Here is a 72,089-nt window from a genome sequence, read left to right as displayed (position 1 = left end):
GTGAACGCCCAGTGTTTTTCGTGGCCAAGTGCCAACTCATGCGAAACGGCGATAAAATTGCATTCAATTGTGGGCGTCTATCTGTTTGCATATGTGTGCAAAGATTGCACATAATTACAGTCGTATAATAATGAAATAATATAGCTGTGCTATAAAATTAAAATAATAAAATCCAGTTCAGACATCGCGGCCTTCTCGGGTGAATATGTGTGACCACTCGGGCTCGGCATTATCGAAAAGTAAATAAGCCCGCTCGCACACTCCCACTCCCACACACGCACACACACTCCCACACACGCACACACGCGCACAGGCACGCATGCGGATATGCCAACTGTGAAATTGCGTAAGTGGGCGTGAAAGTAGGCGGCAGCCGTGTGCGCGCACTTCCGTTTCCGGTCATACATCACTCAGAGCCCCTCTTCTTGGACACGGCCTACGTGTCTGGGAAGCTATCTTTCGGTACACAGAGGAACATCGCCTGGCAGTAGGCAGCCCCGTTTTATTCCACAGTAACCATAAGAACGTTATTGAGAGTTCGTAAGAGATTGTAATTATAATTGATCAACTGAAGACAATCTCAGCCGATTGAAAAAACCAAATCTTTTGAGGAAAGTTGGTTGTATTAGTTTTGTAGTACATCTTAACCAAAAAGTAAGTTTCTCACTCAAACCCATTTTGAACACTTTGATTTGCTATTATTATATTATATTATAAAGCAATACATGATAAATAGTACGGAACGGAACAAAAACTGTTTTTCCCAGTGCTCTGAAACACACGATCTCGCAGCGCCCAATTTGTGGCCAAAACATACGAGAACGAAAAGGGCAAACATTGTGGGAGGGGAAGCGGCCCAAAGGGAGGAGCAGCGAATAAAAAGGTCCACCTAACCCAAAGCCGTAAACGCAGCATAACATAAAATATAAAACAGGAGCAAAACAAAAAGAAACTTTTTTGATGTTTAAATTATGTTGACATCCTTCTTATGCGAGCTCTCATAAAGTATAACAAAAAATAAAAAGAATACCAGCAGCCTCCGTGGCGACGACGCAGAAGTCGTATCATCAGTCCAGAACGGGTTGAGACCCAAATCGGCATTGGCCTTTAAGTGGGGACAGTGGAGAGAAGTTGTCATAGAAGTGCGATATGAAGACGTAATTTAATTAAATTGAGATGGCACCGCACGATGTGTTATTTCAAGCATTAATGTACAGGCTTGAACCTCCCAATTTATTCAGCTTTGAAATGACTTAAATGGCACCCCACCATGCAGTAGCTTAGTCCGCTTATTAATTTCACTTCTGGGCAGCCTGCCAAGTGTTATTTTTGCATAATCATCAAGGGTGCATCGGCGATTCGATCCCACTGTGCCCCCAAACAGAAAACACGGAGTGGGCCCAGACAGCGTGCCAAAGACAATCCAGTCGAGTCCAATGAAGGATGTGGGCACTGCCAAACGGACCAGTCCTGATCCGCATCCGGCTGCCTATCCGGACTTAAGTTCGGGCTCGGTCCGGGTTCGGGTCGCTGATTAGCGCATATGACGTATACGACGTGTGTCTGTGTCCCCTTTTGCGCCCACCTCGAAAGTGAGTGAGTCGAGTCTGTGTGCTGTTGCTTTGTCTTGTCCGTTTGAAAACCCTTTTTTGCCAAAGCATCTGTTCTTGTTTTCCCATGTCCCTTTTCCGTTTTCCGGCATTTTTTGGTACACAAAGTTGGTTGGTGTTTGCCGTATTGTAGCTATTATATTATTTTAAGCCCCACAAAGAGCTCATTAATTTCCACACATAAAAAGGCCAAAGGAGGGACATGTGTACATTCTCATGAAGTCGGAAATGTAACCAGAAAAACAAGGGGTAAATAAAAAATGTATATACGGGCGTGTGTTTTGTTAAAGAAGGCCAAGATTGATCTGAAGATGGGATTTAGGTTATATTAGGCAACTTAATTTTTTGATCTCTGTATTTCATTGCTTGGGTTCCAATAATTCATATTTATTCATGCCATTTTCGGTATCTTTTGATCTGTTGCTGCTTTGTTATCCATTAATGGCATATGCCTCAGTACGTTTGAGCACAGTGGTGTTCGACATAATAATGTTAAGCATTCAAAATAATATTTAATGTTGGAACAAATACATCCAAATATTTCTTGATATTCATAACATAGCTCATTTTTGGATGGCTTATCATTTCAGTCACAACTTTCTCTTGTAGGAGAATCAAACAATCTTTGTTTGCCACAAACTCTTGAAAATCTATGCTGAGCAACTGCTACTTTTTCGGACGCAGCTGTGTGCATTAAATACGTTTTCCTCTGACAAACTTTACCAATGGAGCCATAAATTATGAAACAGATTTGTGCTGTTTAAGCATATCATAATATGTCGAGCCTCAAAGAGCCATCTTAGTCGTGTGTGTATAGGCATGTGTATGTATGTTTTAGGTATGTATGTGTACCTAGCTATACATACATACCTCCTCGCCACTGGACAGCCACAAATCTACCCCTGCCCCAGCCGTTTTTTCTCTGTGTGAGTCCACAAGGACTTTCATGTCTCTTATTTATTATTATGCAAGCCAGGAAAATCCTAAACCCCTGAAACGATGCCGCAAAATAATTTAAAAGTAATCAGGCAACAAATGTTTGCCTTGTTCGAGGCACAAACATTCCACTACTCCTTTGTCCCCAGTTCTTGGGATTATAAACATACATATGTACGTATGTACATGAGGTACACCCTCTTGCGGGGGGAAGGCGACCAGTTTTCCGGGCATTCCTGCATGCCTAGCAATCCCCACTAATTGCCGGGCCCACTATAAATTTATTAAAGACGACTGGCAAATATGTTACTCCGAGGCATTTATAATTAATTAGCAGCACTAATTTGAAGCCCTCGAGTGGCCACAACAGTTGCCGCAATTTGTTTCCAGACGGAGACGTTAGCCCATTCTAACCAACATTTAAATGCGCAGGCCAAGGTCAGATGGGCGAACTGTGTAATTTCGCCGAAAGTATTTCCATGGGTGTGCAGGATATGGACTGCCGCCCAAAAAGGGGTACAAATGCTCATAATTTTGGGGTCTCGGGAGGGAAAAGCCGATCATCTGGGTGACGCAATGAAATTTAGCTAGGAAGCTTTTTTGCTCATTGCTTTTACTTGTTTCTCCATTTACTTGTTTGCTCATTTCTTTTACTTGTTTAATTTTGCTAAACTGCATGACTTTTATTTATGCTGATAATTAGCATACTACCAACTTCTGTGGCGTCGCTGACGGTCAGTTAGAAATAATGATGGAGATTTATTAATCCACCCAACTTTTGCTCAGTTTATTTCTGAAGATTGCCACGCCCACTCTAATGCCGGAAACTCATTTTAAAAATTCGTTCTTTTGTATCTTTCTCACCAATTTCAATCCAAATACCCAAATACCCTCTCAGTTTTAAGGCTTTATATGGCAGGTAGTAGGTAAGAATGGTATGGTATGGTATGGGAACAATCTATCATTTCTGTTAATTGATCAAAACAGTCGGAAAACTAATGAAATTAATAGAATATAAATTTGGTCTTTATAAGGCATTGTTCTTTTCCTTGTAAATATATAGTTACAGCAAGGGTATATAGCGTCGGCTTCCAGAAGGCAGCAACCTCCGCTTATTATTAGTAGCAGTAGTTATTTATTCTGGAAACTAAGCTCGAAAGTTGTCTAAACACCAATTAAGTAAATGTTGCTCAAATAACCTGCCTCCAAAAATGTCATGTTTTGGTTCTTTAATGGAGTTGCGTATGGACCTCGTCTGACCTTCTGTTGATACATCCCATTATGCGCCCTTTTGCCAACCTCCGTCGGCTCGGCAGCTCCGGCACCATAGATGGCATTGAAAGTGGATCGGGGAAGAGTTCGGGGTCAGCTTGATCGGCGAAATGCATGCGGGAACACGTAGTGGGGCTCCCAGCCCTCGGAGAACCTCCGCCATGTCCATTATGCAGTGCATTAATGAGCCAGAGGCGGCCAGAGACGCATTAATATGCCAGCCGGCCGAAGTTTATGTGTTTTTTCTGCAAGCGCTTTGACAAATTGAATTAAGCCAGAGCGGACACAAAAAACAAATATGGATAAAGCAAAACACATGGCACTTGAGACAATGGCAGACAATGGAGATGTGCGAGTGAAGCATTCAAGTGCTCAAGTGATTTAAGCGGAAGGAAGATGCGTCGGTCAATACAATTAGTTTTACTTAGGAAGCACTCAAATAATTTAAATTTAATTGGGGTCAAGAGTGGCATGCGAGTGTGTGCGAGCGGGGCAGCTGCCGACACATCCTCCGACGTCTGCTGCATCTGACATTATCTAATTAGGCAGAAGGCAGAAGGCAGCGCCCCTCCGCCCCCTTTCGCAATGATTTATTTCCTCTGCCGCCAAGAGTCCCGCTCCGATGACAGCGAGTGCCAATGTCCCAATGTCAGGGCTGCAAGGAGACGGATGCTGGATCCAATGGTGATGGATAAAGGGGGGCTTAAGTGGTGGAGGGGCAGCGGCTATTCAAGGGGCGCCAAATGGGGTCCGAACAAAAGAGGATGCCAGGTTCGGCCAGTCGAATTTTATATACTCTTGCAGACCATATAGTGCTCCACTCTTTTTCCGCAAATTTCAAAATTTCGAGTTCCCTGACTATCAGATACCCGTTACTCTGCTGGTGGAAGTGCGAAAGATACATTTCATACTTTTCTGGAATATCGGTAAAAACTGCGAATAAAATTAGGGAATGAAAAAATAAATTGTTCAGAAGTGTGGGCGTGGCAGTTTTGGAAAATGCGCTGCGTATATTCAGAGAAATATCATAATTTTCTGGAATATCGGTAGAAATTGGGAAAAAATATCAAAATGAAAAAAAAAAATTAACATTTTTTTAAAGTGTCCGCGTGGCAGTTTTCTGCGGCTTGCGCATTTAATTTAGAAGCTGCATGCCTAATCTCAAAATTCTAGCTTTTGTAGTTCCTGAGATCGAGGCGTTCATACGGACATACGGACGGACAGACGGACGGACAGACGGACGGACAGACGGACATGGCCAGATCGACTCGGATATTGATCCTGCTCAAGAATATATACACTTTATATGGTCGGAAAGGATTCCTTCTGCCTGTTACATAATTAAAAAATAGCGATGTTAATTATACCCGTTACTCGTAGAGTAAAGGGTATACTAGATTCGTTGAAAAGTATGCAACAGGCAGAAGGCAGACACATGCAATTGAAGAGTGTTTCGCTGACCCCTATGAATGTGAGAGACCAGCTAAAATCCAGTTGAAATCACGTTAAAAAGAGGGCTTATGTAGGAGTCTGAGTCAACTGATACCCTGCTAATGCCAAGAACATAAAGCTAAAACGCAAATATGACGTTTTGAATAGTCGCAAATGTGTATTAAGTGTGTATCTGAGTGTTGAGAAAATAAAGGGAAGGGAACAATAGTATTTTCCAATACATGGCCTTAGTAAATAATGATTTCACCTTGCGCAGCATGATGCAGGTGACAGCGTGCTGGAGGATGGGATGCATCGGTTATGCCCAGATGCAATAATCAAAATTCACCGCAGGACCCAATTTTGTGTGGCAGTGTAGGAGGGGACTTGTGCAGCTCTTTTGGCGCTTGGCGGCCCACTTGGGCGCTCGCATGCGGGCCACCTTAAATATTAAGCAAGTTTCGGAGTGGGAGACACTCACACGTGCACTGAGAAAAACCGGCGTTTCACCGACGTCATTTTAGCCAGAACAATGGCCTTCCCAAGCTCAGCTCAATGCGGACAGGCGATTTCAATGGTGAAAGCTTCGGTGAAAGTGCAGTATTTTCCTTATTGGGAACGCAAACAAGCCGCGCTTTAGTCCCAGTGTACGTTTTTGCCAAGTGTGTCAGTTTGGGGGCGTGGCTGTGGGCGGGCGTGACGGTAACCGCAACATTTTAGTTGCATTTGCGACATTCACCGCAAGAGGCAACGCCGCAAGGACCAAGGACATTTACCTAAATTAAAGCTAATGAATTGCCTCTTCGCAAAGAGTCCGCCCAACCCGCCCCCTCCCCTCCCATTTCGCCCGCCCCTGGTTGCGCCCACAAAACCACACCCCCTCCCCCACCGCCCCGCAGCGCAACCACTTTGCCGTCTGCTTTAATTTGCATTGCACTTGTGTATGTTTACATTTTTTATTTCATTCATTTTCATTCTTGTTGCGCCTTCTCGCCATCTATTTTGCGCACTCGCCTCGCCCCGCCACTCATCTTATTCCTTTATTTTTATATTTTTGTGCTTTAGTTTAATGAATAAGTGCATTAAATGGCCGGCTGAGGCGGGCAGCGGGCGGGGGGAGAAACGGACATGGCAAATGAGTGAATGGCAGCTAAGCCCTAGACACTCATACCGCCCACCTACCCGCACCCGCGCACCCACAGAGCAGTATGAATAAATGCACTTGAATGCGTGCGAGCGAGAGGGGCGAGCTAAAGTGAGGCCTCGCAATAAATGCCAAAACCCAAAGACATGATGAATGGCCCGAGGAGCGGTGCGCCGTGCACCTTGGCACATATAGGTCGAACTACAATTAAACTTGGTCCATATAATGGCCTTGGATGTCTAGCAAATGAGCACTAATCTCGGTAAAGTAAAATCGGAAAGTGTAAAGTTGTAAAAGAGTTTTCAAAGTGCACTTGATTTGCAGGAATTTGGGTGAGCTAGAACGCTAGAACAGCGATTCCCATTGGCAATAGAGGTGAATAATGTTAGTATTTCCTGTCCGAAGGCTGGCAACAGTTGCGGCTAAGATAAATAATATGCACCACGCGTAGCCCAAAGTCAATTACTGTAAGCCAGCTTCATGCCGCAAGCAACACTTCCTAATTGCGGCACCTACGCAAATGCAACTGGTTGCCTATGCGTAATGCACTCGAGACGCAGTGCGTATCCATGGCAATGCAATTACCAATCCCAGGACACCAAGTCGGTGTCCTGGCACTCACGTGAGCACAGGCTCGGCATCCGCCTCCGCCGACGGCTTTGCCCCACTGTGCAATGGGGCGGGTGGCACAAATAATTGCCTTAAATTAGCGCTGCATTCGGGAAACCGGGAGTGCTGCTGCTGGGTGGGCGGACAGATGGAGGACGTTGGCTGGCATTACCATCAACATCAGCTTCAGCATCAGCTTCAGATTCAGATTCAGCTTCAGATTCAGATTCAGCCCGGGATTGAGAGTCGCCTCCAGTGGCAGCGGCAGTTGGCTCGTTACAAGTACTTTATGCAGTAATTGCAGTACTTGTCCCGGCTGCTGCTGCTGCTGCTGCTGCATTCAAGTGCAATTCTTTTTCGCTAATGAAAAGCGCAGCGCACAGATACAAAAATACACCCATCTCGACAAATGGAAGAAGGCTATCTGCTCGCCAGCAGCGACTGCAGCTCCCACATAGAAAGGGCTTAAAGGGAACGAATGAATGTGCTTTTCGGCCGAAAGTCGCATCCAAACTTGCGGAATACAAGGCACTGGGTGGGTGATTGCAAATAATAATAAAAGCGAAATTTCCCAGCATAAGCCCATGGGTACTTATAAATAAGCAGAGTGCATATGGCAGAGGTTCATAGCCGGCTTAATATATTTACAAATTGAAAGATACGGAGAAGGAAGTGCTTACTTATGACGCAGAGATTTGAAAAAATTTCCCTTTTGGCTAACAAGCTAAAGTCAACAAATTTTTGAGCTGGTCATCTCTTGGAAATATTGCATGCCAAATGTAACTGCATTTCCATCAGCATTTCAGTGGAAATGCAAGCTGGGTGGGGTTCAATCAATATTTTGGAAATACGCAGGAACCCAGCCACTCAAGCTGCAGGAAATCATATTCATCAGTTAGCCAGACACATCGATCATTACTTTCTCTAGTCCTGCAAAAAAAGTGCTCTCCACACTTTGGTAAGTAATATTTTACCGTGCTAAACATGGTCCACCTTTTCGCTGAGATTTCATTTCAGCGGCTTGGAGGCGGGTTGTTCAGGGGTCTGCACAATTTCCGCTGAAATTCATGTGCCCTGCCCCCCAGGAAAAGGAGCAACAAATGTGCTAGGGTGAGTGGAAGGTGCCACAAGGACGCGCACAGTGGGGGCAAAAAAATTGTAAACACTTATTTACTGTCCATTTCCGCTGGCTTTTGATGTGCCACTGGTATTTCTGTATTTCTGTACTTCTGGGCTCTGCTCACAGCTGAAAAAAATGGAAAATGCATTAGGCAACATTTCCATTTGTATTACCATTTGTATTTGTATTTGCAGTCATTTTTCCTTGTGCCGCGTGCCGGGTGCCGAGTGAATAGTGTTTATTTATTCAGCTTCAGCTTTGTTTGCTGGTTATTCACTTGCATTCCGCCGGGAGGTGCCACAGGCATAGACCGGCTCCTCCGCCTTCGCCCGCAGCCTTCATCCTGCGTCCTCCGTCCTTCAGAGCCCACCTGGCCAAATCAATTCGGTTACCCAACCCAACCCAGCCCACGCCCACCCATATCCAAATATCGGCTGAAAGTCGAAAGAGCAACTTCTGGGGCACACACTGATATGATGCACTGCACAAAAACTTCTGTTGCGAAATTCCGTTCCGAATTCGAGCAGGATATTCATTTCCAGAACCACAGACATCTTGCTCGAATCAGAATGCGCTTTTCGCAGGCACTTAGGTCTATTTAAGCATTTTCTGACAGTAGTCCTGGGGCTCAACAAAGGGCTTTGATAACATATTTTATATCTGCCAGGATTAAGTCCAAAAAATTCAATTCAACTGCATGTTTGTGCACTGAAACTCCTGTAGGAGACACCCAATATTTGAGTTAATATTTCGCTTTTTTTCTGAAACTCTGAGGAATTAAAAATTAAAACTGCCTACAACCTAAGATACACCAAAAATGGCGTGAAAAGCAATACATTAATTCACTTGCAATCATGTAGAGCACATATTTCGCTTTGGAGCACCACTATGAAGTTGTTTTATAGATTAGTGATACTTGGCTGAATACAATTTTAATATCCCCGAGAGATTACACAAATAAATAAAAAGCACCAATTTGTTTGAGAGGCAACGAATAACTCGCTGTTATTAATTCATAATTAAACACATTTTATTTACAAGAAAATGAAAAAAGGGAATCCAATGTTTTTCATGGACAAACAGTTTTTTCCTTGGAATATCAGTTAGGCTCAGCAAACTGTGGCCACTAAGCCCAAAAAATGTTTTTGATGCGGTTTTTTGGTTAAAGTCTTTAATGTCCTACATCAGTTTAATGGCTAAAGTTTGTTGCTGAAAACTATAAAATTGTATTGTAATTATAAATTGATTGTACACATTTTATATAATTAAAAATCCTGTTTATTTTAAATAATTTAGTAGCCTTTTTGGTGGTTCACAGAGGGAGTCAACTTTGTGTATAGGCGCATAGCCCGGAGGATTACGAAATTTTTGCTTAAATTGACTTTTGACTTCAAAAAGTCCACAGCTTAAAGTGACAATGGCTTTGGTGTAATGCAAACTCCGCAAAGCTGGCAATTACTTAATAGGATTCATTCGTTTAAAATTATGTATTTATGATCTCCCCACCTAGCTGCAGGAAGTGAAAGTTTCATAGTTCATTGCATTGCTTTCTCGTGATTCTCTAGCTTGCGGACTATGGAAAATATCTGATTTAATAAAACCCGCCTTTTCGGGCATTTGTTTCACCATTTCCCGCCCGGTCATCGTCAATCAATCAATTTGCCGCTGTCATAACAACTGTGCATCAGCTAAAAGTTGGCCCGCTTTCCACAAATTTCCACAAATTTCCCCGAAAGCCCCAGAGCCCCGAGCTGCGGTTACTGCGGTTCAGTTTTTTGGGGCTTCGGGGTATATCTTGTATCTTGGCACTCACCCGAGAAAACTGGCACGTGTTTTTTATTTGGAGGGCTGCACTTTCTGTTTCCGAATTTTCACTCACACATTGAACTCCAACAAAATAAAGGCAAAAAGTGCGCTTCACCCGCACAAAGCACTCAAAAAATAAACCAACACTCGCGGGAGGTCACAAGAACTGTATGTGTGTTACGTGTATTCAAAGATATATTTTCGAACAGATTTCACTTTTGATTTTCGAGTGGAGTTTGGAAAACGGTGGCTGGGAAGCTGGCAAATCCTGGCACTCGCCAAATCTCGACAATGTCTGACTTGCGAAATTCTGGCGTCGCCTGTCCGCTGGACCGCAGCAGTTGGAAAACGCGCAAAGACTGAATTTCGGCGCTGGCCGTCAGCTGCCGGCAACTGCATCCCTCGCTCGGCTTTTCCCCGACTTTCCCCGACTTTCCCTGGCGAGGCGGCACGAGCGCCCCCGAACTGCCGCCGAGCATCTCAGCAGCATCCACGAAGTGGCTTGTTGCCGCAACATATCGGCGGCACTCGGCGGCGTGGCGTTGTCGAGGAAAATTCCCGCCGCGGGGGCAGCCGCTTTTCCATTTCCACGGCATGCTATTTTTGTTAACGCCGCCAATGCCGCTGGCTCACGTGTGCGTTAGGTCAGTGACGCTTCGCTTGGCATCGTCTCGATGTTCAATTTATTTTCACGCTGCGGCTGCACTGCGAATAATCAGCAGCTCACAATTCATAGGCTAAATCACTGGCGAGCGTTCCTACAAATAATTCTGAAATCAGTGCCAGCAGGCTATCAGATCAATGAGTAGTACTATGTTTTAAGCGGGACAAGCACTGAGGAAGTATTTCGAGCGGATTAACTTATTTCGGTACCCATTTCCGTTTTTCCAACTAGTTCCCTTTGCCCCTCCCATTTTTGTTTTTAGCCTGCGGCTTGCATTTATTGCTGGCAGATGACACAGCGGGTCCCTTGAGGGGGATTTTCAATATTTCATGGACTTTATTCCCTGGCAGGCGTCGGGGAAATTATTAAATGCAAGAAGCGGCAAGCGGTGCTAATATTAATAAATGAACGCAGAGGGGCAACTCGCGTTAATATAAATCCTCTGAATAAGCCAAGGAACAAGGCGCATCTATGCTTATACATAATAATCTGGCATTAACATTTTTATTTATTTATTTATTTGTACGTGTAGACTAAAGCTACAAACTTGGGCTGCAGAAAGATATTCACATTACATTATTATACACCTTTGTAGTAATAATTATTAATTCAATTAGTAATTGGTATGTTAATTGCAATTAATTAATTTTAATAATATTCTAATTAATAAGTTATCTTATTAGAGATCCTTAAGTCGCGAAGGTCTGTCCATTGGAGCAGAACATTTGCGCCGATATTCTCTTAGCGATGTCTTTTTTATAATTGAGCGTATTCATAATACCCGTTACTCGTAGAGTAAAAGAGTATACTAGGTTCGTTGAAAAGTATGTAACAGGCAGAAGGAAGCGATTCCGACCACAAGAAGTATGTATATTACTGATCAGGATATAATAGCCAAGCCCAACTGGTCATGTCCGTCCGTCTGTCCGTATGAACGCCTCGATCTCAGAAACTACAAAAGCTAGAATATTGAGATTAGGCATGCAGCTTCCAGAGACATAGACGCAACGCAAGTTAAAATGTTGCCACGCCCACTCCAACGCCCACAAGCCACAGAAAACTGCCACGCGGACACTTTAAAAAAATTTTAATTCTTTTTTTTTCATGTTGATATTTTTTCCCAATTTTTATTGATATTCCAGAAAATTATGATATTTCTCGTTCGCACTTCCACTAGATGATTAATGGGTATCTAATAGTCGGGGAACTCGACTATAGCATTTTCTCTTGTTCTTAGTTTCGATTCAACTAATCATAAAATATGTATGGAACGATTTTTAGACAATCTCTTTTGATGTCTATTTTTATTAATTTTGTTGAATCAAAACAATTGCATTAAACTCCCAATTAAACAAGCATACCTATACCAAATTGTGAATACGCAGCATAATTTAAACTCTCTGTTAGCTCACTAAAAGAAATCAATCGATAAAAATAAAAATAATGCATTAAAATATAGGAAGCATATATTCACTAATCGATGTAAATAAAACTATTAGAAATAGGTTGTTTCTTTTGTTGAGTTTTAATTTGCTCTAACACGCTAAACAAATTTGTTGGTTGTCAATTTAAGCAGAAAAAATGAATCTATATGAAAGTAAATAACTTTGGGAGTTTTATAATTTGTTCACGACAAGACAAAAGCCTAAAAAATAATATTTCCCGTTTTTATTTTTATTTATTTATTTTATTATTTATTTATTTTATTATTTATTTATTTTATTATTTATTTATTTTTATTTCCCGTTCTACAGACCCGAAATTACTTCAAAGCACCAGTTCGATTTAAACGGTATAGAATTGATTATCAACAGCGTCAGCATTTTCTTCAATAAACTTTCAATATTAACTAAAATCATTTTTCATTGTTTTATTAAATGTTACACAGCTTTCGGGCTTGCATTGTGTATTGAAATTATCATCTAATTAGTTCATTTATCGATGCCAAAACTTTCCCACTGACATTGTACGCTTTGTTTGGCTTTGTTCCAAAACTCAAGCAGAAAAGCCCCAAAAGTGGTTAGCCAGGAAGAGGAGTGGTCAGAGAGAAGGGTGCACTGTACTACAGTGGACTCGCTAAGCACACACACACTCGCACACACACACATACACCCACAAAGATAAATCCCTCCTCTGCTAACCAAACTTAATTATGTCGAGCATTAAAAATGCAACTGTCAAACCGAGGCGACATTAGGAGGTAGAACTTCGCCCCGTTTTCACCTTCCCTATTCTCTATTTTCCGCCCCTCGTGGTGATCCCTACTCTTTGGCCTCTTAAGGGTTTTACTGTGTGTGCGAGTATGTGTAAGGGCGTGGGTAAGTGTGTGTGTGGGTGTGTGGGTGTGTGGGTGTGCGTGTGCCAGCAACTTCCTTTATTCTCAGTGCACAATGAAGGACGCAGCAGAAGACCACAGCAGGCTACCGTTCCCAGGTCACTCATCCGCCCTGTTGCCCACATTTCTCAGAAGCCAAGCCCCAAACCCTTCGCCCAACCACTGCGCCCCGTGCCCCTTTAAACCGAAAAGCATTCCAGTAACTGGGTCACAAGGATAGCCATTAATTTATAATAATTTCAACTAAGATTTCACAATTTCTTTTGCAGCTGCCCCCACTGTTTTGCCTTAACAATTTTCCACACATTTTCCATTCATCATTTGCTGCGCTTCTCGCCGCTTTTCCACCATTTTCCACACCACTCCACTCCACTCTAGCCGCAATGCCACTGTCAGCGCCCGCAGAAGCAAAGTCAATTTCGCGCACTTTGCATGCCGCCCACCCCTCGATTTCCACCCGCGAAAATCCCCGGGCTGTTGGAGTTTTTGGGGGGAAGCCCCCACAAGCCAGCATCAAATTTACAAGCGCAATGCATCAATCACGGGAAGGTTCGGGGAAGGAGGGGCCAGATAGTGGAGGGCCCCAAAAGTGGGGAGTGGGGAGTGGGGAGTGCGGGGAAATACAGAAATTATATATATATGCATATATATTATATACGGAGGGATCCGACCGACCCACCTACTGCGCTTTTTGCGGCTCGACGCAAAGGAAAACGCAAAGAAAAACAAAAGGAAATGTTGGCCAATTTGACGTTAAGATGGAATTTGTGAAAAATTCATCAAATTGACTGCGGCGCATTTTCCCATTGAAAACTCCGAGCAGGAAAAAAGAGGAAAGCCACGGCCACCAAGCCCCCGCCCCCACCACCGCCCCTTAAGTGACCATAGCCAGGGATAATCCAGTTAGCCGGCACTTTCGCATTATGCGCAGGCAATTCCAAGCGAGTGTCTGCCGTGAAATGGAAAACTTCAGCGGAAGAATTTCCCAAGAAGCAGATTCAGCTGCGACTGCTGAGAGATTCAGCGTTCAGCGGGAGAAAATACCCGCTGAATGTCCTTTTGGGCTTGAACGCGAGCCCACAAATAACGAGTTTCCAAGGGAATTAGGTATGTTTTATATGTTTATATTAAGAAAACGGTGGTCAGTCAAACGCTGTAGTTTACTACAGATAAATCAAAATAACCAACTTTTTTATTTTTTAGCATGAGTTTATAACTTTTGTCTACAACGTACAAGTAGGTAAACCAACTATTTTTATTTTTATTCATTTACTCAAATAAGTAATGGGTAGTAAGATTATAATTTGGATTTTTAGATGCCTTACTCCTAGCAATTACGCGAGGTGAATTTACAAGCTTATACTCGTATGTATGTACATTCAAAAAACAAGTTTAAAATTTTTTCAACCAAATTATGGGATGCCCTTAACTTATATTAAAAACAACATACTAAATCTTCAAACGGTCAACATTTATTTGCAAGCTCACATTGGAAGATGTTGCCAACGAAATGTTGCTGGGCTTGCAGGCGGAGAGGAAATTCAGCGGAAAAGCGAGGCAGACGAATCGAGAGAATTTCCTAAGCTCGGCAGACAAGTGCCACAGATGCTGCTGCTGCCTGTTGTTGTCATTAACCAAGTGACTTATTGACTTACTTATGAACCTGACCTCACACACTGCCGCGCCAACAATTTCCCTTTGGCCGGGAAATAGAAAAGCTAGGGGGTGGAAACTCGCAAGGGTTGTGGTCGCTTATCACTCGTACATCACGCAGACAGGCGCTGCGGACTGGACCAATTGCTTTTTTATTGCGTATTCCTTTACCTTTGATGATGTGTCCCTCTAATTCCCTTTGTTGGGCTACGGAGTCGAGGGAAAATATTTCAATGGATTGGTTTTCCAGTCTTTAACAACTGTGCCCCTTCAGCTATATTTCAATTTTCTCACTTTATAAACATTACTGTTCACAAAGTGTTTGGCCTGTCCTACAAAGACTTTGAGATATAAGTATCTGAGAGTATCAGAGTATCTGATGTGCTGTAACTTCACCAAGCAAAGTAACTATTTCAAAAGCGTTTTCCAACTCTGCACTAAGTACAGCAAGTAGAAGGATGAAGTTGCGCGTGCGTGCGATCTACACACTTTGCAAAACTCGACCAATTCCCCAATACTTGGCCCACCATCTCCACTGGAGGCTATTTGGCCGAACGTTGGCTTATTTTCCAGAATCGCTTCAATGTGAGCTGGCAAATGCTGCATACTTCAGGGCGCTGGCGGAAAGTCACAACACGAAATGTCTCCATCTTTTCCTGTGTCGCCTCTCTCTGTCTCTCTCTTGGCGCCTCTACCCGTCTCTTTCGGCGTGTGGGGCCAACAGTTTGCGGCTTTGTTTTGACTTTTATACTTAGTTTGTGTTTACTGCTGTGTTCGTTATATTTATTTGCTGGTGTTGCCACAAGCGGTACTTAAGTGTGTTTACATTCGTGTGAGCGAGCGTGTGTGTTGGCCACACTTTAACCGGATTAATAATGCTTGTCTAGCTGCCTGAAATTAATCAAGCTGACCATTCATTCATTCTGGCCAACAGCACGAAGGACGCATGAAAACTTAATTAGACTTTAGTGCTGGCACACACTCGCAGATTGTTCCCTGTCCGCCCTTTTCCGGTCCGCATTTTCCTTCGGCTGGAAAAACGCTGTGTTAATTCCGATTGCTCGATCCAATTCCGTTTCTCGGCCAACCTGTTAAATGACGTTATGAGCCCTGTTAACCACCCTGATTGATGAAGGTTGCGCCATAATTCGTTTTGATTTATGTCCCGCTATTAAAAGGTCCTTCGATGACTTGCCATCCGCAAATAGCCGGCTTTTGTTTTCTGTAACGCCCGTTTTGGAGGGGGCCTTCTGACATCATCATTTGATCAGCGACAAAAGCTTTGCTGATTATTATAATATAAAACTTGTCTCGCCATTAAACGCACTTAAATGCACTAAAGCCTTTATTTGCTTGAATCTATTCGACATATATTTAATCAGCCTATTAGCCCAACTTTATTGACATTCCTAGCATCTTTAGCTTTCAGGATTCAATGTGTTACACAAATTTGCATTTTAGAATGCGACTTAAGTAGATTTGATTGAAAATAATTCCAAAGCTGTTCAATTACTATTGAACAATATTTGGAAACAAAGAAAAAGCAATTAGTTGAGTAGTTGACTTAGTAGTAGTAGTTAATCTCAGGCAAATAATAGCACTGCGATCTCTTAAGTAAACGATATGTCCATATATTCAACGGGAGGCAGTCAAAGAGATCGGTTGTGTCGCGCGCATGCAAAAGTGATTTATTTTTTGCTTATCGGTGCATTCCCTTTTGTGCTCAAAATAGCACAAATCATTTATTTGGGCGCTGCTTTGAGCGGTGTCGGCAGTTTGACAAAAACAAAAAGTGCATCAGGTGAAGTGCATTCAAACGGTGCTTTCTGCCCTTCGGGCAAGTCATCTACCTCACCCCGCGCAGAACTGCACAAGAGGTAAACAAACTTTGCTTATCAGTAAAACCGAACTGTTTATGCTCTGTTCCGGACATTTGGGCCCGCAAATTATTTGCTGAATATTAAGACAATATAAAAACAATGAATGAAAACAGTTTCGATGACTCTCAGCTTATAAAGAAGCAGATTGATCATGAAAAAATGTTCTCAATAGCTGGAAAATTACCTAGTAAGATTAGAGACGAGTGCCGATCAGAAATTCAACGCATTACATGCAATAAGTCTCAAAGCAGTCCCACCACAACAACAGTGACATTTTCTAGTGCCAGTAGCAGCACCATATACACAATGGCAAATCCCACAATGAGCAGCATCTGTTCTGGTTCAAGTGTAGCAAACCAAGAATGTTCCCAATTGACCAGCCCCGACATTGCAGCAAAAAATCTAAGCGGTGCTGCCAGAAGATTACTGGATGATCAAAATCGGAAAGCAGGCAAGAGAAAAAATGCAAAGCCACTGTCCCCCATCCTTAAACCGAAAAGAGTGAGCAGTACCCAGGGCCCGCACTTGGTCCCCACAATTAACCAGAAGGCAAGCTCTAGTAACAGGTTTGCTATTCTCGACACGGACATCATTACTAATGAAGAAAACGGGGAAGACATGATGTCTGAGGATGCCGATGATGCTAGTGCCCGCATGGACGAATTTCAATCTGCAGAAAACAATACTGCCAATAAATCCCAGGAAACATCTAACGCCAACAATCAACTCAAAGATTTTAAAAAACCACCCCAAATTGTTGTTAATATTAGCAACTTAAATGACCTATTTGAGCTCATACAAGAAAAGGCAAGTCTAGATAACGTCGTAGTCAAAGCTAACCAAGGGGAAACAGTCAGAATATTTCCCAAAGACAGTGACACTTACAGAAAAATTGTTAGCTATATGGATGAAATTGGTATGCAGTTTCACACTTACCAAATGCTGACAGAAAAAGCACACAGAATTGTAGTAAGGGACTTACATCACAGCACACAAAACAAAGATATAACGGCCGATCTGAAATGTTTAGGCTATGAAGTACTTCACATTCACAACCCTAGTTCAAGGGTTAATAAAGATGAAAAACTCAATATTTTTTTCATTAACATTAAGCCCTGCCCTAATATTAATGAAATTTATCACGTGAAGACCCTTTGCCGACAGAAAATACGGATCGAAAGGATGCGAAAGTCTAGTGAAATTGCACAATGTCGACGTTGCCAGGAGTATGGCCATACAGCTAAATACTGCCGCAGACATCCAAATTGTGCCAGGTGTGGTGAAAATCACCAAACCACACAATGTACACGTCCTGTAGATGCTCTGCCCACATGCTATCACTGTTCTCACGATCACATGGCTAGTTATAAAGGTTGCCATAAGTACCAGGAGCTTCTCCGCAGATCTATGGGGCCTGCGAAGAAGGCGAATCACTTAAATAGGCAGAATCATGGGTTCAACCATAGAGATCAGCAACAGTTTCCTTCCGTGCAGATTAATCGCCGTAAGAGTACTAACCAGTCAACTGAAGATCAGCAACCAACACAACAACACCAAAATATGGTACAGCATCAACCATCTATAGGCCCTGGGGTAAATACAAAAGTATCCTATGCCACAGTAGCAAAAGAATACTCTAATACAACTCCCTCCAAGGATGGACCAGCTCAGCGACGTTTATATAACTTACAAACGCAACAGTTATCGCAGCAACAACGACTGAACACTCAGCAAAATAATTCACTTGACGTCCAAGCATTGTTACAACAGCAACAACAACAGTTCCAAGAATGGCAGCAGCAAATGCAACAACAACAACAACATCAGTTTCTTATGTGGTTGCAACAGCAGCAACAAGATCAGCAACATCACAGAAATCAAACCAATCAACGACTTGAAAAGCTCGAAAGAATGGTATTTGAAATAACCACCATGTTAAAGCAAGGAGCTGGGAATGAACATACCTACCAGCTTTCTAACAACGCTCCACACCCACAATGAATCCACTAAAGATTCTTATTTGGAATGCCAACGGCATTTCAAGAAAAGCTAAAGATATTGAGCTTTACGCGCACAATAATAGCGTGGACATTCTTCTTGTGACGGAACTTAGAATTAAAAGAGGGGATACTGTTAAGATATATGGTTATGCTTTCTATCCAGCATTTAGGCCATCGCAAAATAATAATAGCGTTGGTGGAGCAGCCGTGTTCGTTAGGACAACTCTTCGCCATTTCCCGCAAAGGGTCATAGAGACACGCAGCATACAAATGTCTACAGTAAAAGTAGCTACAGGACTGGGTGACGTGCAGTTCGGCGCCATTTACTGTCCTCCCAGTGTTAGTATCGACGAAAGACAATTTACTGACACAATACGCTCTTGCGGCCAACGGTATATGATTGGTGGCGACTGGAACGCCCGACACTGGCTTTGGGGCGACACCTACAATTCACCCCGGGGGCGTGAGCTAGCGGAAGCCATCTCTATCACTGGAGCTAAGATACTTGCAACTGGTTCGCCAACCAGGTATCCTTATGTACCCAGTCATACGCCTTCCTGCATTGACTTCGCGGTGCATCATGGTATACCAGATTCCCTAACAAGTATAACACAAAGTTGGGATCTGGACTCCGATCACTTGCCTTTGATCATCAGTATTGTGACAGATAGTACCCATGTGAATCCAAGTCCACGATTAGTCAACAAGCACACTGACCCGCTCGCTTTTAGTCAACAACTGGAGAGCATGATCCCGTTGAACATCACGCTAAATTCTGGTGAAGAAATTGAAATGGCTGTTGATCACCTTACGCAAAGTATTCACAGGGCTGCGACTGCATCTACGCCTTCTGTTCCTCGGACAGGCACCCCCTATGGAATATCCCTAACAAGAGAGGCTAGAGAGCTCCTGACACAGAAAAGGAGACTCAGAAGGCGAGCAATCCGATCTCAAGATCCCTGGGACCGCATCTTATGGAACCGTGCTGCAAAACAACTACGAAATGTGGTAAGAGACCTTCGAAGTATCTTTTTTGAGCAGAAGCTGGCTTCTATGGACTATACGGTGGATGCTGGGTATTCACTCTGGAAGTCCACCAAATCCCTCAAAAGACAACCGTTCAGACAGGTACCCATTAGATGCCCGGGAGGTGAACTTGCTAAAAACGAGGAGGAACAGGCCAATTCCTTTGCAAATCATTTGGAGACTAGGTTCACCCATTACCAATTCGCTACAATGGAGCAGAATCGAGAGACGCTTGACAGCCTAGAGATACCCCTACAAATGTCGCTACCAATTAAACCAATCAGGGTTGAGGAAATTGCCGAAGTCATTAAATCAATGCCAATAAAGAAGACTCCTGGCATCGACAATGTCTGTAATGCCACGTTAAAAGCGCTACCTCTCCGAGCCATCCTATACATGGCGAAAATATTTAATGCTATATTTAGGGTGCAGTCCTTCCCAAAGCAGTGGAAAATGGCAGCAATTCTCATGATACATAAGCCTGGGAAACCTGAAGAGGATCCGGAATCGTATCGGCCCATAAGTCTGCTGTCTTCGCTATCCAAGATATGGGAAAGGCTGATTGCCAACAGACTAGGTGACTTTATTAAGGAGCGCCGTATCCTCCCAGATCACCAGTTTGGATTTCGACAGGGACACAGCACTGTGGAGCAGGTTCACAGACTGGTTAAGCACATTATTCAGGCGTTTGACGACTTGGAATACTGCAATGCTGTATTTATTGACATGCAGCAAGCATTTGACAGAGTCTGGCATATCGGCCTACTCTGCAAAATAAAAAAGCTGCTTCCAGCACCATACTATGGAGTCCTGAAATCTTACCTGGAAGATAGGAAGTTCATGGTCAGGGTCAGAAGCACCTACTCAACCCCTTGCTACATGAGAGCTGGAGTTCCGCAGGGCAGCGTCCTCGGCCCGCTGCTCTACTCAATATTTACCGCGGATTTGCCTTGCCCAAATATGCACCATATGGAAGCTCCCAGGAAGGCCCTACTCGCCACTTACGCTGACGATATCGCACTGTTATACAGCTCCAGTTCTTGCACTGAGGCAGCACGTGGCCTCCAAGAGTATCTCAATACTTTGGCTGCATGGTGCAAAAGATGGAACTTAAAGGTAAATCCACATAAGACCATCAATCCTTGTTTCACCTTGAAGACTCTCATTAGGCGCACACCACCCATACAATTTGATGGCGTAACCCTAGAACAACCTCTGCAGGCTAAATACCTTGGGATCACCCTTGACAAACGGTTGACCTTTGGCCCACACTTAAAAGCTGCGGCACGGAGATGCGGTCAGAGAATGCAACAACTGCGATGGTTGATCAACAGAAGAAGCACCATGACACTTAGAGCCAAAAGGGCAGTATACGCCCACTGTATAGCCCCGATCTGGCTATATGGAGTGCAGATCTGGGGTATTGCTGCAAAATCGAACTATAAACGCATTGAGGTCTTGCAAAATCGTGCAATGCGTGCCATCACCAACTGCCCATACTATGTACGTAGCTCAACCCTTCATCGGGACCTTAATCTGCATACAGTGGAAGAACAGATCTCAAGGCACACAAGCAGATACAGTGATAGGCTTAAAAGACACCACAGCATGCTAGCAAGACGCCTACTCCCTGCCAGGCCTCTAAGAAGGCTTAAAAGAAAGGGCTTTGCCAAAACAATTGGACAGCTTTAAAGACCCCCTCGACGTTTGAGACTCTGTTGTTAGTCTTCCCACGATAAGTGAGAAGTTTGGTTATATTATTTATATGTTTAATTGCAATGTTATGGTACTAGTACTGCATGTACGGATTCGTCGCTTTATAATAATAAACAAAAAAAAAAAAAAAAAAAAAAAAATTCAACGGGAAGTTTATTCCCATTTGTTGTGCAATTGAAATAATTGCAATGTAATTTACTTTGAGCGCCCAATTCGATCACAAAATGTCCACTTCCGGGAGAGGAAAAGCTTTGGTAGCTTGGGCTTTTCTGTTGCCCTTTCCCGCGAGTTTTTCCACCACCCATTGGAATGCCTCTTCAACCCCTCAAATCCTGTTTGTTTGATTTGATAATCCGCACACAGCTTAGAACGCGGATCTTTGGGGTCGGCAAAAGGTAGTTTTGCATGGGTACTGACTTTGTTTCACCTGCAAATATTTGCCTACAAGTAAAGTAAGCTTCGCTTCCATTAGCTCCGGCGTGAAGCTGCTGAGAAATGGAGGAAAAGCGGAAAAAATGAAAAAATGGCAGAATGTCAGAGCTACAAAATGAATTTTCGGCCAATTTTCTGCGCATTAGCCGTTGCTTCTTTTGCTGGCCGAAGCCGAGTGCACGAGCGTGACAATATTTGTTGTCACTTTTCCTTTAATACACTTTCGGCCCAGACGCACAGAAAGAAGGCAAACAAGGGCAAAGGGGGGCAAAGGGGGGCACACACCAAAATTAAATCATTTTCAGGTGTAAAACGCTTCCAGGCGAAGCTGGCCAACTTCTTTGGGCGTCCCAAACAAACTGAAGACCAGCAGTTGGCCAATCAATGTCGCGGCACAGCTTTCGCATTTCCTTAATTTTTATTATACCCCGTCCTTTAAATTTTCACGGTATACATAAATTTATAACGCTGCAGCTGCTGCCCAAGCAGTCCTTAAAAAAGTAAAAATATTTGCTTCCCTCCTTCGGCCAAAGTGAATTATGTGGCCGTGTACAAAAGTTCAGAGCAAAACACCAAAATAAATCGAAAAACTTTTCATTTCTATTAAATAATTTATTTTCAATTTCTTTTCACTTTTACGTGCTTATTCTTCGCTTCCTTCAATTTAATTTATGTGCAGCGACTAAGATTTCAGTTAATAAAACTCATTTGGATTAATTTATGGCTTGCTGTGGGCGTTTATGGAAATGAAAATATCGAAATGTCATTAGAAATGTCTTTCGTGGTATCTGTTGCTGATAAAACACTATAATATTCATGATTTACAACACTTAAAATATTTCAACTCTGTGATTCAAATGGCTGCATCCAGCGCTCTCCCTTCAGTGCTCGCCTACTTTTGAGTATTCATCATTGATCATTCATCAGTGATGCATTCGCATTATTCATTCACACGCCATCAGCTGCGACATTTGATTGCCGCTCTTGGCCCTTTTTGGGCCTCCACTAACTTGGTCAGAACACCAACGTCCACTCGCTCAAAGGTATTCATGAATCCCAGCGAAGCATGCAAGCAATGCAGCTCAAACACACAGGCAAATTATGCAAATTTACTATAAAGAGCCAGGCCAAATGAGAGTCTTCTGCATCGTAAATCTGCCAGGGATCGTTTTCGGTCTCATCTTGTTCACTTGGACCTCGGTCTCCATTCTAGCAGGCCCGGAATCATGGCTCACAGCCACACTGTGGAAAAGGGTACCAGCATCAGACGAACTCATTATATCAACACCTAATATCAACGTTATGTTATATTCATAGATGATGAGCTATAAAAACTATGGGCACTAAATGGATGCTTAAATGGATGTGTAAATTGGTTGAAACGTAACGAAACTTCCATTTTAATAGCAGTAGCTCAGATATCATTTATATATTTTTGACAAGGGGTTCTAGCTTTACTAGTTGACGTCCATCCGTCAGTATAAATCTTGATTACCCATCGTGAAGTGCAAAGTTTAGGAGGAAGTATGTTATTTGCTTAGATGTGTGTCAAATGCTCTTTCCATTTAAAAGAAAGGAAGGCAGAAAGAGGCGTTGCCGACCCAATTAAGTATGCTTATTCTTGATCAGGATTCGATCTGACCATGTCCGTCCACTTTTTACCAATTTAACAATTTAATGGCAGATTTTCAAATTAAAAGGCGGTTGTCGGCTTTCTTTCTCACATTTTTGTCGGCTGTCAGCGCTTATAAAACAAAAAAGTACTCAATATACTCACAAGGTGAGCAAAAATTAAAACAATGAAAGCTTTCCTGTTGTACAGGCTTGTGCACTTATGCGGAACTGGAATTAAAAGTAGTTTTTATTATTACTCACCGCTCAGAAGGCATTTCCAAATGCTAAACACGAAATGCTGAAACATATTTGAACCATGTTAGGAGATGATCTCTTGATTGGCATGCCAGTAGAAGCTACTATGCTACTATGCTACTATGTATGTCCTGTTCTCAGCACCAACATTGTTTCCCAGTGTAGGCGCCGCCACAGAGCTTGCTTACCTTTAATCTATTCTCCGCTCTGCGGGCATCCGTCACCGAGGAGCACTCCTCGGCCGCTGGGCCGCTGGGGCCGCTGCTGTTATTGCTGCCACTTCCCCGGCACCCCTCCCCCTCGCGCCCCTCAAAGGGAGGGGCAGGGGCGGTACGCACAACAACTGACCAGAAGCAAACAAATAACAAACGGACACTCGCATGGCCAGGGCGCTCCTGCCGGATGATTTGGTTACGGGACTGGTTTCGGTGTCGGTGTCGGTTTCGCCTGCGGCGCCATCGCAGCCGTAGTAGCGCAGGTGGGAAACGGACGGAGTCCCGTTCAAGTCGAAGTCAGAGCAGGAGTTGGAGTCACGCGGTGAGCACACAAAGGACCTGTAATCGAGTGGAGAGCTGCAGGAAAACAGGAGCCCAGGTCCAATTTGCAGCTGGCAGTGCCGCCGGGAAAGAATGGCCCAGAACCACCGCACCGCGTGAGCGAATTCGTGACGAAACAATCGCGCAGCATTATCGGTCGCGTCAATTGAAAATGAGAGCTGGAATTTTGTGCAAATATTTCCAATTCAATTTCAATTTTGCATCACAAAACACGGTGGGAAATTTTAATTGTGAACGCGTACTTTGTATACCCTAGAATTTGGTCGAAACAGGTCGTGTTTTTCCTTCCTCGTTTAATGTTGATCCTCTTTAAATTCCATTTGCGCAACTCCATCAGAAATGCGTTGCCTGAACAAAGTAGCACACAATGGACTCATCAAAGTTGTTTCACTTCCCAAATCAATTAGTTAGTCATCATAAAATATTAACATCAAAGTCACATATCAAATATTAAACTCGCCTCCAGAAGGTCAAACGTCCAAGTGAACACTTCAAATAGCCATTAGGACTTCACGACATCAATAAGTGACACAATACCATCTTCCAGTAGAGTACATGCACATGAACGTGTCCGCTTCCGTCGAACCCTCGTCCTGCAGTCACGTTCCCTAGCTACCCCGTCCGAGTCCTTTTTCCTGCAGGCCCGCCCAATTCATCATAATTAATGTGCCTGATTTGCAGGCTGACCTGGTGGTGTTTGCCGGTCCAGGACACTCTCCGGGAAACAGCATTTCACTGCGAAATCGAAATCGAAATTTTGTTCTGCTGCGCACTGGCGAATGAGGCGGGTTGATCGGTGAAGGCGACGCTTCAATTTGATTTCGATTTGTATGGCGTGCGGAGCTCTCTTTATTCTAATTCGCAATAAACTCGAATTTGTTTGCCTAGCTGCCCCGCGCCCCGCTGGTCCGGAAAATGCAATTCCATTCCCTTTTTTCGAGCCATTTCAACCAATTTTCCCAACGTGCCCATGGCTAATCACGATGCACTCCAATCACTCAGGATTTTTTGTAATTTTCGTTACGCCGCCGTTTATTCTTTTTTCAGTTTTCACTTTTCAATTACCCAAACAGAATCAGTGCAATTGATTTGGGGAAATTAGTTTGCATTTTATTTCTGCAAAATTCCCCCAAATCATGATGGTGTTTATTTTGTATGGCTGAGCGCACCTTATATTCATTAGTTGCAGGATATTTAGGCTTTAGTTGTGTCCGAAATTCAGCAGTTTTTCAAAGCCTTATTGTTATACTTTGAGTGACATGTACATGTACAACAAATTTGAATATAAGCTAATAAGTTTTAGGCAGCAAATGTCTGTGAGCAAATTTATAACCATATATACACAAAATATGAAATCAATCCAGATCGCTTGGCAATAACAGGGGCTACACCAGAGGGGCTAAAGGGGTTAAATAAAAGACTTTAAATAAAAGACTTTTTTGTGATAAAAATATGCCATCGCTAAATTCCTTAAAAAAAAAAAACTACAAATTACAAAGCTCTATAGAGTACTTACCGGCAATAAATATTTATTTACGTTTAAAACAAGAAAGAATGCTATTGTCGAGTCCCCCAACTATCAGATACCCGTTACTCAGCTAGAGGAAGTGCAAACGAGAAATTTAAAAATTTTCTGGAATATCGGAAGAAATTGGGGAAAATATAATAAAATGAGACAAAACTTAATTTAAAAAATTTTAAATTTTAAATTTAAATTTTAAATTTTAAAAATGTGGGCGTTGGAGTCGGCGTATCAAAAAGTTTTTTGTAAAATCTATACAAATTTACAAGATATACAAAAAAAGTGAAAAAATATCACATTTTTCAAAAGTGTGAGCGTGAAAAGTTTTTTGCGGTTTTTGGGCTTTGGAAAAAGCATGGCGCCATTTGGAAATAAACTTGCGGGCGGACGGACAGACGGACGGACAGACGGACAGCCGGAAATGGCCAGATCGACTCGGCTATTGATCCTGATCAAGAAAATATATATTTTATATAGTCGGAAACGTTTCCTTATGCCTGTTAAATACTTTTCAACGAATCTAGTATACCCTTTTGCTCTACGAGTAACGGGTGTAATTAAATTGAAAATCGAAAGCAATAAGTATAGCCGCCAATAGGTGGCGCTCGTGTATAATCTGGTAACATTCGTTTTCCTGCATGCCGCTCGTATCCTCTAGCACAGAATGGATGTAGTGCTACAATCACTTAAAATATAGTACTATACGTTACATACGCCCACAGCATCTGAACCCCAAGAATATCGCTATGCACGCTTTCGTTACTTAACTTGACGAAATATGTACAACGTATTAAAAATATTACGAAAATGTACTTCACCCGAAAGGAATTTCATAACGACCGTTCTCAGATTAAGTATTAGTTGTCGAGAACCTCACAATTTTAAATTTCAACGTTTTTTAAAATAACGTTAGGAAAATAAAAGGAAAACAAATTTAAAAAATTCCCAAAATTGTGTGCGTGGCAGTTCTGGACGGTATTTGGGCGTTAGAGTGGGCGTGGCAACATGTCTATGGAATCTTCATGTTTAGTATTATAGCTGTTACATACTTTTCAACAATTCTAGCATACCCTCCACTCTACGAATAAGGGGTATAAAATACATAAAAAGAACGCGCCTATAAAAAATATAAACAATGAATTTGAGCATGCCAATTTTTTTCAGTTATCTTTGTTTTTGTATACTTTTCGACTTTTTCTGTCTTTTTTGTATGAAGGGTATGTGTTCACAGCGTTTTTATGTTTGTTTTTCATTTTGTACTTCTTTTTAGCTTTTATATTCATAGAAACATTAATATATGTATATATATATATCAAAATGGAATAGGCGATAATTCTTTCAGAGTGACTCTGTTTTTATTAAAAGACATTACTGACGATGAACTGAAGGAGGATTCCTAAACGATGACTAAGGATGCAATTTAAGAGAGCACTAGGTGTTTGGAGTCAAAAAAAAATTAGAACCCGACAAAAACTTTGTGCTAATCTAGGTATATATAACGTCAATTGATCTTTATTTTAGGTATAACATATAATTTTTCAGAGCGTTCACTCGTTATTGTTGGAAAAGGAACATTTAAGGGCTCTTTTCGAAGTAGATCGAATATGACTTATCAACGACACAGTAGAGGAAGCCATCCAAAATTGAATAACTATAAAGGTTTGCGAATTTCCGTAGCTGTTCGAGGAAATTTGCATTTTATATTCCAACGAAAAAACTAGCTAACATTATTTTTGACGCATGCAAATGTGTTAAGCAATAAGCTAAACTAATAACATGTATTAAGAACAATAGATAGCCACTTTTTATACCCGTTACTCGTAGAGTTAAAGGGTATACTATATTCGTTGACCAGTATTTTACACATAGAAGAAAGCACTTCCGACACAAAGTACATATACATATATGTATATATGTATAGTACATATGTGTATATATTCTTTAACAGGACAAATAGCCGAGTATATCTGGCCATGTCCGTCTGTCCGTATGAGCACGTATGCTTATCATTAGGCATTAAACATATATGTCCGTATGATTAAGCATGCGGAGTCCAGGGACATAACCGAAAATATATAAAAATTTTTCCCATTTTTGTATTAGTCTTGTAAATTTCTATCTATTTGCTTGAAAACCTTTCTAACGCATACAAGCCTCCTAAAACTGCCACGCCCACACTTTTGAAAAATATTTAGATTTTTTCGTTTTATTACTTGTCTCGCCAATTTCCAACGGCATACCAAACACATTTTCAGGCAGTATATTCCGTTGCTTATTCTGGTAAACAAAAGGCCCAAGTCGGTGGAAAATTGAACAAGTGTTAGGGTCCAAAATGGAGGACCACTCTTTCGTGACCTTCAGCCATTTCCCGCGCAGGCCTCCGATTTCTTTCTGTTCATTTTAATTTCCATGTCCGCTCACTTGCATTTTCATCGCCTTTTGTTGTCCGCTGGCATAAACAAAACTATAAAGTTTATCCGCTTCTCTGCCAGCTTCTTTGTTTGTCAAAATCGTTAAATTCTCTGACGATTCTCATTTATCATCGGCATCGTCAAGGCCCCGAAAAAACTTTCGAAACTTTGTCCCAGACTCCGCCATACACTGAAATAAATATCTGTGAATTTTATTACTTTTTTGGTTAATCGCAATTTTGTTTTACGCACTAACTATCCATCTTGCCACCACAACAATCGCTCATAATAGCATTACGTCTGGGCGGAAATACTTACAGCCTTTCTAAAAGCTCATGATTATCTGTATGATTATGATTATATATCTAAGTGTCAAAATTCGAATCACCACTTGCTGAAAAGTTATGAGATATTATGGGTTATCATCAAACTATATTTGTGCACTCCCGTTGTCTTCAACACATCAAGCAGACTCTCAGTTACGCAAATATAAAAGCAAAATAAATAATAAAATAAATACCAGTTAGGTACTCAAGGCGACTCTTTTTCTCCGAGTGTTCCGCCCACCCCGCCCTCACCCCGCTGCGCCCACTTATCCGTCCGTCAAGCATATGGCACCTGCAGACTCGGAACTCAAAAGCGGGATCCGCTCCACTCAGCGCCTGCGATAGATATTTGCATACATTTGCCAACTTTTATTCCTGGCATTCACTGGAACTACTCAGCCATGGATCTCTGCAAAAAATACTTTTCCATTTCTTCTCCTTTCTGCTGCCACTATTTTGGCCCGCTGCGGGTGGAAAAGGGGCGGGCTCAACTTTCGCTGCAGTTAGCGGCGAGGCAGTTCTTTGTGAGTGAATTTAATTAAATTTATGAAAAATTTACATATTTATTGGTTTAAATGGCCAAAAATTGTTCGCAGCCCACACGCATATACAGTTTCAGACAGAAGTGTGAGCTCTGCACGTTGTTCTGGATGAAATTCTATCTTGGTTTTCAGTAAATTATGCTGTACTTCTAACTCCGTTCTAGGCGCTTTGGCATTCTCCCAAGCAAATTAAATAGTTTCATATACAACGAACGCACTTGCCTTATGTTCATGAAACGTACTGTCAACAAGGGCTTGAATGTGTGTGACTAAATATTCATAAAAAAACAAACAACACAACTTTCTGTCACAGTAAGTGTATGCAGGCTGGCGTGAAATCCCATTCTTTCCCACTCTTAGGAATGTAGTTTTTGGGAGTCGACGAAAAATTTCCATTATTCTACCGAAAACGAAATAGAAATTCAACGAGTTCAAAAACATCCATGAGTGTATTCATTTAGTATTCGGAGAAACTACAGCTCGTTAACGTATTTACATGTTATCTTTTTTATTTGCTCGACAGAACAACTTAAATATATACTTTCCCTCTTAAAACGCCTTCACTAAACTGATTATGGCACATTAAACATAAATTAGGTAATTCTCACAAAGTTGCTGTTTACAAAAAGTTTACATTTTTTGCATAACTCTCAAAGACAGCAAATGTTTTAGTTATATAATCCGTGTTTCAGTTGATATTTTCATCCGTGTAGAAAAAAAACAAACAGGGCAAACTCAAATCGCTTGAAATACCACGAAATGTATTCAAGTTCTATTGACATTTCACTAAAATTGAAAGTTCGTTTAAAAGGCAAGACATACAGATATCATGACCAGTTTGCTAATTGTCCCCACCAATTCTTTGAACGCATTTATATTTAAAGCCACCTAATTAATTAAGTTTCTGCATACTTATAGAAGTAGTATTATTAGGATAGCAGAGGTATAATTTTTTATCTTTATATATTTGACAAGTTTGCTGATTTTTTTTCCCCCAATTTGCATTTCAAGGTTGTTTAATTAATTTGATTTATTTTTTCTCATAGAAGAACTACTTATACTTATCTAATCTCTATTTGCTTTCTGAACTTCTTATATAGGACAGATGAAAACTTTATATATTATATTATATATACTAGACAATTTTCAATTGTCACGCAATTGTGTTTTGTCATTCCTGAGAGATTCAAGACATAGAAACCAAATGAACCTTAGGTTAACTCGTTTCTTTCTCAGCTGCTCTTTGAAGTATTATCAGGAATCTAGAATCGAATCGAGCCAAATGCCCTTCACTTGTGCACTCAGACTCAGTGAAGCCAACAAAGTACTTTACAGAGAAAAAGAATTTAATGATGTGGCCATAGTGAAATCCCAACTTTTACATTTCAAAATCGGAAGCTGAACGTCACCAGAAAAGAGTTAAGTTGTCTAACAATACATTTAGCCAGTTAATTAACCATTTTTCTTTGCAGAGTCATACAACAATTTGAGTCTTAAATTCTCATTAGATAATAAGAAACATAATAAGAAATATAAGGTTTTATCTGATATATTTGGCGTAAGTCAGATTTTAATATCCTGGCAGAGGGGTTTCTTATTTATATATGTATAATATATTCCTGAACGGCCCAAAGAGTCTCAAAGTATACCATCTAATACTCTAATGCTCGAAGTAATCATTTTTGGCTGGTATCTAAAAGTGAGCTTAGTTCGGAACGGAACTGTTGGGTTATTAATATATTATATCTTACCAATATTTTCCAACCGAACTTACAGAGTCACTATATACTCGTAATTCTAAAAAAAGGGCTGGGCTTCCGCTTTTTATTTGAGTAAATATACAATTAAAGGTAAGATCCCGAATTTGAATTGAAAGATTTTACTACAGATAAGTGCACACTATTTTTTCCGTGTACGGTTCTCGAAATTTAATGATGCAATAAAGTCGGCGAGGTCGGTATATATTTTATTCACTACCCCCGCCGATGTGACTCGGATTTTATTATCTCCTCGGAGGGGTTCCACACATGTATCTGATATCTGATAACAGTAATTTGCGATTAGCATTTGATTAGTATGCGAACGTGGCCGACAATTGAAAAGACCAAGAACTTGTTTCCTGCGGCGGCTGGTTGGGCTGATTGGGCAGATTGGGCAGATTGGGCAGATTGCTTGATTGGCTGCCATGCATATGGATGGCCAGCATAATGGGATGGCCAATATGCATAATTCGAAATCGGTCCCAGTCTCAGCCACATTCACACATCCACAGGCAATCGTCTCGCCCGCGGCTCATTGAAATGCGCACGCATGCGCAGACTTCGCCGCTTCCCAAAACCGGCTTTTGTATCGTTTTCGAATTCACTCGAACACTCGAACACTCGACTCGACTCGAACCCGGACCGAGCAGAGTGAGTAGTCGGGTTGAATCATCCAGCAACCAGTTCAAACGAAAGTGAATTGAGACCGAGATTGAGATTGAGATTGCTTGCAGAGCAAGCGGCCCATGGAGCATACGATCCGTCGTCCAGGCGGCCCGCACCCATCTGACATCGGAGTTGGCTGCTTCAAGTGATGCGGAACCTAGATCGGCATTTACAATGTACTTCGGCCTTTCTATAAGTCATTAATCATGGAAATGGCTATTGTTATATAGGTCATCTTAGCTCTAGCATTTAATTCGTTGCAGGGCGACCCACTGTACTCTTGATCAGCAACATTTGCACACATTCCGGAATTTCGATCGTGAGGGATAGTAATTATATATAGTAACTAACCTTTTGGCTTACTTTACCTATCGAATGCTCTGGCATTTATTTTTGGTAAATTTAAATAAGTTTACATGTGACTCCAGCCATTGTAGGCCTTACCATTACCGTTGGAACCTTTCTCCTCCCACCAGCTCTGGCCAGCGAGCCACTGAGTCGCTGAGTCGCTGAGCAGTTGGCCACGACGATCGAGTGGTTTCGGGCCGAGATTCGGAGTTGGTCGAGAGCGTGGCGCGTTGGCTTCTTGCAATTTCTCGGCCAGGCGTCTCGATCAGTTGGCGGTTTGCATTTGCGCGTTGCGGACGTCTCGCTCTTACTCGCCCGGCCCGCTCCGATCTCCCTCTCTCTCTCTGTCGAGACGCTCCTTAAACCTCGTTCCGGAATCGGAATATATATACTTCGATCCGCACACGTAGCCGGAATCAAGATGTTGCGGCAGTGTCTGGTGGCCGTGCTGCTGGTTGTAGCTGGTGCTAATGGTAAGTTTGGGGCTCGACGACGGCCAATCCACCAGGAGTTTGTATAGTTTCCGCATTCGCCATGTATAAGCACAAACATGTACGAGTATATGTGTTTCTGTTTCTGTTTTCTTTTTTTGGATTTTTTTTGAATTTTTGTTTCTGTGCTTCGTGCTGCTAGTGAAAGAAATCGGAGAGTCCGGGTTTAGTGCTTCAAAATGAAAAACTGACTGCATCGCTTGGGAGCTTCGCTTCCTGTACGAATTAGGTAACACCGCCAGCGGTTTCCAACTGGTTTCCACCCTGTCGGCCTGCAAGGTCAGCTGTCCTGTGGGGAAACTGGTTGGTGGCTGGGCATCCAGTTTGGGGCGACTCCACTCTTCCCAGTTGCGTAATAAAAAGTCTGCCAACGGACAGACGACAACTGTCGAACTGACCTCCAACTTGATTAGCGGCAACTTTGCAGCTCTCGCTTGGCTAGTCTCTCATGCTAATTAGCAATTCAGCAAGTAAGCCAGCCATCGGCATACATTTACATACACGGCCAGAAAATTCCCGTACCGCTAGCCTCAGGCTGAAATATCGCAAGGAACATTAGAAATGAGACAGCCAAGAGTGGAATTGGATTGACGGTTAAGTGTTCTCGGCAAAAGGGTTTCACTTTTCATTTGGAGTTGAAGCGCCAAGCTAAAATGGGTATTTCAAGTTAAACGCGCGTTTTCCGCCGTGTAGCTCGCATATCGAAAATATCTGCGAGATGAACTTCATGAATATGCAGATCCTGACGAGTCTTTCCGCACAGACTTCATGGTCAACTTTTGCTTTCATTTCTGGCTCGCACTTTTAAATTAATACATTTTCTATAGACCAGCCCGCACATTTTGGCATTACAGCATCGCGATCATTTGTTAAGTTTCTTCTTTCGATTTCACTTTTTTCTCCGCTCCGCTCGACGGGCGGTGAAAAACTTGTTTCGGAAAACAGTGTATATTCCCTGCATTATATAAACGCCGATGTAAACTTTATGAAATAAGCCGTACAAAAAACAACGGAATTGGAAATGCCAATCGATTTAATTTTTTCCACTTTTTGGAAGCTCCAAGCAGATGCTGAGCTTTATTTATGCAACTCGATTGTGACATTGATTTTAGTTTTTTTCACTTATTTGTTGGCCGTTGCCAAGCGCGTTGCATAATTGCTTTTGTTGTGTGTTGTGTGTTGAAAAATCTGCCAAAAAGCTTATCTAAAAAACAAAAATACTTTCATTTTATCAGCACACTATTGCACAAGTGCAAAAATATGTATTACCAGACTTTTGTGCAGCGCTTTTCCTGGTATTGTGAAATCCTTCACAAAGAAATGTTTACAACATAATAAAAGTGTTTTAATATAGAAAGTGATTTTATGATTTTATTTTTAACGTTTTCCATTCGACGCACATTTGTTAAATGGATAAAATTCATTTTTGGCTTTAGCTTCACGGTTCATCTTTTATTAAGCCGGAGCGGTTTGAAAAACAACCACGCGAAAATGTCTGAAATTACGATCTGCACGCCCGTTGCTTTAAAAACGTAGAAATTGAAAAGGCCAAATCTCATTATCCTAACGGAAAAGCCAATTGGGAGAAAAAGGGAATTTATCACTGTGAAGTGTGACGCGCATTTTTCATTTAAGTTATCTGCCAATCTCTTTCTCTTGCCAAGGAAGTAAAGATTGTATTTACCACTCGTGGAATTTCATTAAATTTTTTTGGCCGCTCACTCAAGAAACGAAATAAACATAATTTAAAAATACATGAAATCGAATGGGTGGGCGTGGTAATGCGGTTGAAAGCGGGGAAGGAAGGAAGGATGGAAGGCATCGGGCACATGAGCCATTTAAACGCAAATTTGTTGACAAAGGCAAGTGGCTTTGGCCATTACACACTCGAAAAGTGAACACCGAGGTTTTCCACTCGTCGTCTCTTTCGCCCGACCCTGTTGACGTCTCTTTCGCGCTGAGCTAACCAAATCGGCATTATTTACAATTTAAGTGTTGTAAATTCAGGAAAGCAGCAACTGAAACACACGCACACAGCGCGAAAAAATGGCAAATGTTGCAAAAGGAAGTGACAAAAACATTTAAGCTGCTTAACGCACACACACACACACACACACAGACACGAACGCACTCGCGCACACACACACACACACAGAATGGACACAGGCACATGGACAGGCGTGAAAAATGAGGCGCAAAGCAGCCACAGAAATGCGTGAAAAATTACTTGGAAATACCAACGGATAAACAACAACAAATAACAATTGAAAGCGTTCCACCAAATAAAATATAAAAACAGTTGCAAAAGAAAGGGACAGCTGCTGCAGCAGCGCGAAAGAGACGGAGCGAGCCTGAATGTGAAATGTGTTAAGTGAATCTGTACATAAACAACTGAATGGCACTGTGTCAGCGCAACGAAAACTGGATTAATGCTCCACTTTCAGGGAAGAAATAATGAACAGCGTTAAGGAAAATCCAGGCAATTCTTTTAACTGACCATTATTCATTGCAAACAATAAAGAAAAGCCCACAAAACTACATTTTCATAGACTAAAATCTATCCAACGGGAAAGCTAAGTACTTGTTGAAATTTTCAGAAAGCAATACTCATAGGAACGGCTATTTGAACTAAACGGTGTCTTAAATATATTCATGGTATAAATGCATTCATGTTGCAAACAACTGAGATGAAAACTTATGAAAAACAGAATTACGACTGCCATTTATTTGTTCTATGATTCTTTTCAAAAGCGGCGGCGATCAATTGAAATTGTATGTAGAAAAGGGCCATAAAAAATGTTAATTGCTTATAATTATTGTAATGTAGAATAACCATTACATATTCCACTCAATTCCCAAAAGAACCAGAACACACTTTTCATACTTCATATTGACTTAAAACGGTTTTGTATACAAATTGAATTAAATTTGCAAACTGTTCGATATTTACCCGTCTCGCTTTAAGCATTCGCATAAATGTTAAATAAATTATGGCCAGAGAAAAAGGAAAATCACAAAGCAACAACAATGCCAAGGAAAACATCGACGGAAAATAAAAAAAGCACAGAAAAATGAAACAAGAAAACGACAAATAATTGCATGATGTGCATAAAATAAAGATTTTTCCAGCTCTTCACCAGGTTTTTCCCCGTTTTTGTACTCCAATTTTATTTATTTTCTCGGCCACATTTAATTTCTCCAAAGCGAGACCGAAGGGGTGAGTGGAAAATGTATCCTTTTGAACGTTACGGTTCTCGGCTTACTTTTAATTATTATTTTCCGCATTGGCAATTTCTTAATTAAGGGCAAAGAACAAAAAACGATTTTCATGTAATTGGCTTTATGACTTTTAAATAAATGTGCAATAAATTTATTATTATTTTCGCCTTTTTACTCTCGTAATGGCTGCAAAAGGTCGCACGGCTCTCATACTTGCTGAACTTTATTGTCTGGAAAAGTATTTCTAGAGCCTGCTTATCAATGCTTATAAATGCAATTTGTTGGATTTTCAAGTCTCTACCAAAACAGCCATTGACTATTGCCAACTCCTGCACTAAAGCACTTTGTCCGCAGTGCATTATTAAATAATACTTAAGTAGGCAGTAAGAAATTGATATTACTATTAACCAGCTAACACGAACGAAACGCACAGACCCTGGGCTAAGTCCCTTTTAGAAAAAAGAAAATAAAATCTTTTAAAGAGATTATGCAATCAAAGAGACAGCTTCCAGATGTATTTGATCCGCTTCCCTCGACGGACGATGCACAATTCCCGCTTTCGGGGGCAATTGGCTGCAAGTAGTTGTGTACTGCTCAACTTTTAAGTAGCTCCATTCAAGAATTCAGGAGTTCAAGAGTTCAAGAGCCCCCACTGCCCGAGCCCAACTGGAGAAAAATGGGAAGGAGAGGGGAATTAAGCCGCTTAGAGGAAGCCGGCTCATTAGCCATGACTTCTGGCCTCCAGCGAGGGAATGGGCGCTGTTTATGGACATGGATGTGAGCATGGACCGGTTAATAAATATTAATTAGCCATAATATATGAAAATATTGCTGCCTGCACTGCTCCACTGTCATATTATTTTTGCTAGTTTTTCAACACAATATTTTCATTTGATTTAATTCTGGCATTGCTTTGTTATTGTTTGTTTTACACATTCCATTTAAATGAACTGCCAATTTTGTTGCTTTTTACGCCGCATTGTGGCCGCTGCTGTTGTTGGATAAATATACACATTAATAACCATAAATTGACCAAACACCAACCCTCAAATATTTTAGCAAAATATTTCCATGTTTTTTACTGGAGCATAAAAGCTGCTTTGTTTGTGCGAATTTAAGTGGCCCCTTTTAAAGTTACTCTCTCATTGTTAATTGTTACCAAAAATCGCCCAGAAATAAAAACCAGTGCCAGTCTGGAATAAAAACAACGCATTTATGCCAAAAACAAATGCCGAACACCACATTCAACTGCAACATTCTGCAAAAGTTCAAACGGTTGCAGGAAAGGTGCGGCTCTTTAGGCCCAACCCAATGCCAAATATTTTCACAGTTTTTTAGCTTCCATGTGACTCCGATTTTAAATAATCATTCTGGGATGTCCTACTTCCAACTGCCTCGAGTATATTTGAGTTATGTGGACATTGCACTTGGTCACAGTAAACTGGGAGGCAACTGTACTTGTGAATTGATTCGAACAAATCATTCATCTGAAATCTGCATTGAAAGGAAAATAATAGCAAAATGAGTTAACGCAAAATAAGAGTATCTAAATCGAATTATTTACGCAAATTTGCTCAAGACTATTTCCCAAACCAACTGTATCTTTGAGTTTCTATGGCCAAAGTGTCTTCCGGATGGCGTTTCATGCATTTTAATGAGCTGTGAGGCTCGAATAAAAGCAGGAAAAATAAATCCATTAATATTTTGTATTCCTATGTGATAAAGTCGTCTGATTGTCAGAAAGACAGACTGGGTAGATCGGAAAGGAATATGCATTTTGGGTCCGAAACATTCCTCACAGCAATGCAAGGTTTTTGACTAAATTAAATAACAATAATATAAATATAGATATAAATATAAATATAAATAAATACCTTGTTTATATAGAAAAGCATTTGAAAGCAGACAAATAAATTCGTTTCACATAAATAATAAATACTAAATAAATAAATTAGTTATTTTTATTCTAACAGAAGTCTTCCCGCTCTTACTTCGTTTTCCTGATTTTTCCTGATACTAGCCACAATATAGTTTTTTCGTGTTAATAACAAAGAGCACTAGCAACTTCGCCGGCATCCGTTGAATTTAATTTTGTTATTTTCGGTTTTTTGGACTAAGCTATCAATTAATTGCCATTTTCGGTATAGCAACAATGAAAAATCATAAAACTGACAAATAATTATAATTATAATAGGAAATATACGCAGACACGCCGCGTATACGTAATGCAATTGTGTCCAATAATAGTTTTCATTTAATTAATATTTAGCCTCAAAATGGATAGGTTTTCTGAATAATTTAAGCAGCAGTCAACCCGGAAAGTGGGCGTCATTATAATCGTCGCTAGATCTCATCGATTTCCCCTCAAAATAAACCAAACATTTTGGTCAAAACACGGATTTGGAAATGAGAACTGGGCTGAAGTTCGACTGTTTGTTGTTTTAGGCCTCTGTTAATCTAATGCTGTTGGTCAATTTGTTTTCATTATATACTATATATAGTAGTTAAACTTGTCCGAAACCGCGGCTAAATAGGCGCTTGAATTTAAGATTCAAATTGAAAATATTTTAATTATTTGGTTTTTCTCGCTTCTCTTTTTTGTGCATTTGCTTGTCACTTGATCAAAACGCAAATCGACATTTAATTATAACTTATCTGTTATCCCACCCCCATCTTGTGGTTTTTTTGTATCTGCCACGCCGCCAACCTTTTGAGCTTAGATTTGGCTCATTAAAAAAGCGGATATATGTACATTTGTATATATGTAGGTGTATTTATGCTGCAAGCTCATCATAAATATGCATTAAGCGATTATTATTTGTATTTATCCTACATGGCCATTCTACATGGGCATATAAATCTGATGTGTTACATGGAAGTGTACATACTACTTTATGTCTATTATGCAATTAATTGCCGGATATTAAATTCCACGCGCAACTGTATAAGAAGTTTATCCCAGTGGTTTACTGATTCGTATGTTTTCGGCTTTATGTTTTCGTTGTATTTCAAAAATCTAGAAATTATTTATAAAAATTAATAACTGCATTAATGGGTTTTAAATGTAAAAGGCCAATTAGATTTCCTCAAAATCGCATTATAAAACGTAACAATGCAAATTGTTAGTTTCGAGCTCATTCAATATTCTGCATACTAACTAAAACCATTTTTTCGAATTTGTACAGGCCAGGGAAAGGAAAAGGAGGAGTTTCAGTGCCCCTCACACATTGCCAATGGCAACTACGCTGATCCGGCGACCTGTCGTCGTTTTTACCAGGTAAGGTCTGCAGCCTCTAATCCCAGATCTTCGAATTTATTACATTGTAATCCCTTTAATGGCACCTACCTCTTTGCACACCCACCCAGTGCGTCGATGGATATCCGTATTTGAACCGCTGTCCATCCGGACTTTTCTTCGATGATGTGCAGAAGTTCTGCACTTTCAAGGATGAGGCCAAGTGCGGTCCTCTACCAACAAGTAAGTGATTAGGAAAGTCTGAAAATTGCAGCCAGAGCGGGAAAGAAAGTGCAACATAAATCAGGGCAAACATGGAAAATGGGCTAAAAACTTTAAGTGCACTCTAAGTGTGGCGACCATTCCTTTGGGCAGGTTTTTCCCTCCATCTGTCTGTCTGCCTGGGCTGCTAAACGGTTTGAAGTTTTGAGAGGGACACAAAAATGCCTGGCCGAAATATAGGGCTTGAAAATAAGAGCGAACTTTGTGCACACAAACTATTAGAAGCTCCTAATAGAATTTTGGAATTCTATTAAAATAAACATGCAGAATCAATTTTCTGAACATCCTTTCTGGGCAAACTGTGCATTTTCATATTAGGAACCCTGTACGATTGTATGCGAATTGCGAATTGTCCTTAACTGGATTAGGCTTCAATGCCTAATTTCTAAATTTATTTGAATATAACAATAAATCGTTGTCTATGTCTATGTCAGTACTTAAAATCGTATACAAGTATTGAGAAAAATGGTGAGTCCGAAATGCAGTTGTGCACAGATGAAAAGTTCAGTTCACGATGTTTACAGATGTCTATATTTTTTCTCAGTATTCGGGCACACAAAGACAAAAAGGATGACATTTTCAAGCCGGAAGTTGTGCATTAGGAAGCAATTTTGAGTAAATGTCGCATAATTCATTTATGGTTGCAAATTCGGGCGTGTGCGAGTGTGTATCTACGGATTGTGTGGCCAAGAACCTAACTGAAACGTAGCCGAAATCCGAATCGAAATATACCCCATTACAAATCCAATGAGCAAATGGTGGCCACCACTCCGGGGACACAATTCCAAACATTGTCCGCTCTATTGACTTGCCTAACGACGCTGCCCGAAGGGCCACCTTGCCCCAGGGAAAGGGCGGTTGGGAAACGGGGCGGCAGTGGCAGTGGCAGTGGCAGTAAGGGGGCGTGGCGGAGGTTAAGCCATTGCCAAGATGAATGCCAAGTACTTTGGCACAGCACCCGACCACCCACAACATTGAGTGCACTTCAAATGGGGCACAAACGCGACCGCTTAAGAATAACCAAGTCTATCTTTCGGTGTCCTTTTATCCATACACTCGGGGGCATTAGAATGGCACTTGCCAGGAAAAATTGCATACTTAACTTGTTGGGACTTTTCTATATTTCTTCAGATCGGACTCAAAAAAAATTGATATAAAAATAATTCAGTCTTTAGTAGCATAAAAGCCCAACAGAAAAATAACTAAGCATGGTCCTAAATTACTGTGCCTATGTAAACTTACTTTTCAATGGATTCCACGCTGCTTCAACTACTGATTAAGATCTTTGAGGATCACAGTCTTTTAATTTTACGCATTGCAGAAATGATCAATAAGAGGGTTACAATTCATGTGACCTTTTGTACTTTGTTTCCTGTGAAAGATCTATAATCTTGGCCACATCTATATACGTGTGTGTGGGCCATTAAAGCTTACATTTACGATTTAGTTTTCAGTTTTACGACAGCCTCAGCTTCAGTCTCGGACTTTTGCATCGCCTCCATTCACCTCCAGAACTTGAAAACATTTTCCCCCGTTCCCTTTTAATTTTTTTTTGCATACACTTGGACTTCTTCTTTCGGCCAAATGCAACAGGAATTTGGCTGAATCCAGTGAAGAGGCGTTCGATAGGTTCATAAAGCGCTTTTAACTCTGGCTTTGCATCTTTGATATTCGAAAACATGTACTGTTATATGCATGCAAGGCAAAAATACACATATTTTTGGTCTAAATCGAATTCTTTCATTTTCTGGAAGTGTAACCAACGAAGAGGACAAAAATTCAACAGAAACCAACTCAGAATTTAATGTATTAAGCAGCACAGTGTCGCAATAAGATTTTTTGTACCCGCTACTCGTAAAGCAAAAAGGTATAAATGGGTTCGTTAAACACCCTGTAATATGTTCAAGTTAGCTTTTCGACTCTGTGAGGTATAGTGTATATATATTATCTATCAGAACCACTAGTCGAGTCGAGTCTGTTCGTCCGCATGAACGTCGAGATCTCAGGAACTATAAAACCTACAAAGTTGAGGTCACGCATGCAGATTTTGTTTGTCTTGTAAACTTCTATCGATGTGCCAAACAAATTTTGGCCTTCCTTTTCTTGGGCATAATTATATTTTCCCTAGTGAAACATCAGCAATTTTCCGAATCACATAATTACTGGGACTCCCCTGAACCGATTAATCTGTTTTGATTTTTTTAAGTTGGGCTTTTTTTAAGCCAACTAACTTGGATGAAAAACTAACTTGTTGCACACTGTGCAGGGCAAGAAGTGGTAGTGAGGAGCTTAGAAGGTTAACAGTGTTTGGCAGGGCGTTGGAAAAGGAGGATAAGGGGTGGCTGCCCGGAGAAGGGGGTTGAAACCCACACACACACACACACGCACACACACAGCCATATGCAGAGTGACATATCGCTCACATGCAAACACGCACTTTTGCAGTAGTCGCCATTCCGGTTGCAACTGCGACTACGACGGCTTTTTTGGATACGGATGCGGATACGGCCACGGATACGGAAAGGGGGCATAATGGCCGGAGGGCTTGGGGTCCACGGGTACGGAAGCTGATCCCGGTCCGTCCGTCCGTCCGTCCGTCCGTCCGTCCGTCCGTCCGTCCGTCGCTCGTTGGTCGGAAGGCAACCGCTTGGAAGAAAGCTGCGACAGCTAAAGCGTTTGGGGATTTGCGTAATACCGACTGGAATGTTGTCTCATATAAATAGCTCTGTGTGTGTGTGTCGTTTACGTTATTACTTTTCTTCGCACACACACACACGCACACACACACACGCACACGCAGATGGAGCCGGAGACTTCGAGGCGAAATATTGCAGCAGAGATTAGGTCAAAGCTCTATGCATAAAAATTTGTTCCCGCGTTTTTATTTTTGCGGAGACATATATGTACACATGCATATAGAAAGTCATGCAGTCCGAGCCATGCAAATGTATATACGAATACATTTATGTATTTTTTGCGGGAATCCAATTCTCCGCGAGGCTTTTTAGCCCCCAAGAAAACGCTAATTCAATATCCAAATTTCAGCCCCACTGCAAAGTCATTTTATTAAAGAGAAGGTATCGTCATAGGAATTTAATAATGAAAAGAGAAAATAGAGACGCTCCAGTCGAGTTCCTCGACTATCAGATACCCGTCACACACATGGCAGGCCATTAAACACAAGCCGTTACACAAACTTAAGAGAGTGAATAATTTGGCAAAAGGAGTAAACAATAAATACTCTGAGTACTCGGATAACGCAATGTAAAGTTGAACTTATTAATCTAGTATTTGGAATGTTCACTGGAAAGCGAAGACATCCCGCCAAATGCATTCCAATCCAAAGCGAATACCTTGGACGCGTCAACAACATTGGGCCATTATGGCCGTTGGCTTATAATTTAAAGCTTTCATCGAAATGAGTGGCGCAAGCCAACAGATTGCCCATAATCTCCGGGCACTTTAATTCTGCAGCCATCTGCCAACTGCCTAAGCCATCCGAGGATTAAGAGCTCTGCCAGCCGAAAGACTTCCTCTCCGACATCCGTCGCTCCTCGGTCCACCGAGCAGCACTTGTCCGAAATCTCAACTGACGGATTGCGTATACGCAACGAGATTCGACTGAATTTAAAATTGTGACAGCCAGTCGTCCCAAAATAAATAAGCAAGGAGCGGCATGTGTGCGCCCTGAAATGTTATATGTGCAAGACATTGTGCATATAAATGCGAATTCATTTCATTCATTTCGATTTGATTTGATTTGATTTGGCCGAAGCGAAACACGAATTAAAATATTTAAGCCACTTTTTAAGGGAAAATGTGTGTTTGCGCTTGCAAGGGTTAAATCGCTTGACAGGCAGCGTGTCCAAGGAAATGACAAGCTGATTTTCCGCCCACAACCATACGCAGCTGAGCTGATAAAATGCAAAGAAAAATGTTTTGCACTGAATAGTTTTCAATTTCATAATTCAGTGAGCACGCTCAATGACAGCATTTCCATGTTGCTTGCACAACAACAAGCGCAGTAGAACCAACACGTAAGGGCTGGGAAAAAAGTGTCAAATGCTATGGCCAAGAAGCGGTGCTCCATCGAGAAACCAGTTCCTACAACCTTTAAAATATATTTTAGAACAGTTTATAGGCCCTGTCGCCCTCAATGTTCATTAAAAATGAACATTGAAACACATGTCGCTTCACAATCCTCTTTCTTAGGCACCAAAAACTGCACCAAACGATAGGATACCACTTTGGTAATACGTAAAAGTCCACCTTAGCACGTGTCCACTGTACAACAAACAGCGGGGAGAACAGAACCAACTGCATCCGCTGGAGTGAGTAGCAGTGGCCGAATATTACGTATACGCATCGTGTGCGAAGATGTGAATCGCTGTCCGTCCACCGACGACAAAATGCATAAGACAAAGTTACTAAAAGTGTTTATTACATTTTATTCAATAACTCAGCACAAGTTTGAAGCGAGACGGCACTAGTCGGTGTGACACGGCCCGACAGAGACAGGAACAGGACAGAGACAGAGACGGAGACAGAGAGAGGGAGTGCAGAATTCTTGAAGTTTCTTTTTGAAATAATAAAATTTTATGCATTTACTTTTTGTTGGTAAGGCAGCACAGGATGGCTGGCAAAGAGTTTGGTTTCCAGCCCCAGAGAATTTATGTTGATTGCAGTCCGGTCCTCTGTGAGTCCTGTGAGTGAGTCTTGTGTATGTGTGTGTGTGTGTCCTGTGTCCTGGCCAATTAATTGCCAAGCATTTCATTTTCATTGCCGTTATTTATGATGTGACCACAAATATTTTTCAAAAGGCATTGATATGCCACAAGCATTTATTTTGTTTTCCTTTCCGGGTTTACTTATTTATTTCGCCATTCGGCCAGCAAGCGAATGCTATGCCATGTTAATACTTAAAAAATCAAAATGAAACCCTATTCATACATATTGTGTATTCGGTTTTTAAGTTTTTACGCCCATCCTAGGAGCAAAAACGACAATCACTTCAAAATCTATATCAATGCCAGACTCAGGAGGCTTTCCCACTATATACATGTCCGTTGTTTTTGCTGCCGGATTGGGCTTTTCATTTGCATAACATTGAGGCTGAATAATTAAATCGCAGTTAAGCATTATCGAAGGGCTTAATCGAAACGAAAACTTGAAGTTCCTTTCAAGTCAGCTTAGCTCGCTCTCCTACTTCAAGGAAAAATTAGAACAGGATTGCTCTGATTAATGATATGGAGCTGAGGGTTAGGCGAAACCACCAATGCCAAATTCATTTTGAAGATCAAATTCAGCGGGGCGAAGTAAGCCTATTTGCATTTGACTTAGTATAATTGATTGGTAGAATATGTGGTCGGAAGCGTTATCTCCTAACTATTATGCACTCTAATACTGAAAGCGAGTTTACGATTTTTGGCAAAATCCTGAGTGAAATCAAAAGACATTGAAACGAAAGAAATGAGTTGAGGATGGAGAGGCCTTTCTAATTATTGGGGACACATTTTGCACGAATCCCAGAGAGGGCATGCACTTTCACGTAATTTAATATTTCGCCTGGCACATGATGCACTTACGTACAATATTTGGCAGGGCTCTCTAATGCAACCACGGCACTCCACTTCCATGGGAGGTCCCTTGACCCCTGACGTCAGGGGCTCCGAGTCGAGCTCGAAAATCAAATCAAATCAACGCCTCCGGCTCGAGTTTCAATGGCGCATCCATGGCGAGTGCTAATTTGGTTAGTGCATCTGCCGGATGCCCGGATATGCATTTAATATTTGCCGGGGAGCAGAGCAGAGCAGAGCAGGCTGCCGACTTGGCCTCACCTTTTGTTTTGCGAACTTTAAGCGAATTTGTTTACTCGATCGCAAAAGCAAAAGCAAAACAAAGCAAAACAAACCCAAGCAAAACAAGCCCCAACAACTGATTGCCACTGAGGATGACGATGGCGATGACGATGAGGCTCTGTGGAGAAAAAAGCAATTGAATTCGATTGAGTTTCGGCTCGACTCGCAATCACATACAGCTGCCACGCCCTGCCCCAGCGCCGCCCACATATGCAAATAGCTCCGCAAGAGGAGCGAGCCCGGGATTTGGCTTAAGGTTATTTGACTTTGACCCCTGCCCCGCACGCCGCCGTTGTTAACTTTCTTTTAACTTGTTTCTTGCACACACTCGCCTTGGATTGCCTGCTTATTGACATTTCGTCCGGCATTGTGCCGGCTGACTTGTTGACTTTCGACTGGGAGTGGGTCTGGGAGTGGGTCTGGGAGTGGCCCTGGGATTGGATCCGCATAACGAAATAGATTTTAAATAATTTCCAAACTGATTCGCACCCCTTCCAGCACCTGCCCCTGCCACGGAGGCCCCGGCAGACACCGCCCAGCGGTGCAACACGGAGAACTGCGCCCTGCCCTACTGCTTCTGCTCCAAGGACGGCACCCAGATTCCCGGCGACCTGGAGCCCGAGAAGGTAAGTGAGAGCGGGTGTGGATGGGTGCGGTTGGCAGGGTATTAGGTGGGCATACTGGTGCTTGCTGGAGCTGCTTTTCCACAGACAAAGATCTAACGATCGCTTGCTAAGTATAATGCGAAGAACACGACTCACAAAAATTCAAATAAATATTCAAGCTTTGAAAGCATGTAAGTTTGCGTCAAAATTCAATCAATTTACTTGCTCAGTTCCATAATTACATTTCATCGCACATTCGCAAGCCCTATAAATTCAGGAGTGGTTCTCCGAAAACACCTGGTAATCTGCTAAGCTGGCCGAGAAGAGGACATCGTTTAGTCGAACTTCGCAGGATAAAGTCGGCTACTTGTTGGCCTTCCATTTTTCCATTTTGCATTTAAGTGTTAATTTGCAGGGCGATAAATTTCGAGAGCATTGACAGCTTTTATTTTTACGACACAGAACTGGGGCTATGGCAGCTGTGGATCGCCCCGCTTCGGATGGGATATATGCAGGATTCAGGGTTCAGGATTCAGGTTTCAGGTTTCAGGACTCCAGCTCGTCCTCTGGATTGCAGTGCTCCATGTCCTGTGACTATAAATCTATGTATTTGCATTCGGTTTGCTCTTATCGTCGCTTTGCATAAGGAAATTGTGCTCTTGTACTTTTTGCCATCTGTTGTTTTTGCTTTTGTCCCTTCCTTATTGTTGCCAGTTATTGTTATTGTTGCTGCTGCTGCTGCTGCTGCTGCTGCTGCTGCTGGTGTTCCTGTTGATTCGAATATCCTGTTTAATAACTACGCTTTGTTTATTTGGCCAAGAGTTATGCGCTCATGGTGTAAATAGCAAGGCGAACAGCAAGCCGGAAAACTCATAAAATTTCCCACAAAGTGTGTACATTAAAGTCCTACCTTGCTGCACTTTTTTATAAGCAGGTTACGTGAATTATTTTCAATAGAGTTGCTCCAGGTCTGCTGAATGCACTGCTGCTCATAGCATCATTTATTTGTTACACATTTCCTCTGCTGTACTTTTGCGTCTGTGTCAAAGTAAAAATCGGTTAATGCTCATGTGACCCCCATTCACCCTTTGACTTGTGGCCTATCTGCCGGCAAATTGACAACAGTCAGTTTGCTGTGCACATTAGTTGTGGTTCCTCTTGCGTAATAATAAAAAGATGTTCAGAAAATTGTTTGTCCCCAAAAAGACCAAAATGCGAATGCTCTTTGATGGCAAGAAACTTTAGTTTGGCAAGCTTTTTATCGCATTTGTTTCCAACGCAGAAGTTGTAGCCCTTTTTTCTCCATTTTGAGCAATATGAATAACAAATGATGGATAGCTGTCTAAATATTATTCTGCTGAACCAATAACATAATGGAAAATTATTCAATTAATTACGTTAAGAATAGTCTTCAGGCCTATTCATACATTATGTGCATGTCGTTTCTATAAAGAGTATCTGTAGGCGGAAAACGGAAAAACGAACATGCATAAGTTGAAAGCAATGCGGATGTTTATGTGGCGGCGCACTCATACTAACAGAAACGCAAATCGCAGACAAACAAACAAATCCTCGCACACACACAATCGCGCTGATGCACCACGCACACACACACACACACACACACACACAGACAGGCAAATACACGCATTCGAATACATACAAGACAAGTGAGCCACTTAATTTCGAAATTGAAATGTATGTTTGTCCTTGCCATCCGTTTTGTCCTGTTTGTGGGTGTATGGTTGGCAGTGTGTGTCTGTGTGTATCTGTGTGTGGCAGTCGCGTGCTAGTGTGCGGGTGTGCGGGTGTGTGGGTGTGTTTGTCGGTGCTTATTTAAGTGTTATTAGCGCTTACATGTGTTCGCAGTAACGCAGCCCCAAAATAATTCCATTTGCTAACTGAATCTTTATCTATGTGCGCCTGTTTGTGTGCGCCGTTTGTGAGTGCGCGGGCATAATTATAATTAATATCATCTCAATTAACCGCAAACAAGCGGTTAATTTGTGCATGCCAAAAAGTTCCTTTGATTTGGGGTCGCACATGACGCATACGCCGCGTGGGCCATGTTTTCCCAGCCGTATCCATGTGTTGGTACTCGTTATTGTCGACCTCCTCCTTTTGCAAATCACTTGCCTCACCCTTTGTGTAATTTTCCGGCTTATAACATCGCAGTTGGGCCAAGATATCAACAGCACAATATCCAAATATCACTATGCTAATGCTAGTGACTTTGCATTTTAAATTATCGTGGACAAACTGTTTCATTTAGCCTTTTCATTTACCTTTAGTTATAATTGAAATAATGAGTGCAGTTTCAGGGGGCGAAAGCCATTACACTTTGCCATAAATCAAGGTAATGCGATTAAAATGGGGCTAGGCAAACCGCTCCTGCTCAATTTGAATGCGGATCGAATTTGATTTGGGAAAATGAAATGAAAAGATGGCACAGTGTCAACAAAAAGTTTGTGGATGCCCCGATGGCTGGATAAGTGGTGAGCAGTGAGTGGAGCTGATGGCGAACGGATAATGGCGAAAGGCGAACGCCGCATGGCGAATGGCGAATGGGTGGTGCAATCAATGAGCCGCACAATTGTCACTGCGATTGAGCAACTGAGCTATGCAAATTTGCAAGGACCCCGATCTCCACCAGGCACTTGGCAATCCTCGACGACTGAGGAAGCTGCTGGCCCGCCTTGCCCGCCCACTCCGCGCTGATATCCTTGCCGGGTGGCTCCTGCTTTCCAGCTCCTCGGCTGCCATATTTGCTGAAAGACTAAAGTGCAAACTTGAGTCGCATTAGGCAGAAATTATCAGCGCACACAGCAGTGCAAAGGGAAAAATCCAGCACTTTCGTCTTCTATTTGTCCAGGCCACATAGTTCCAGTACTCCCAGCTTTAAGATGCATATAATGGTTACTATTTGGCCTAAACCGAAATTAACGCCAAATAGTCTTTCTTTCTGGAATAGTCAACAACATTCTTGCGACCAAAGTCACGCCAACTTCTCGGCCACAAATTCGAAGACATGAAATGCAGTTGGAAGTGAACGCTAGGTAATCGGCGATTCAGCAATATGGCAATCGCATAAAGTTCAATCGGCCCACAATGGACTGCACACTTTCCCTCACCTTGTGGACGAAAACTTGGTCCGAGGCAGAAATTTATGATTTTCTCGAGCTCCTTCCTCGCTCTCGCGCCCCACATTCATTATATTTGCAATAATATTTTTACTTCACAATTCAGCGCGAAGGGGAAAAGTTTTGCAGTTGGTTTTCACTCATTTTGCGGAAACGCGCCTTTGAAATATGCCTTTCAATAAAGCCGGCGACCAAGCGAAAGGCAATAAGACGACGTTGAAGGATAATGGAAAAGTGCGCAGGGCTGGAGGGAGGAATTTTAAGAGCTGTCAAATCGAAGCGCGATTTTCAATTTCAATTCCATGCCGACTTGTCATCTAAGCCGCACTTAAACTGACCGCCGAGTGTTTCACGCCCCTGCATAATTTAGCCAGCTTCACCATCGCCATCATGGCCTTCATGGCGCAGTCATACTCATCATCATAGTCATCTTCTCCATCGAGCGCATTAATATTGAATCTGTACAATAATCCTTTTTATGTGTCCCACAATGAGCGCTAAGTGCGTTCCACCGCCTTTCTGGCCAGATCTCGGACCAAATGCGAAGTGCATTTCCGATTTTGCTGCAGCCACCATTTTATTTCCCTTTCCGAGCTGCCCAAACATACCGAGTTGCCCTGGGAGCTTCCTGCCCCCTTCATGGACCTTAAATTTTCACTTCGGACCTTCTTTAATCCAAGGTGAATAAAACCAAATGCTGTGAATGTGGATTAAAGTCGATTTTGTGCTGTAGGGTGGGACAGACCATCTATGATTTAGCCACCTCGCCGCAGTCTCCCTTTTTAGAGCATCTAAGAGTTCCAAAGGGAGTCCCTGCTGATTCCCTGTTTTTGTGGCCCTATTTCTTTAACATTATTATTACTTCCTGGAGGAGCACTTTCCACGCTCATTCTTTTCGGACTGCACTCGCCGGTCTTTGATTATGGAATGGCACTCAAAGTGTTGCAAGTGCAACAAAAACGCCCAAATCTACAATTGCAGCGCTTTCGGTCGGTCTAGGGCTTGGTTTTGGTTTCGGTTTCGGTTTTGGCTTTGGCTTTGGCTTTGGCTTCGGCTTTGGTTGATTCCCATTTCGGTGTCCATATTTTTGGGTGGCAATTTTGTAATGGAATTTTCTGTGCGGATGCTGCTCCTGGGTGTTATTGATAGTCGAGCATTATTTGAAATTAATTTGGTTTCGTGAATTGGTTGCCAGTTCCCGGTTGCCGGTTGCCGGTTGCCGGTTGCAAGTGGCAAGTGGCAAGTGGCAAGTTGCTTGTTTCTAGTTGCTAGTTGCTAGTTGCTCGCTCGCCGCCAGTTGCCCACATGCCCACTAATTATGTTTAATGCTCAAGCTGCAAGTTGTGCCAAAGCCGAAAGTGGGGCTTAGTGGGGTGCTTAGGTGGCAGGATGGATTGGGTGGCTGGGTGGCTGGGAATTGCGCAACCAGGCGCAACGCAGACAGGAAAAACAAACGCAAAATGCAAAACCTTCAATTAGAGCTGCTGCTGCTGCTGCGGCTTCCAATGCCATCGTATGCCCGGCTGATTTTGAGGTCGGCAATCCTCTAATTGGGCACAAACGCCACCCCAGCACCCATGCGAGTATTTGCCCCTCGTCACACGTGCCCCTCGTCACACGTGCCCCTGCCCCCTGCCCCGCGGCCTGCGGCTGCAAGTGCTTATATTTATTTGGAGACAGATGAAGAGTCAAATCGCATAATTAAGGGGCTGGCCGTCGGGTCGAAGATTCAATCGCGTGTTTGGCAGCGCCGATTGCGAAACTCATTACTTTCACATACAAATACACAGCTATGCAATATGGCATATATAATATATATTACCAAAAAGTCTTAATAAGGAAACTCCCACTGAAACGCCTACTTCTGTTCGCAGGTCCCCCAAATTATTATGCTGACCTTCGACGGCGCCGTGAATTTGAACAACTACCAGCATTACCAGAAGATATTCGACGGCAAGCGCAAGAATCCCAACGGCTGTCTGATCCGGGGCACCTTCTTCATGTCGCACGAGTACAGGTGAGTTGTCAGCTCAGGTGGCAAATTGTAGTTTAATAAGCCAGCTGGCTGAGCTGACACTTGACAATTGATGTGTGCCGTTGCTTTTGCTTTGCCGTTGCCGTTCTCGTTTCTTTGGGGTGACAGCAATTTTCCAAATGCACATTATTTTGGCATTACAATATTACGCATACGCCGGCTATGCAGGAGCAGCCGAAAGCGTCTGCTCGAGCTGTTTTCAAAGTTCTCGGGGCCAGAAACAGGGGCCAAGTGAGTCGAGCGAGAGTCTCTGTTTGGCAGACAAAGTTTTTGTTCAAAATACTTGTCACATACTTGCCATGCCCCCCACTCCCCACTCCCACTCCCCACCCACACACACGCACACACGCACACACACTTGTCAGTCAAGTCAGTGGGGTCCGCTCTGCTCTACTAATTGTTGTTGATAAATTGGGGCTGACAAAGTTATGTCAACTGCAAAATGAATTTTCGCCAAAATATATGAACTACATTTTGACAGACTTATAAAAACGGCAGTACTCACGCACACACGCACACACACACAGACAACAAAGTAAAAGCCCAACAACAAAACGGAGGGAAAGAAAATGATGGAGAAAGGCAGCAGTTGCACAAGTACGAGTGCACAGCACAGGCCAAGCGCTTAGGTACGAAGAGTGGCATAAAAAGCTTGAGTACAAATAATTCAAATAATTCATTCAGCATTCAATATGAACTGTAAAATGATTATTTTCACATACTCCTGCCACCCAAAGTCCATAGATATTTACTCCTCGCGCTTGGGAATTTTACTGAAACGAAATAAAAGCTGTATTATTGTACGCTCCCGTGTGCTTGGGATAGATACACATGCACACACATAGACGTAGATAAAGCAGGAGCAGCAGGATATATGGAGTATTCTATAAGAACCAAGAGCAAAGGCAGTCAGCATGCATGCCCAAAAATTATGAGAATGTTGAACGGTGGAGGAAATCAACGGAAAAGTGCAGAACAATTCTGTAGATAGCTGTTGTTAACGAAATTAAGTCATTACTTGCTGCATTCGATTACTTATTGAAAATGGCATATTTGCCGCCAGAAGCAAGGAAATCGACGCAATGTTGCACACTGAAATTAGAGAAAATTATTTCGAGCACTTCTCGAGCCAATTAAGATACTTAATTAGGAAACTTAAATGTGATACATTATTTGGCAAGGAACTTGTTCAAAAAGTGCTCCCCATTCAGCGCATAAAAGCGCTAAATCTTTAGTCCTTGTCTTGGGATTTCCAACTAATTTAGAACTATACATTCAGGGAACATTTTTTGTGCACTTACAAGCCAGCATTTTGATTCTTTTAATAGCAGAAATCGCTTTCCCGTTGCCATAGTGCCGAACTCTGGCGGTTGGCGAAAAAAGGGAAGACTAAGTGAGCAGCGACAGTCAAAAAATTTGCGAGCCGAGCGTGAACGGCAAAAATCTTGAGTGAAGTTTAAAAGCTTTTTTCTACTTGCCACAACACAGGGCGGGAATACGGGGAAGCCCCGGGGGAAGGCAGTTTTGAAGTTGAATTGAAATGCGCTGAATGGCAGTAATTGCCTGAATATGTTACACATGCACACACATGAGTGCGCTAATCGGACGAGTGAGTTTGGGTGTGCGAGTACATATACGTACTATAGTATAGTATATAAGCTGGATACTTTCCTTTTTTCGGCGAATCATTTTTCTGCCAGCGAGGGAAATGGAGGAGCGGAGACACACTTTTCATCTTTTTCCCCCGGCTCCAGACCATAAATAGTGGTAAACTGCAACTGCCTGCGACTTGCGACTTGCTACTTGCTACTTGCTACTCGCTGCTCGCTGCTTGCTACTTGCGACTTTCCACACAAGAACAAGCCAAAAGAATCTGCCTGCTCGGCAGTGCGGAAATGATTTAATGCGCTCGCCAACTCTTCAGCTTTTAGCTTATTTTGTTAAGATTTTATTTTCAATTCGCATCGCTGGCTGCCGCAAAGTGTGCAGCGAATATTCCTTTTTGTTTACGGCCGCCGAGGCAATTAGTTTTGTCAGTTTCCCCAGGAATCGAGTTTTTTGGCAGGGAGAAAAATGCATATTATCTGTCATCGGGCTGTGCGGTTCTTTTGCCTTTTTCCTCTTAACCCCTCATCCCCCATCCCCCATTCCCCTCTCCTTTTCCCTTTTTTCCTTTTGCCACTCGCCAGACTCACACATGAATCATATTTTCCGCAGATTTTTTGCGTGCGGTTTTGCGGTCAGCAATTGATTTAATTCCGCCTAGAGTGCAGCGGCGGAGAAGTGACACTCGAATGTCGAATCTTATGTCTGCAAATTAAAGCGCCAAGTGCGAATTGGTATTTCCTCAACTGCAGGCATGAAATAAAGTTGTTGTACAGCACTGGTCCAAAGGCTTATGCGCTCATTTCTGCTTAGCAAATATTATGTGGCGAGTGAAACTAGAGGAGAGCGCTTTTAGAGAACTATAATTTTAATTATTTTCCAACGGGAAAACAAAACTATGCAAATTTGAAACAACAGAGAACACAATGGCAGGAAAAGCGAATAATATTTGTGTTTATTGTATGTGTATCTCATCATAATAAAAACAAGAGAGCACGCCATAGTCGACTGTCAGATACCCGTTACTCAACTAGTGGCAGTGCGAGCTAGAGATTTCAACATTTACTTGGCATACCGATAGATTAGCACGACAAATAATAAAACAAAATAATGCAGATTTAAGCGGTTTGGGCAAATCGATAGAAATTTACGAGACTAATAAAATGATGAAAAAAATCAAAACCTTTTTCAAAATTGTAGGCGTGACAGTTTTGGGCTGTTTGTGGGCGTAAGAGTGGGGGCCACAACGTTCTGAAACAAACTAGAATCTGCATAACTCAACTTTCAAGCTTTTAAAGGTTCCGATATCTCGACGTTTATACGGACGGACAGACCGACATGGCCAGATCGACCGATCGACGGATAGTGATCCTGATCAAGAATAAATATACTTTATAGGGTGGGAAGCGCCTAACGAATCTTGTGTATTCCACGAGTACCGGTTATTAAAACGCCGCAAAATGTGCTTTGGGAATATCTTTAGAACGAAACATCAGACTTTAACAGACTTTTAAAAATTAAAAAAAAATGTTTACCCCACCCAGCCCCATTAACCCACAAAAATTCCTTGTCCGCAATCCTTTAGTTGTTTCGCTACCTTTCGATTGTTATGCACTCGCTGAAATCGGACAACCACAGTTGAAGTAGTAGCACGCTCTCCTGGTACGCTTCGTCACTACGTGGACTGTCCCACCGACAAACCACGTCGAAATGAACAATATTTATTGCCAGCTCGAGGCAATCCAAATATTCTATTTGCATTCTTTCTATTTACTTAAATTGCCTTTCGCAGCACTATAAGTATTTGCTCCTTGGGCACTGTGACTCACTTCCTAATTGCTCGACATCGCCGAGAGAAGCGGACGCAGTGTTCAGGACTCCGGATTCGGTTCTTGGGTCCCCAAATCTCCGGTCTTCGAGGAGCTTGTGGCCCAGCTGCTTAGAATATTCATTTCAATTGACATTGCCAGCACGTTCGCCACGGCAACTGGGAACTGTTAGCTGTTAACTGCTAACTGGGAGCTGAAAATGCAGAGCGAGAATAGTAACGAAAATGGGCATTGGTATTAAAAAAAGGGCAAGTCAAGTGAATTATTTACATCGGTACAGCCAGGAACTAAACATATCATCATCCAGAACGCGTTCCCAAATGTGCACGAAAGAAATCACAGCGTTTCTCTCAGTGCAGGCAGTGCTAGCTGGAAATGGCTAGCGACCTGGTTAGCGTTTTGCAGGGGAGTCTCGACTGTTTTTGGGGAGTACTCACCGTTCAGTGTTTGCTATTTATACGCCAAAATGTCACTGATAACGAACTTCCTTGCCATCGAATGCTGCTCCTTCTGCTGCGGCTAAGAAAACAATCAGACAATTGCCACAGGACTTTGCACACTTTTCCGACTGCAGGCTAACGCAGACGCACACTGGCACACTCGCACACTCGAACACTCGCACACACACATGGGGCCTGAGACAATAGTTGTTCATTTGTATTTGGCTTTGGCAAACTGCAAAAACCAAGGAAAAAATTAAGAACAATGTTGAAGAAAACTTTTTGCGCAGCATTTTAATTGCACGCAAAAACTTTTAACTAACTAACAAGCCGAAAACTAGGCAACACCTCACTGAACACACTCACACTCACTCACTCACTCACTCACACACACACACACACACTCGCATTGAAATCACAAAGAAAGCGGTGAAAGTTGGGGAAGAAGAAGAAAGGGGAAGGGGGAGAAAGCGGGAGGGAGGGGCAAAGGCCGGACTAAGGCCAACTAAACAAAAGCGACTTGGGCCAAAATCTAATTTTCAAACATTTACATTTTAATTTCCCTTGTTAACACTACACTAGCATTTCAGGAAAAAGTTCAGCGCAGTTCCACACAAATAATAGTACAAAATAAATAAATAATAATTACAAAATAAATACCGTTTACAATAATACAAATTGATGCAGAGAAATGTCAACTCTAATTATAGCACACAAGTATAGATACATTAGTTCAACAAGGCTTATAATAAGAAATCACCGAATTTGATTTAAGATTTATTTTTAATATTAACATCATATAATATATAAGTACGCTTAGAGCAGCCAGTCAATTTTTGTGTAGCAAGAACGTCGGGTGCGCAAAAACCCACTGAATAAACATGAGCAATCCCTCCCCGCAAAAACCAGAAGATTGAAATCGAGTCCGCGTTATGTTCAGTCATAGCTGAGGGATAAACTTTTATTGCAGGCAAAGTGGGCGTGGCACCTGGCAGCCACCCAGCCAACTTGCAGCAGCAGCTGCTTTAACTATGTAATTATTTATTTTAAATCGTTTTCCCTCTCATCTTTCCGCATCAACCGAACGGAGAATCGCCGGGAAAACTGACAGCGAACGCGAGTAAGGCAGTCAAGTGTTGGCACACGAAGGGCGTGGCCATTAGATGGAGTTGAAGCGCTACTCAGCCTTCCAGGAAGGACATTAGGGCCGGGACGAGGGATTGGCCAATTGAGTTGTCATTGTTGCTGAGCGTCATCATTTAGCTCTCAAGAAAACAAGATATCACAATGATATATATCATAATCATGTCAATTGATTTGTTCATTCTCGGATAAAAGCATCTATTCCACACACTTTTTTACGAACTAAGAAAAACGGAGTGAAATCCAATGAAAAGGCCAAGTGAAATTGCAGGGCATAGTCCGTTTTACTCATTTTTATATTTGACAGCGGGGTTTCTATGTGGGACTGCACATTCCATTAACTGCTGGATTCATTGGCGTCGAAATGAAATCCATTAACGGCCATGTGGATGGCCCTCAATCAAAAGCGTTTCCTTGCTGCATATTTAATGCTGTCATGTGCCTAATCCCACATATCGATTAAGTGGCATTTATAATGGAATCAATAAAACACAAGTTTCAGCCGCAAGCCCAACTCGGCCAAGATATTGTGCCAGATTCAAGTTACCCACTCGCACACTCGCACACTCGCATCTCCGGCGTGCACTGTGGGAAAAACACTAAAAATATAGTTGATAGGAATTTCAATTACATACAATACAGAAACATAGCAATAGAGCTCCTGCCGATGTCCAGTGCAATCGCCTGCCTTCGAAAGCCTGAGAAATCTGGCAGTGCAAGGACATATTTCCACCAGGACAAGGTAAATAATTGCCTTTCGTGCGTCCGAGTCGATGTGCTCTTTGATATTGCATTTCATCAATTGTTTGCCATCGTTTGACCTCAGCAACCACACACGCACATGCGAAGGACATGCCGTCGAGAGCCGTTGGCAATTACGAAAGGTGAACTTTGACACGCGTAATCAACACCCTGCCATTCGTTCTAGGATCGATCCAACTTGGCTGTCCTGGCTCACCACCGCACACATACTTGCGGCGGCAGGTCGCTCTCATTTTCATGCCGGTCCCGTTCCGGCGACTTAATATTAATAACATCGAGCGGCGGCTGTTCATCTAGCGGCTCACCGCGCTGCCACGCCCACTTTGAGTGCCCGCCCCCGCCACGACAGTGACCATATTGTGACTGTGAGCAGTGACTGAGGAACAAAGTGGATATGATATTTACCCACACAATATTTACCATTAGATCGTTTCATCCCACTTCATGCCGCTTGTTGTCCAATACCTCCAAACACATTAACACTGGTTCCTCCAATAGTGAGGCCCATACTACATCCACTACGGCCCGTTGTCTAAGAACTTGCCTCGGGCCATAAGCCATTTTTAATTCAGCCCACTGTGGCAAGCCCCGGCTCCTTATGCTCCCAACTTGTCCCGACTTCGTCCAGCTGCCCTGGAAATTTCACATGCCTAGCGGCGGCGCAGCGTCGCGGTTTCGCCTGATGTTGATGGTAATGTTGACGTGGCCCTGCCCTTGATGCCAACAACGAGAGCGGCAAGAGCACAGTGCTCGAAAGCCAGCCCACAACAATACGGGAAACGACAGCGAGCAACATCCTTAGCCTTAAACTTTCTAAATGACCTGAACAACTTTTGAGCAGCTGTCTGGCGAGGTTTGCAAGTTTTAAGTTGCCATCAAAAAGGCAGCGGAGCAGTGGGCGGCAGAAGTTTGATGGGGGTGTAAATAACTTTCATGTATGCAAATTTCACTTTAATTTGCTTCAACTGTGCGCGACACCGTTTAGTCCTCTGGCCTAGTTAATGCTGCCCCGCAATGGCAGGAAGGGCTGCGTCGCTGGCTTCCACTTGGCACTGGGTCGTTGAGGGCATCGGCGAATGGAACTCGACTGCAGCAAGGAGCGGTCCATGAGCACTCCTGCTCTCCGGCACTACGATTTCTGGGTTTCCCGCGTGTATCTTATCGATCGGTAACTGTTCAGAACGCCTTCGCTGGATGCAAATCAAAATCAATTCTAATCGTGCTCCCCGCACACCAAACGGTGTCTACCCCGCTGCTGGAAATCGATGCGTTCCGGGGATTTCCGGCAAGTTCAGTGAAGTGGGCATCCAAGTTCCCATCCTGCCTTCCTTCCTCTTGCCATCCACCGCTCTCCTTGGACCCCGGCTCTTTGGTCCTGGCAATTGGTTTAGATCACTGAGCTGTGCAACGAACGCTGGCTCTCCGTGTTTGCAATTTGGTAGGAAAATATCCGTAACGTTAATATGTAGATGCTGTTCGCTGGCTAATGGCTTCTGCATGTGTGTGTGTGAGCTTGCCTCTGCGTCTGTGTGTGACATGTGCACGTGTGTGTCTGCATCTGTGTCTGTGTCTGTGTGGGTGTGGGTGTGGTCGCTTTTGGTCGCTTTTCCTGTTTTTCTTACTGCAAATTGTTGATGAAGGCTCTGCCGTTGTTGTTCTTGCTATTGCCGGCATTGTTGTTTGTTGCCAGCTTTGCTGTTGTCGACAATGATGATGAGACTTAAAGCAACTCCGGGAACGGCTACGGGCAAGGAAGCGAATACTGAACGCGTCCTGGTCCGGGGACTCGGCTCTCGGCTCTCGGACTCAGGGATGTCCAAGTTACGAAAGTTGGCCGAAGGCGCTGCAAATGGGACCATGATCACAAACGAAATGGATTATTTTTCTTTACCCACATTCAAATTTCACATGCTTGACAGCTAAATATTAATTACTTCTTATTAATAACCAGCTTTACTTTTCTACTCAAATGTTTTTAAATACAGCATTAGTTTGTTAGTCCTCCCGCGATTTATATGTTTAATTGCATGTACGGATTCGTCGCTTTAAAAAAAAAAAAGCATTAGTTAACTTTAACTAAATGAACTGCATCAGCAACTGTATTATCAGCCATATTATCAGACAAGGTTGGTTGAAAAGTAGAAGTAAGCACACTTGCTGTCCGTCCGTTTGAAATAGGAAATCTCGAGAACTAGTACGCCTAGTACTCGAGTTGCCTTCCCTCCTTTGAAACATTTATAGCAAATGCAAAAGGATAAAACGTATTTCGAAAGGGCCAAGAACCCAAGGACTTAACCAGAAACTAGCCAGATTGGCAAATCCGCTCGGACTCTGGCACAGACTGCATCCGAAGAGATTTCAATGAACGACGACGATGATGATGATGACTATGTCGTTGATGTGAAATAAAGATAACGACAACGTTGACAATGACTATGACAACAACCCAATGACACTTTAACAGCTCTTGCAGGTGCCTTGCTGTGCGAGTGTGTGTGTGTGTGTCTGTGTGTGTGTGTGCTGGTGCGGCTTTCCGTTCGTACACATGTGTAGGTGTGTGCGTCTGGCCGTATCCTTTGCAAACTCAAAAGCTGCTGGGGTACATTAACTCTCGGGCCAGATCTTGGTGGATAATGGAACTAAAGGCGGGCAGCCAGATGTTAGGACTGGAGTGTTAGGAATTCGGGAAAAATAACCGTCTGGTTGGACCATCAACTCAAGATGAAGCGAATGAATTGCTTGTCTGGCGAACGCAACGGAGCCGTTAATAAACCTGTTTTTACAGCCATGAATTGAACAATGTAATGATTTCTGCCACTTAGGTAAAAGCTTTGTTAGCCCAAATGCAAATCTTGACTATGTGTGGCTTACCTATTTATTCGGTTAATTCTCTTTTTCCGTGTATGATAGCACACAGGCACATCTGCATCTGTGTGTGTGCTTAAAATTCACTACATGTGCACTAGACCTTGCTCCAGTCTGCTGATTTTTCCCTTTCTGTCACCATCGTACAGTAGTACTTCGCTAGATTCGCTAACAACATTGTATACGAAAGAGAAATGGCCCTTTATGTTGTATTTAGTCAAATATTTTTACCTCATAAGCCTATCCAGACACAAATCCATATTTATTCCCATTATTGAAAGTGTGCCCTGGAGTTTGGATTGTTTTATATCCAGGGATATTCCCCTCCAGAGATTTCGCGTATGTTATTCTCGTACGCCGGAGTGTTATTCTGCATTTGCCCTCCGCATTTGGCTGTCTGTTTTTATTAGTTCGCTCTTGTAATCACTAAAGCCACCTACTATCCGAACCCATTTTCCGGGGGCTTCCCCCTAGTTTTCCAACTGTTATTGCTCAACTGGTGTTGATAATAACGATGATCACGGAAAAGCGAAAGACGCAAGAGATAGGGAATTCAGTAAGGCAGCCATAATTTTTCCATGTGAACAGAGTCGCCCCCATTTTCCCAATTCCCAATTTTCCCTTTCTGCATTTTGCATTCTGCTTTCTTTTTCTCAGTTTTCCTTTTTAGCCCTTGTCTGTTTTTGCTTTCTTTTTTCATTGGCAATTTTCTTTATGAATGTGTAGAACGCTGTCGAAGAGCTTTATTGAAATCACGGTGGAGGGGCAGGGGATCTTATTGTTTTTATGCCTTTACCAAAGTCGGGCCAGCTCGTTAGCCATGGTAGTGTCACACACACAGACATCACACACTTGTTCCACACACAGATACTCCCCCACACATGCACAATATGTTCGCCATGCAAATGAAGTTAGTTTTTGGTGCTGGGCGTAGGAAAAACAGCAGAAATCTCATTGCTATGAAAAAATGCCACAGACAAAAAAACCATGGCCAAGAGAACCTGTAGATTTGGCTCTTAAAAGCACATTAAAAGAAGTTGCTCGACTTTGGGACGAGCCCAAATTGAAGAAAAATACGTGTGCTTGTGACCCGGACTCAGAACCGAGGAAGGGTTAAATAGTATTGGGAATAAGTTTCCTAGTTCACAGATATAAGAGCAAAATAGAAGGGAAATTATAAAAGAAACTATTTTCTTCAATTTGCACTCATATTCTTGGGCTCTGCCATAGCTTTTGCCTCGATATTCAATACTTTGCTTCATCTTTCGGTAGATTCACTAAGGCCCTCCCTACACATTATTTATTTTAATTTCAATCGATCTGTCAAATCCCTCAATTTAATTGCAGGAAAAACACGTTTCTCTTTTCCCATATTTGGCTTTTCCTAAGACTTTACCGCCGCCCTCCCACACAAGAATGTCTGCGTGTAATCTTACAATTTCTAATCGTTCAGATTACATGTGTTTCTGCCTTTTTAAATGCAAATTGAACTTGTTAGCAAACGCAAATTCAAGCAGAGAGATGGGTCGTTTTTCGTAGCTGGGAAATTCAAAAGCGGTGGGATTTTTTAAACGGGTTTGGGTGAAAAGCGTTTGTGCAAGCTGGGTGTGGGTTTCTGGGTGATTTTGAGGAGCTTTCCGCGTGGGTAGATGGCATAAACAATGGCTGCACTTCGTCTTCGGCCACTCGCGACAAGGCCAAAGGAAAATTCATCAAATGTGACTGAGTGTGACGCACTTCCACCACAGACTTGGTCCACTTTAAAGGACACAGCCCAGCCCAGCCACTCAGCCTTGTTTGTCAGTTTTTCTTTGTGAAGTCATTTGACTATTTTTGCTCTGCCTCGGTGGCTCTGTTAATTGCTGCTGACATTTGTCACCCCCATCTCCTTGTCCACCTCCTCTTGGCCTTCGGCTCCCTGGTTGTAACCACTTCTCATATGCCGTCCTGTGAAGCAATTGGGGGCAGTTTCAAGGGGGACTAAAGGATAATTTTGGAAATGACAAGGTTACCAAGCGATGCCCACAACAAGAGCATCTTTAGTCAGGTGATGTTCACTATAAAAAAAACTATCGGGTTATTTTAATGCAGTTTTTTTTTAATTTGTTTCTTTACATTTTAAAACTGGCAAATGTTGTATAAGGCGATTTGGTCACACTTGAAAACATAATTCAACCTATCTGCGTCAGCTCATTGTAAATTGTCTTTATACCCGTTACTCGTAGAGTAAGGGGGTATAGATTCGTTGAAGAGTATGTAACTGGCAAGAGAAAACGTTTCCGACCATATAAAGTACACATATTCTTGATCAGGATCAGTAGCCGAGTCGATTTGGCCATGTCCGTTTGTCCGTATGAACGCCTCGATCTCAGGAACTACAAAAGCTAGAATGTTCAGAGACATAGACACAGCCAGTTTATTTCCTAATGTTGCCACGCCCACAAACAGCACAAAACTCTCACAGTTTTTTATATATGTATATTGTAAATTTCTATAAATTTGCCAAAACAAATTTTGTCACGCCCAAAACTGTCAAGCCCACACTTTCGAAACATGTGATATTTTTTCTCTTTTTTTTATGTCTTGTAAATTTCTATAGATTTGCCAAAAAACTTTTTGCCACGCCCACACCAACGCCCACAAGCCGCACAAAACTCTCACGCCCACACTTTTAAAAAATGTTTAAGTTTTTCTATTTTATTATTTGTTTCCAGTTTTTGCCGATATTCCAGAAAATTTTGAAACGTCTCCGTACTTTCACTAGCTGAGTAACGGGTATCTGATAGTCGGGGAACTCGACTAAAGCATTCTATCTTGTTTTATACTTGGGAGCTAAGAAATAATTAGCAGGTGACTTTGTTCCAAAATTGACAGAACAAATATTTTGAGCAGTGCGTGTCACACCACCTGTCAGATGAATCTACGCGTAGCCCATCGACAACCCTGTTTGTGTCGCATTGTTGGCAACACTGTTTGTTCGAATTGTTGGCCGTCTTCGGGTTTCGTTCTCCTCTCTGAGCTCGGTATTTCACACATTTTTTCAGTTTTTTCTCATTTGGCCTTGGCTTCAAGTGTTGGTTGCCACCCCTCCGTTTGCTTCTAGTTCTTCGTCCAGCTGTTTGTCTAACAATTGAAATGTCATGCAATAAATCTACCCCACACATACGCACCACAGGATGCACCCACGCACACACACACGCACACACACACACACACACACTCGCACAATCGTACATCCTGAGGCCCAGGCTTTTCAACAACTTTTCACATTTCCACATTTTTGCATGAACTTTTTGACGATGTCAGATAGTTTTGTGCCCGTGCGCTATTGTTTGAAAGTGCAGCAGAGGCTGAAGGATGGCAGAGGCGGTAGGAGGGTGAAATCATGGAGGTGTAGATGCAGGTCGCCCCAATGCAAGGGGCGTGTCCGCAACGCCCACGGTGCATCAAGTGCGTCAGCATTACATGGGGCAAAATAGGCCGACAGATCAACGCCATAGCCATGTTCCATTAAAAAATCATTAGAACATTATTTTTGCGCTATTGTTGTTTAATAATCATTGTGATTACAAAAATAATTAAGAAACATATTACGATTGCGCACAATAGCTCCATTTATACGCCATTCCACTAGATACACACTTCATTATTATTTAATGTGACGGTCTATAGAACTACCTTTACGCTTTCTCTTAGTGTACAAGAAACAACAAAAATGCATCGCATTCATTATGATTTTTACTTCTCGTTTTCGCTTCTCAATGGACAGAGGGGTTTGTTCGGGCAGTTTGGGCCAAAAGTTTGACTTTAGGGCGTAATTTCATTGCAAAATATTTGCAGACACACATGCAGGGCGAGAAGAGGCACTGCGAGTGAAATGTTTAATAAATATATACGTACATTCATGCATGTTTCTTGCTTATTGTTGCTGCCGCTGCATGAAACGAGTTAACAGATGGAAAAAACAAGAGCTCACACAAATAAAAAGACAATGCAAAAGCAGTTACATTCATAATTCTATTTCCATTTTTATTTATATTATTTTTTGCCCATCGCTTTCTGTTGCTCGTAACTATTTGTGCTTTGCAAGCACCACCGACAACTATGCATTACTTGCTGGCTGTATCCTCGAGCTTTGCTCTGCCAATCCTCTGCCCCCTTTTGGAGCCCTTGTTTGGCACCCTTCGGAGGAATAAATTTCAGTCATATATTTTAGTGCTTCTGCAATTTGTGCTGCATACCTTTGGGAGCTAGCATTTTCCAGTTGGTTTGCGGGCCTTTTTTAAGGATATTTATTAAGATTTTCCCAGCAGTGACCAGCTCTTTGGTGGTTTTTGATTTCAAAGTGCAGCTTACACTTAAAGTGGAAGTAAATCTATTGTTACATTTCTTTCTCTGTACAAATACACATGTTTCGTTAGGGCATTTTCGATTCGAAGGCTGTTTTCCGACACCTCCTGAGTTCTGTCTATTTTTTAAGCATCCACCCACTCCTCAAAAATGCTCTTTCCTCTCCCATTGCATTTTAGTTTGCCGTTGGGAAATTCTTCTAATTGGCAAAAAACCAGGAGCTTGAGAGATTCAGTGCTCATGTTCGTCAGTTTCGAATTTTCACTTTTCCTGATATGTGTTAGTGTGCTGTTCTTTGTGTTTAACCATCTAGTGTGAAAATGATTTGCTAGGAGTGGAATAAAAGAACCACTCGAACTGGTTATTCCTGAGTTAATAACGTAAAAAATAAAATGAAGAACTTTTTTCAGTTCCTAAGAGCTATAAGCGTGCTTGTTATTATTGCATTTAAATGCACGATTTAATGAAAACTCCATTATACTTTAAATCACTATGGCGACTATGTTGTCCAGATTTATACGTGTTATTTGTAGAGTTAATGGATATACTAGATTCGTTCAAAAGGGTTGTATAAGGTTGTCGACCCTTTAAGTATGGAAATGGTATTTTGTTAGGCTTATCAATATTAATATAGATAACATACGTGCCACAGCACTCGCTTTGCTTAATAGTCGAGGCACCCGTCTCACCACTCTTGTCTTCCACTATGAATATTAATTTATTTTGTTTTTTAAACATAGGCAAATAATTATTTTAGCATAACAAAAAAAAGCGCAAGGGGCTATGATTACAGCCCTATTACAGCCAATTATTTTCCATACTGACTGCCGCTTTCCCAATCCGCATTGCAGCAACTACCAGCAGATCCAGCACCTGGGATACTATGGACACGAAATCGGAACGGAGAGCATCTCGCAGCAGCAAGGACTGCAGGACAAGGGCTACGAGGAGTGGGTGGGCGAGATGATTGGCATGCGTGAAATCCTGCGACACTTCGCCAATGTGTCCGTCAACGATGTGGTCGGCATGCGAGCTCCGTTCCTCAAACCTGGCCGCAATACCCAATACAAGGTGAGTTGGAGTTGTTATTTCAAAGGGTGGCAGGTGGGTGGTAGATGGGTTGCACGTGGGTGGCACGTGGGTGGCAGGTGCGTCAGCCCTGCACAAAAGAAATGCAAACAATGAGACCATCAATTGACATGCAATTGTCGAGTGCGATTTCTCGAAATCACAACCAGAGGGTGTGGGACCGGGATGGAGCTCCAGAGCTCCCAAGCTGACTCGCGAAAATCGAAAAGTGATTCATTTAAAGCTGCAGTTTCAGTTTCTGTCAACGAAGCCAAACGGAATAAGAAAACGTACCCAATTTGTGCGGAGGCGAACGGAATGGAATCTGAGTTGAAAGTTAAATTATTACTCCAGAAAAGCTTGAAGAGTTAAATTTTGATTTTACGTTTACGTATGTTTGACAACATATGGTAACCTTTCAAATAAGTGTTTGTAAAACTGTCAAACTGTTTGTAAAAATTATATGTTAAAGGTAGAAGAAGCGTTCTATACTTTCCAAGGAATTTGGCATACGATTTTAGTCTACGAGTGTTGGGAGAAAAACTCCATTTTAGTTTATGTATTGTTCTTAAATCAGCACTTTTGTACTGCAACAAGAGCCCGGTATGTGATAGCTCTTTGATTTAAATTGACGGGTAATTGGCTTTAAATTGAAACTGAGGTTGGTGGAAATCCAATGAGGCAATGACAACCTAACCGTAACTTCAACCCACACACATACACTTTGACTCCGACGAGAATTTCTGGTTGACATGACATGACATCAATGTCACAACACATAAACGTACACATCGGTTCAAGTGCCATCCATCCAGGCACCCATTCCACATCCCAAATCTCGATCACACTCGTTTCACACACTCACGCATTTAAAATCATCCATGGCAAATCTCTTTATGCAGATAATATGCCCAAACGAAAGAGTGTGAGCGACATGACCGCCCACAGGAGCTGTATTGTATCGCACTCATGGATTTTGTCTATGTGAGGTGATGGGATAATGCAGATAGGTTCGTCATCTGTTGCTTAGGTAATCCATTAATTTCTTTACGGACAAACAGAATGATTTTTTCCACACTGACTTCTGATTTCCGCGCATCGTAAAAAGGGAAAAGCTTTTTAGCAGTCCATTAAAAAATGTAAATTCATTGATTTTAAATAAACTCGCTTTCGTTAAATCAATGCACAACCAGCATTTAATCTTTATTTACGTTTCACAAGCGTCCTGTCTTAAATATTACGCAAAAGACAACATTGTAGTCGAGTGCATATCAACGCAGAACTTTAAACTAAAGGAAGTGCTAGAATATGCCTCTAAAAGCATTAAAGATTCCGAGTTAGCCAATTTCTTTGAAAATCTACTAGGATTTTTTAAAAGCGGCTTAGCCGAGACGGTTTCGAAAATTGAATCTGTTGGGCCGGTCGAGCAAAATGCCCCATATATCTGAAACTCTTATATTCTGGCTACCCTTTATTACACTTTATATATACATAGCGGCCTTTATGAACATGGATTTTGTGAGCATGTGAGACATGCGACAGAAGGCAAAAACAGGTCCTTCGTCTCAGAATCCTTGCTTGACGGTATTGTTTTGTAACCTTTTTCGTAATATGTGCATCGAAACTTACCCATTTAACAAATCTCATTTCTTAAACTTCTGAAATCAAGCAAAAACACCATTGTGTTGGGACAAAAGTGTAACTCAACATCTAAACATAAAACATCTATTTTCCAACACCAGGTACTGGAGGACTTTGGGTACATCTACGACAGCTCGATCACCGTACCGCCGGTACCCGTGCCAGTGTGGCCGTACACCCTCGACTACAAGATCTCGCACGAGTGCAAGAGCGGCACTTGTCCGTCCCGCACCTTCCCCGGCGTGTGGGAGGTTCCGCTGAACACTCACTACGTGGAGGGATACGAGGGCGGTCACTGCCCCTATCTGGACCAGTGCGTTCTGCACAACCTAGACGAGGAGGAGGTCTTTCAGTGGCTGCAGGAGGACTTCTTGCGCTACTACGAGCAGAACAAGGCTCCTTACATGATGCCCTTCCACACTAACTGGTTCCAGACCAAGCCGCTGGAGAACGGCCTCCACAAGTTCCTCGACTGGGCCCTCGACCAGTGAGTATGCGACACTAAATAGGTGGGGACATGAGGGGATAATATCGATGATATTATAACTACTATAACTACTCTTGATAATGAACTACTCCACCAATATCAATACCTTAAGGGTAATGCTAAATAATATCCTTCTGACCTCAGCCCATTAGGCAGCGCAGAAGGATTCAAAATCTTATTCAAGATCATGATCTATGCGTTCTATGTCCTTATCGAGGTAAGAAGGTTTCTTCCTTCCACTTCCGTTATCTGAGTCACGGGTATCTGATAGTCGAGGAACTCCACCTTAGTCCGGAGGAGTATTTGCATTAAAACTGATTAGCTGAGTTATCCGTCCCCCTAAATTTTCTACCCTTTATATGTATAATCGTCCGTATTTTATTATTATTATTTTTATATTTTATATTTCACTAGTTGCTATTCCAGACAACGCGCTCCATTCTGGATTTCAAGACTTTATCATTACGATTTTGTACATATTTTCAGGGATATTCTTTCTTGATTTGCGTTTTTTCTCAGTCATTTTTTTGTTTTTTTTACCTCGTTAGGTTTGCCTGAGCGGGGTGATTTAACCAATTCGGTTATATGCGCTCACTGCCCTCAATTTTTTTCATAAATTTATTTTTTCAGCTTTTTCCGTTTTTGGCTTTATACATAGTATATTTTTGTTGTTGGTGTTTTCATAATTGAAAGCCAACTTTGGAACAGGCTCTCTCCCTCATGCCGTCTCCTTCTATTCTCACACTCACACTCGCACAGACAAACACACACATGGGCAGCTGGCGTTTCCTGCCGATTGCCGCTGGCAAGTTTTATATTCAATTAAAAAAGCCAAGAGAGATGAGCGAGATGAGAGCCGGGAGACGGAATAAAGAGAAGCGGGAGAAAGTGGGCCGCAAAGGCCGTGGCAGGAAGCAGGAGCAGCAGCAGCAGCAGCAGCAGCAGCAGCAGCAAAATTGGCAATTGCTATAAAAATTGCTTGTAGAAGCGGCGGCACATGTTGCCTGTCCGTCGACAGGTTGAGCAGGGCTCCACGAGCCCCTGCAATCCCTTCGCAAACAACACCCCTGTGCAGGGTGCACTGAGGAAAGTGGGATCTACTCCTGATTATTTCAAATATAATGCATGCTGGGCTATACAATCGTAACTACAATATACTTGTAAGGAAACGGCTCGAAATAAAGTGCTGCATACTTTGAGGCACTGCAAGTGTTGAGCTTTCCGTGGTAGTAAATAACTACTGTGTTGTCCTGTGCATGTCACCAATCCTGCTGGCAGTCACTCAACCATATGCACAACTCTCAGCGGAATCTCAGACCAGGCTTTCTCCCACTCTCTCCCATTCCGGCGTCCTTTTGGCCAACCCGCAATGGCGACGCTGTGGTCAGCGTTTAAAAAAATCATCAGCAGAACACGAGCAGTAGCTTGGATAAGGATAAGAAGGGAAAAAATCGCACGTTTTAATGAGAAAAGTTTAATTTTGTTAAAGTTTCATTTTGAAAAATATCAGTGCAGGCGCAGGCCAATGAAAAGGGATACACGAAGGGAAAGGAGGACGTGGACTGCGGGCAACAGCACAAAAAGCGAAAACAGGAGCGCGGTATTAGGAGTTGTGGCTAACGAAAAACAATGTTAAAGTGAGCAAAAACAATACTAGTCAGCCCAAGAAGGCTAAGACGGCTTGCTGCCAATAGAGCGAGAGAGACGGCACAGAAAGAGACGGCAGCCCAGCGAAAGTGGCAGTAAACTTGCTTCATGATAGAACCGCACTTTGTTATCGACATGAAGTCGGCGGGTGTACGGGTGTACATGTGTGCGTCTGGTCCGCGAGTGTGTGTGTTAGCCATCTTCGCTTGCGTGGAGCAGGTTACATTCTGGGTAGCTTCGCATAAACGCCTTTTTCAAAACAAGCCTTGGTGTTACGTCGGCTTAAAAGATTTGATTAGCTTTCGTTGCGATTTAGGCTATTTAAGACGCATGTTTTCTGAACCAAAGGCCTTACAAGTTTCCCGCATGGGAATAACAATTAAAAGTTTTCTATTAGGTGTCAAGCACAGAAGGCTTAAAATCAATTTTTCAAATGTCGAAAAGTGGGCCAAGTTCTGGGAATAACAATAAATGAGGGCGTATGAATTGCGTGTGTATATTTAAAAATCATTGTTTCTACGCCTTTTATAGTAATTTAAGAATAGTAATAGTTAGTTTAGTTAGCAACTAGCAGGTTCTGAGCAGCTTGCAAAGGTGTACCAAATCCAAGATGTTATACGTCGCCGAAGAAATTGTTTCAGCAAAATTACGATCGTTCAAGTGCTTGGAAAGCTTCGGCGAGAGAATTTCAGGGCGGCAACGTAACTGAAACTTTTTGGTCTTGCAGTTTTCAAACCTGAGAAATTTCAACTTAATTTTCGCCTAAACGGCGGCACACATCCAGGTTCATCCGCCCACCCTTTCGGTTCACCTGTTTCACACCTCCATGCATTAGTTTACGGCAAACTGAGAGAGGGAAGTTAAAACTATAAAGATCTGACCGGGACGATGGATGAAGGGGGAAGCGGAGGAGACGGGGGAATCGGGGGAAACAGGGAAAACTGAAAGAGCCAGCTGCTGCGAAACTATTTCTCGCACAATTGTACGAAGTTTTTAATTAGTGAGAATGACTTTCAACATTGCGTTGCCGTTCGGACCAGGCTCAAACTGAACCTGAAGCTGGATCTGGATCTGAGCTGAAGCTTTGGCTTCACGGGAAATGGAAAAGTGGGCAAATGGGCAAGTGGGCACGTGGGCAAGTGGAAAACGGGAAATGGATAATAGATAATGGCGAAATGTTGAGCCGAGAATGGAGGGCGGAATGTACTGTTTGCATGAAACGCCTGAAAATGCCTACCGCTCGTCGAGCAGCGCAAGAGAACTCCATAAAGTTTTCTTTTGCATCAACTCCTTTTGCCACGCCCATCATTACTCTTTTGTCTGGGCCACAGGTGTACATAGTACAGGTGCTCCGTCGTTGCTAGAAACATGTGTGAAAAGTGTTTTCCTTCTTGTACTCGAATATTTCCCAGCTAATACTTAACAATTTTGAAACGGTGGTGAAACCAAAACACATTTACTTGTTAAGCCCGAAAAGACATCATTTAATTCATAGCCCACCTAAGTACTACTCCCAAAAGCATCAATGAAGATCATCAAATAAAATAAGTAAATAAAGAAGAATAGCAAAACAAAACCAGGTTGAACTCCGAAAGGCGAGGAAATCCGCTTGCTCAGAAAACTCAGAAAATTGAAATGCCCAACCTGACCCTCTAATAACCGTCGTTTATCTTCTGAATCCCCAGACCTGACGTCTACATGCTGACCGTCACCCAGATGCTCCAGTACATGACGGACCCCAAGGAGCTGCGCGACGTCAGCCAAATCGAGTCGTGGAAGTGCGACAAGAGCGTGTCCGTGGCCCCCAAGCCCTGCAATATCTGGCAGACGTGTGCGCTGCCCTTCAAGATTCCCGAGCAGAATCTGACGGATACGCGCTATATGGAGACCTGTCGGGAGTGCCCCAATGTGTATCCCTGGCTGGGCGATGCTGGCGGCACGGGAATCGCGGGTCGGGATAACTATATCTATGCCGGAGGCGATAATCCAGAGGAAGAAGAATCTGCCAAGTAGACAACGGAACTGCCCTTCACTCTTTCTATCCGCTAAATTTCCCCGTCCCCTTTTTTTTTGTTTTTTTATGTGCCTTGACTCTTACTTTTGTTGGAGCTTTCCCCTCTGTTGTACTCTTAGTTATTTCCCACACATGTGCCAGTCATCGTGATGCAATAATGAGCTGCTGCCTTCTATTTTACAAATATCTCTTTGTTCCTCCTTCGATTTCCCCTCACCACCCCGCCTGTCATTCGTATTTTGCCCTTTCCCTAATAGTTCTTAAGCGAAATTTTGTCAAATTGTCCTTAGTTTTTAAGCGACTAAGTGTTTGTAAGAACATAGTTTTCTGCACGAATAAAGTGACCATTTTTCTAAAAACTGCGGTGTTTTAATATTTCTCTTTCGCAGATACATGCATATGTATTGGCATTATAAAAATGGCATCTGATTGATATCCGAAATCGACTTGTCGCCTGAGTGCTTTAGTACTCCTACTTAGCTTTAAAGAACCAACCCATCCATAGGTTTTACGAGAAGGAAGGTTTCACTCAAAACCAATTTTGGAAAACATATTACTAGTTTCTGATCTACGGCTTGACAATTAAAAGTGACTGCAAAACTCCAGACGAAATCCATGTTCAATTCATTTTCGCAGAGCTTCAATTAAAATGTTTGTCCACCACTTGAAACTCGAAACTTTTTCTCCGGACGAAATTATGGCTCGCCCAAAGTTTGCAGGGTGACCCAGGGAGGATGCCCTAAGCTCCGACTCCGGCAATCCCCCAAAGGGCCGTTCAGGTGGCTCATAAATGCTAACTGACAATCGATAACTGCCGGGCATAAATCACGACGGAATCGACGGTCCCGCTGGCGCCATCTGGGGGTCGCGTTCAGCTCCCAAAAGTGTGACCGAGTCCACTGAAAATGGAGCGACCACACACAATTCAACTTGCAAATTGCATTGATGCATTATTCAGCGGACCTGCAAGCAGCAGCCAAAAGCGCAATTTGCAACTTTTGCCAGCAATATCAACTATGTATTTAAAACAGAAATTAGACACGACACCGGCAATAACAAAAACAGCGAGCTCCACACGTCGAGGACACGACACCATCAAAGGCGGCGTTACGCACTCGAAAAATTCAGAAGTACTTTCTATTTTTTGAAAGTGTTTTTACTTATACAGGGCTCTAAAGTTACCAAATACATCTAAAGGAGTTCCAAGTTTGTCCAAATACCTCAAGACACATCACAAATATAAATGTTTCCAAAACTTGGTTTTCAATAAGTTTTTGAGTGTAGTAGGCGGCCAAACAGCGCTGACAATGCGCGCCCAAAGGGCGCTGGAAAAATCACAAAACTTTTACAATTTCAACGGGTAAAAAACTGGCATAGCGTCAAAGGGAACACGCGCGACGTATGTATGTTTATATGTAAATACATGTGTTCTTCTGGGGGCGCGGGGGCGTAGGCGTGGCTCGTTCAGAAAGGGCTGAGGTTGTCAGGCCAGGACAACGCAGGAGACCGAATTGCTTGAACCGCTACAAGCAATATTTCCCGCCATTGTCGCCGTCGTGATCCGCTGAACCAGTGTTGAGAATTGCAAAGTGAATGAAGCCATTGATTACAAATGATAGTAGTTGTAACATTCAAAAGTATAGTATGTTGGCCATCTTAAACTACACAAATACAACGTATAAAGTACTGATTTTTTAATCGAAGACATCAAAGCAACTTGCCCCCTTGCCAACACTGT

The 72,089-nt window shown here is 42.4% G+C and overlaps 1 protein-coding gene across 1 annotated transcript; it reads left to right on the top strand.

The window, feature by feature from the left end:
- The first annotated feature begins 31,868 nt into the window (after positions 1–31,868).
- Positions 31,869–70,710, top strand: LOC6549965. Its single transcript, XM_001978702.3, has 8 exons — positions 31,869–32,108; positions 38,531–38,622; positions 38,712–38,823; positions 45,219–45,346; positions 50,340–50,482; positions 64,346–64,565; positions 66,305–66,690; positions 70,023–70,710. Exons 1-8 carry the CDS (start codon positions 32,057–32,059, stop codon positions 70,348–70,350), a joined length of 1,461 nt encoding a protein of 486 aa, XP_001978738.1. The 5' UTR covers positions 31,869–32,056; the 3' UTR covers positions 70,351–70,710.
- The last annotated feature ends 1,379 nt before the right edge of the window (positions 70,711–72,089 follow it).

Source organism: Drosophila erecta, unplaced genomic scaffold, assembly GCF_003286155.1.
Source record: "Drosophila erecta strain 14021-0224.00,06,07 unplaced genomic scaffold, DereRS2 tig00000126-arrow-pilon, whole genome shotgun sequence".
Taxonomy (NCBI): Eukaryota; Metazoa; Arthropoda; class Insecta; order Diptera; family Drosophilidae; genus Drosophila; species Drosophila erecta.
Note: the sequence above shows the minus strand (reverse complement) of the source record. Positions and strands in the feature narration are given on the sequence as shown.

Bases quoted from the DNA above. Each gene is read 5' to 3' on its own strand.
- LOC6549965 (XM_001978702.3), top strand. From the start codon at position 32,057: ATGTTGCGGCAGTGTCTGGTGGCCGTGCTGCTGGTTGTAGCTGGTGCT. The intron at 38,824-45,218 runs GTAAGTGATTAG...CACCCCTTCCAG, and splicing joins GTGCGGTCCTCTACCAACAA to CACCTGCCCCTGCCACGGAG. The intron at 50,483-64,345 runs GTGAGTTGTCAG...TCCGCATTGCAG, and splicing joins TTCATGTCGCACGAGTACAG to CAACTACCAGCAGATCCAGC.